This window comes from Dryobates pubescens, chromosome 12 (genome assembly GCF_014839835.1).
Source record: "Dryobates pubescens isolate bDryPub1 chromosome 12, bDryPub1.pri, whole genome shotgun sequence".
Taxonomy (NCBI): domain Eukaryota; kingdom Metazoa; phylum Chordata; class Aves; order Piciformes; family Picidae; genus Dryobates; species Dryobates pubescens.
The window spans coordinates 8,037,905-8,109,588 of NC_071623.1; the positions used below are offsets into that span (position 1 = coordinate 8,037,905).

The 71,684-nt window shown below is 46.7% G+C and overlaps 1 protein-coding gene across 1 annotated transcript; it reads left to right on the forward strand.

Moving 5' to 3' along the window:
• The first annotated feature begins 13,094 nt into the window (after positions 1 to 13,094).
• Positions 13,095 to 57,862, forward strand: PTCHD1 (patched domain containing 1). The gene is made up of 3 exons (XM_054166139.1): positions 13,095 to 13,771; positions 28,520 to 29,180; positions 56,013 to 57,862. The coding sequence occupies exons 1-3, from the start codon at positions 13,343 to 13,345 to the stop codon at positions 57,665 to 57,667; spliced, it is 2,745 nt and encodes a 914-aa protein (XP_054022114.1). The 5' UTR covers positions 13,095 to 13,342; the 3' UTR covers positions 57,668 to 57,862.
• The last annotated feature ends 13,822 nt before the right edge of the window (positions 57,863 to 71,684 follow it).

Genomic DNA, 71,684 nt, shown 5'->3' on the forward strand with positions numbered 1-71,684 from the left:
ACTGCCTACATGACGTGTTCTCCGCAGAAGTGAAGGAAAGTTGCAGACATCTTGTACTGTTGCCAAGACACTCTGACACTTGCTCACAGACACTCGGCTGCTGCTGCTGCTCAGAAATGCTTTGACTTCCTACACATCAGAGCTGTACCAGAGCTGTCCCTACCTACTTACACCTTGCATCTTGCTTTTCCCTGCCCATCGCACTTGCCTTTCTTCTCTGCAGCTGTAGTCACTTTTACCGGAGCACTGGCACAGGCTGCCCAGGGGGTTGTGGAGTCTCCCTCTCTGACGGTATTCAAACCCTGCCTGGATGCGTTCCTGTGTGATCTGCTCTAGGAGATCCTGCTCTGGCAGGGGTGTTGGACTGGATGATCTTTCGAGGTCACTTCCAACCTCTAACATTCTGTGATTCTGCGATCTAGAAGACCAAAAAAAATTTGGAAAACAAAACAAAACAAAAATTACCCCAAAGAACAGAACCTGACCGTTTATTTTGAGAACTACTGTATTGCTTTGTATTTGGTATGTTGGCTGGCTAATGCCCACCTGCTACGTATAGCTTCACACCAGTAACAGCAGCTGCTTTTTCAGCTGGTGAGTGACCGACGGAGCGATTTTTCACTTGTTTTCCCCAGCGACACAAGTTCCACAGCCCCGCCCGCGCCGCAGCCTGGCGCCAAGGCCACGCTTGGTACCTTGCCGATCTCTGGCGGCCCTCAGCAGGCAGGAAGGCATCGCCTGGCAGCCAGCGCTCCTGTGCGCCGTCTGCTTGGGCTACAACTTCCACGCCCGCGAATGCAAAGTGGGGCCTGAGTGCGGCGAAAGGCGCTGACGGCTGGCCCCAGCCGCCCACCTTGGCCCACGCCGCGGAGCCCGGCCCCCGCCTCAGGACCGGCGCCTGCCGCGAAATGGCGCCCCCGCGCGCCACCAAGGGCGGGCAGGTAGGGCCCTCAGGGCCGGCCCCTGCGCCAAGCACTGCCGCCGGCCCCTGCGCCAAGCACTGCCACCGGCCCGGGCGCTGCCACCGGCCCGGGCGCAGCCCCGACCCCCGCCCGGCCCCGCTAAGCCCGCGGGAGCGCTGCACAACACCGCCGCCCCGTGGCCGCAGCTGCCCGGCCGCCCTCCTCGGCGGGGCGGGAAGCGCTGGGGCTTCCCTCACCGCCACGCTTGTTTGGCCTTTTTATTCCCTCTCTGAAGGGAAAGGCGTGGGGCTGCCCGCTGACTGTGGGCAAGGCGGGCATGGCCCGCGGCGGCGGTGGTGGTGGTGCTGGCAGCTCACAGGGAATCTGAAGGAAGGAGGTGTGAGGAGGAGGAGAGGGAAACCGAGGATAAAGAAGAGAAAGAAAGAGCAGAAAACTCAGGATCTGATATGGAAATAAGGCACAAAACCACCTTGTGCACCAGCCCGGCAGAAGTGGGGATAGTGCCTCACCGCAGGATCAGGATTTGTCCAAGCACATCACCTGGGCACCAGTGAGCTCCTCTGTAGGCTCTTTCCAAGAACTGGAAGCGAGGGGAATCCATAACATCGCAGGCAGTGTAAATGGAAGGCACTGCTTTCTTCACAAGAACTAATCGACTTTCTTTGTTTTCCTGGTAATCCTCTGTGTTTACAGTCTGGCGGCTGAGGCATCAGCGGGCTGGTGGCATCCCCAATGACTGCGGAAAGCAGCACAGCCTCATCAGTGGCAAATGGGAAGACATTAACAAACTTTACCAAGTGACAGTGGATCTTAGCAACCTCTCTTGACCCAGAACTCCACCTTACTGAAGATTTCCCTCTCTCATTACCTTTCTTTTTTCACACATCCATGAGCTTGATTGTGCCAACGCCTGGCCACTTAATTTCCTGCTGCCTTTCCTCCTCTCTCTCTAGCTGCAAAGAGTTTCACCTCTGTCCGGGCCATCCCAGCCCACCTGGACCTTTGGCTACAAATCAGTGACCCGGAGATTAGTGCCACTTGTCTTGATTTTCACCTTCACTCAGAGGATCTCCCAGCCCCACCAAGAAGACAGACCACAAATTTCAGAAGCCAAGGCTGAGTTCACTTGCCTTGCTGCAGCTCTTCCCCACTCAAACCCTTTCCTCCCATACTTTTATTCAGACAAAATTGTGCTGCCCAGCTCTCAAGTATCCGAAGTCCTCAGGCAGTCAGAAACAGCAGTGAGAGGCAAGGACAAAATCTCATCTGCAAGAGGCTATCACGAGCTACATAGCTCATGAATCTTGCCTCTTCTTTTCCACCTCCCGTTTTGTTCCAGTCACAGCTTTCTTCCAGCAGCACCTACAGCAAATGACACAGGGTCTGGCCGACAGGGAAGAGACTCATTCCATATGCAGCTCTGACTCCTTCCTTAATTGACACCTAAGGAAGGGCTTCATCCTGAAAAAAAAAAAGAGAGAAAAGCTAATGTGTTACCATGTAAGTAAAATCTGTGGGCACACTGAGGCCAAATTAAGGTCATACTGGCATCTCAGTGTGTTTGTGAACATCTTGGTGATTGACTCTGCAACCTGAATGCTCTTTATATATATATGTGTGTATAAATTCTGGTGAGGGGGTGTAGGGGGTAATTTTAAAGCAAATGGGTTCCCCCTCCCCCACATGAGTTCTGGCATGCCGCATCATCTCAGAGGGCCCACTGGCAGATCTTAAATCTTAATATATAGACTTCAACCTCACAAGCCAAGAGGGAAACTTTCCAAGCAGAGATGAAAAGCTTCCCTTTACTGTGAGTGTTGCTAATCTTCTCTGGCAACAGAAGAGACCCAGGAATACAAGGAGGAGGATGTATGGTTGTGGTTACAGATGCATCTCCCTCTTAATTTTCCACTCCTCTAAGTAATGTGTTCCCCAAGCCTGAGATCCACTCTCTTGCTCTTACATCCCACCTGCTGGTCCCAGTTCCACTCTGCACCATTATTCTGTATCAGCTTCCTAAGATATCTGTATCTCTATGCACCTCTGTTCCTCTCCATTCCAGTCAGAGTAATTCACCTTCCATGATATCAGAAAAAGATGCATTAAAAAAAAAAGGCAAAACCACAACAAACAATCTCCCCGAACTTAGCAGAATTGCCAGGGACCAGAGCATCCCCTGGCTTCCAAAAAAAGCCATTGCAAAGCCCCAAACTGAGCATGCTAAATACAGGGTGGGTTTAAGCAGCCATCTCTTAGGAACCATCTGCTAAGCATGTGCAAATAGTGACTTTTGAGATTATTACAATTTAGTGAATTTGGGAAGAATTTGAGAGGAACTGTGAGAGGAAGCTGTTAGTATTTACTGTGATGTAAATATGACAGAATAATTAAATGCAGGTTTTAATATTAGGGATAATATTCATCTCCCATGAACCAAAATGTAAGCTTGCAGCAGCCTTGGGGAGAAAAAAACCAACAACCAACACACCAAAAAACCCCCACAGCACCTTTAATGACTTCCTCAGTAAATTTCATTGCAATATAAAACAATCTTTCCTTGTATGATATTGCCATGCAGTCAAAATAAAGTGTGTGCTTTCAGGTGCAAAGCCAAACTCAATTAGTATTATACCCAGACCAGAAGATACCCTGAATTCTGATCAGAGGCAAGCTGATGACTCATCCTGCCATGGTCTGCACGTTCCTATTTGCTAGGAAAGCCACTGTATGACTTGATAAGGGGGCTGGCTTTTTTCTTGTTGTTTGCTTTTTTTTCTTGCTTTTTTTTTTGCCTTTTTTTTCCCTTTTGATCCAGAAATAGGCACATAGGCAATTTTAAACATTTGCCTTAGAAAATTGGGTTTTGAACACTCTGCTTTAATTGTGTCATCTAATGCTGATGGGCACTTACCCAAGAAGAACACCAGCTCCTCCACTGAAATGTAAAATAGCATGCTGCATTTACAGTACTAAGAGAATTCTGTATTCATGAGCAGAAAGTGCTGTTCATAAGAAGCAAACCCCCAAACCCCACAAAGATCAAATGCATGTCATACAGTAGGATAATTCCCTGCTCCTGCTTCCATCTCCAAAACATCAGGAGCCACTCCTATTAAAAAAGGGCATCTCAGAGAAAAAGGAATCTGATGTTTTCTCGCTTTGAATGCACACCTGTTTAAACATTTAATGCTTCTGAACTGAAAATGTCCACCTTAAGAAGTGCTTTCTATCAAATGCTGTGTGCATTTCACCTGCTTGGAAAATGCACACACCTGTGACTTGCTGCAGTGAGTTTCTTCCAGCACTGTACATTCTGTGCTTTGTCAGGAAAGGTTTTCAGTGCCTAAACCCAAAAACCCAAATCAGGCAGACTGTTGTCCAACCCTAAACACAGTCCTCAAAGAAATCTTCAGCTACTGTCCTGCATATGCTTTGCATGGCAGCATGACAGCAGCAGCTCAAGGCACAGCAGAGAAACAGCACGGAGGGACATCCAAATTCTTGTCAAGCACACACCTGGTACAATTGCCTGCTGCATGTTGAGAAAGCACTCGGGCAGGGCTATGACAATGGCCGTATGGGATCCATACTTTTGTGGGAAGCTGAAAATGGGCTGGCTAAAGAGTAACTAAAACTCACTTCCCCTTTTCATTGGATTACTTGGCTCATTTGGACTTTTAATAACAGTTGCTAACACAAAACATTAAGAACGCTCTTACAAATAAGGGTTCTCTGGTCTGAATACTCTACAGCTCCACATCGATTCACCATACTGTACATCCTCAGTGCTGTTAAATTGCTGATGATGCTCATTCCACTTCCTGTGAGAGGCAGACAACCTTTTTCATCCCAGTTTTAAAGGTCTGGAAACTCAGCCAAGGAGAGATTAACAGTGAATTGCCTGTGACTATGTAGCAGTGGTAGAACTTTCAGTCCTTGGTTCATCATCTGTGCTGCACCCTGTAAGTGATGTATCTGTCATATTGTTTAAAATCTAGTCAATCTGATACCAGTTCATACACACACATTCTGAAAGATTGGAGAAAAATTCAGATTTTTTTTCTTTTTAATGTCCTTTACTGAAGGTCTCTTATTTTATAGTGAACTCCACCATCGATATGACTCAATATGTGATCAAGATGCAGGTGGAAGAATGTGACAGAGCAGTACGAAGATGATTCTGAGTCACAGTGTGCTGTCCCCAAAAGCAGTACATCTGTAATTTATATTTAGATCATTGTCTTTACTAACAGCTCTAGAGACACAAAGCCTAGCCAAGGGCTATAAAGGGGACATAAGTCAGAATGTGAAGCACTAAAGCAGGAGAGAAATAGGCTGATTAGCCTTGTCTGTATAGCTTGGCTGCTCTGCCAGGAACTACTACTAAAACCATGCTTGCTTTTCTTATAGATGAGCTACGGTGGAGCTGTCCTCTGGAGCTGTCCTCTGTGCTCACTAACAAGTATCTCTGCATCTGCAAATTCACAGACTAGTGTTCTTATACTTCATCATGTGTGGATGTGTAACACCTAACCTCCTAGAATCACTGGAAATAGCACTGCCTGACAATGTCCTCAAAGGCACCTCATCTGTTCTACCTCAAGGTGGGATGAGCAACACAGGTCACACCTTACACCTTTCTCCAGCTTGCTTTGAAAATCCCCCGATACTGGGAAGCCTACAGTCTTCCCAGGTGCCCCTACTGCTCTGCATTGCTATTTAGAAAGATGTTACTGTTAGAAAGCTTTTTAAATATTGGACTTAAATGGCCCCTGCTCTCATTTAAGCCTCTCTCTCCATATATATATATACACACAGAGAGACAGCCTTCTATAATTATATATATATATGGCATATAGTTAATGCTTATATATATATACATAGAGACAGATATATAGATATAGATATGGCATACAGTTAATGTTTATATATATATATACACACACATTAACGGTATGCCATATAAATATCCATATAGATATATATAGGTATATAATCATAGAATCATGTTTTGGTTGGAAGGGACCTCCAAAGGTCCTCTAGTCCAACCCACCTGCACTCAGCAGGGACATCCTCCACTAGATCAGTTTTTTCAGAGCCTTGTCCAGCCTGACCTTGAATATCTCTAGGGATGGGGCCTCAGCTACCTCCCTGGGCAACCTGTTGCAGTGTTCCACCACCCTCAGGGTGCAGAACTTGTTCCTAACATCCAATCTGAATCTGCTCTTCTCTAATGTCAAACCACTGCCCCTTGTCCTATCACTGCAGGCCTTTGGAAACAGTCCCTCTGCAGCCTTCTTGTAGGCCCCTTTCAGGTACTTGAAGGCTGCTATTAGGTCCCCCTGGAGCCTTCTCCAGGCTGAACAACCTCAGCTCCCTCACCCCCTTGATCATCTCACCTCGGAGGTGTTCCAGCCCTCTGATCTGGAGCCACTTCATCAGGTCCGTGTCCTTCCTGTGTTGAGGGCTCCAGATCTGGCTGCAGTACCTGCTGTCCCTGTGCATGTGCATCCACAGATACATGTGAATATATATGTGGATATATATATGTACTTATTCCCCAATCTGAAGTCAGATGCTAAGCTATTTCAATATCTTTATGTGTTTACTTCTTCTTTCACTTGCAACCTACTTATTTTGCCCAGTTTTGTATGAAGGCACATAAACAGAAAAGAAACAGTCATACTATTCTAAGAGTTACACTCTGCCAAAATCCCAGTGTCTCCAGATATATTTACTAAACTCCCAGTTAATGTTTTGGTTTATGCCAAAACTTCTCTCTTCAAGCAGTGCTCCACTCTTAAAGCAAAGAAGCCATACATTTTATACACTTCACTGTGACAGCTCAATTATAAATTCCTATTTTCATAAAATAATTTACCCAGCTCTTTTTTTTTTTCTTTTGCACTCTTGAGCCCTGAATAATAGAGTTGTTTTTCTAGTGGCATCGGGGTGCACACAACAGCACATACACAGCTATGCTTCTTCCTTGGCTCACAGACCTTCTTTTCCTCCCCCCCTTAGGAATACATCGTTTAAGTCTGTCCTTTCCTTCTTTGGGCAAATTCATGACCTTGACAAAATCTGTGCATTTCCTATTTTTATTAGGAAGCTGCATCATCCACTTATCTGATCCAACTACGTTCAATTAACATCAGCCAGGCTGGGACACTGGGCAGATTTATTGTGCTGTCTTGTCTGCTTGTTTCCTTTCTTAAAATGTAGTATGAAAGCTGTAAATTGACTCGTCTGCTTATATTAGCTGTAACATTTCAGTACATCAGGACCATTTAGACTGCATTTGAAAATAAGGACCTAATCCATCTTCCTGCAAGGAAGGGCATTGTTGCAGGCCATTATTGTTTATGGCAAAGGAAAAACCCTTCCCTAAGGCTGACAGAAGTGTCAGCAATTACTGTTTATAAAAAACGCACCAAAAACAGGTGAGAGGCCATGATTAATATCTGGCCTAGCCAAAAATGTAGCCAGAGAGCAATGATCCAAAGGTTTCAGCTCAAGAAGTAATTCTAGATCGAACATAATATGGGAGAAGCCTCAGAAAAGCAGAGCTGTGTTTTTGTGCAGCCTGTGCCAATATATGAACCATCCTTCCCCTCTACTGAGTTTTCATGCAAGCGGGGGGGGGGTTGGGGGAGGAGGGGAAGAAAAGGAAGGAAAAAAGGCACAGGCTCCCTGTCACATTCCAGTTTGTTTTTTCAATCTGTTCATGTTAATGGTACAATCAGGGATCTCCAGTTTGTGTGTCATCGCTGCCAGCAGCAGGCTAATGGAGCATCTCAGAGACAGACCACAGAACTGCAGTTCCAGCCACACAGGGCACTTCCCTCTTTTTATTGTGCTCTATAAAAGATGTCACACAAGCTTCCACCTAGCAGTCCTCATGAATCAGCAAAGAGCTGCCAAAGAGTGACCATTAGGACACTCGGGAAAGAATCAGGTGCCAGCTGTCAAAGTATTTCTGGGTGATTTACCTTCTTTTTATGTATCTCTGTATCCAGAAGGAGGAACAGGCCAGCAAGGAGCATTTATGTATTTGCATTTTACAGGACAAGGCTGAAAAAAAAAAAAGAAAAGAGAGAGATGTTGTCATGCAGGAGCAGGAGAGAGAATTTCTTTCCTTTTAGCTGATGCAAAAAGATATTCCAGTTCCTGTGACTTCTCCCAGGACCTGCATTAGCAAGTCCAATTAGAGTATGTGTGTCCTGTCATGGGTGGCAGAATGCCAGGGCGCTGGGGAGTGCAACACCAAAGTCTGTGCACAGCCATAGCTTTCCTTCACCTTTCCCTCTCCTATTCTGTTTGGTGAACACTAGGGGCTTGCATATGCTGAAGGGAAAAAAAAAAAAATTCAGCACCATTTATTTTGTCAGTAGCCAGTTTCTGGAGGTGAGAAATCAACCCTCTTGAATGCTGGCAATGAAATCTGTGAATGCAGACTGCAAAACGTGTGGCTATCCCATGGCAGGGTATCGCCTCACGCCCCAGAGCACTTGTTCAGAGAGATGTGACACAGGCTAAAGATTCTGCTTCAATCTTCTCTTTAGTTGCTGCTTTCTCTGGTTGCAGAGTGTTTAAAAATCACCATATTTTGGGGGTTCTCACCATATTTTGGGGGTTCTGAAACTGTGATGATGCTGGTCGTGCACTCTTCGGTGCCAGCCAAGAGAAGGTGGGACGGAGGAGATGGAAAAGAGAGAAGTGAACGGTTTCTTTCATTAAATATACACTGTTAACTGCACTGAGGTGGGCTTGCATTTTCCCATGGTTGCTTCTAGAAAGCCTTTTCCAGTACAAGCAAACTGCCATCCTTGTGGGAGAAGTGCTGTGTGTGTCAGTGAAAAGAGTGATACTTTTAGGGAATCGTCCTACTATGATGGGACCCAGACTTGAAATAAGGAGGAGGCCTCCTCCTGCTTCATTTTCCTGTTAGCTGCAAACGGACAAAAGCTTCAAGTTGTGAGATTCCCTCACCAATCAGCACTGGGAGATTAACTTTATCATTAACCTTGTCTGTGCCCTCCCCAGTTTAATTGGCATTGGCCCAGGTCCCAGACCTAAGGCCAAGAAATAGAGAGCAGAGCTCAGTCGGGTGATGCAGAGAGAGCTACCGCTCTCCCCAGCCATTCTGGGCTGGCTACATGTTGTTTTGGTCCCTTGGCACAAAACACAATGTCTTTGCACATCACCAGCCAGACTTTCAGCAGGTATAAATGAGCGTAACACAGAGAACTTCAGTGAAAAAGGTTTTGCATCCCTTAAGAATCCAGCCATAATTATTAAACTGTCCTTGAAAACATTTCTTTTTAGTTCCCTTTAAAATAAAATAAAAAATTAAAAAGTCTTTGTTATCCATCTCCTCACTGTGGGTAACCTCATTCTCTCCAAGCTCCAGCTGGAACCTGCATCACACATTGCTCAGTGCTCTGTTGCAAAAATCATTCCCCACTTGCAGCACTAAATCCCCTGCACACACTCCTAAAATATCTTTTCTGGTTCCTCGTGCCTAACTAAACAACAAAAAATCCTCATTCTCTGCATACCTCCCACAGCCATCCCAGCTGCTCCTGCCACCTTTCCTTTCCCCTAGGCCCTCTTTACTCATCTGAAGTTACTCATCAGGAATCCCCTCCTCCATCACTTCTCTCAGCTTTTTCTTTCAGCTAGACCCTTTGGGGGGAGGTAGGGGGAAGAGGTTATTTCAAATAAAGCCTTCTGTACTTCTTCTTTTCACATTAGTTTTAAAACTTGCTATTGTAACAAGATTTGAGCAAAGAGATGCTCGTTTCTAGATGGTCAAAGCATTCTGCTTGTGATCACAAACAGCTAAAGCCCTGTGGCCTGGGCTGCTTGACCTACCCAGGCCTCACACCCCCCAGGAATGACACTGTCTCATACTAAGCCACCAGACCTGTTTGGACTTGAGAGCTCCTGAGTGTCTGTTGAGGGAGTCTCTTTGCTCAGGTCGAAGAGTTAACAAATGTTTCACAGCAGGGAGGTCTGCTCTTGAGAGCAGACTTGAACCCTGCGCAGATGCCATGTTTATGAGTCACATCTTCTCCATCTCCCTTTTACACTCTGTCCCCAAAAGTAGCTGCCCTGAGGCATTTGCTTTGAAAAGACATAATCATATTGTCCTCCCCCTCATTATCCCTCTTCCCAGCATCTGCACCTCATTGTATGGTCATCTCTTCCCATCCTTCTCTTCTTAATTTCGTTTGGAAACTCTCTAGAGCAATGAGACATCATTATCCATTTTGTAAAGTGCCATTCAGAGCTGGAGCAGAGTAGCACGTATACGTGAAAGAAATTCTACCCTTCCATTTCCTCCCAGAGATAGGCAGAGCTGGTTAGTGCTCAGCAGGTTAACAACACACGTCCAGCACATGCTACTGGCAAGAGCTCCAGTTACTGGAGGTTCCCCCACAACAGAGGAGAGCTCTCAGCCATATTTTGCTTCTCAGAGTACCTCCAGCTGCTCCACTCCTGACAACCCTATTACCACAGAACATATTTTTGGAGTGCCAGAGCAGTGACCATCAATCAGCAGTAACAAGGTGACTGCACTGTCTGCAGAGTCAGGAGTAGCCAGAAGGTTTCCTCTCTGGTTTGGTAGCATCCACAGGACGCTCACAGTGTCATGATGCTCATGTTCAGTATGGTTACAGCACACACAGCTGAACTGTTCTTAGCAGCATAAATCAAGCTGCCTCACATCTCACCTCTTTATGTCCCTTCTCTATGGGCAACCCCACAGTCAAAGACAGGGCTGAGGGGAGGGAGAATTTTGTGGAGTAGAAACCCTACGACTACCTTTGGAAAGACATTTCTACCACAGCTCACAGTGCAGTCTGAGGCTGGCTACAATAGGCGGTAGAGCAGACATTGGTCTGGGAAGACAGAGAACACCCAGCAAAACTTCTGATGCATCCCTTTCCCTGTCTGACCCTGCAAAATGAATGTATTCTTCCTGCACCCCCCTGTAGCTTACCCAGTGTTAATGTACCAAGAACTGGGCTGGATGTCAGGTCCTCAAACTTGTTCTCTTGAGTACCCTAGAGACTGCAAATAATTAGTAAGTCTTTTCATTTTTAGTAATGTTAAAATATCTTTAATGGACATTTTTAAAAAAGAGAAGCAGAGATGACACTGTCATCAGCAATGACAAGAGCTCCTCACTTGTTGCTAATGACATAAAGCGCTGGACACATCCTGATGGTTCCTTCCAACACGCAACAGCATGACTAAGCCCACACTGTGATCTGTGAAGCACTGCAAATGGGCAGGGAGGGAAGAGTACTGGACTAGAAGACCTGGGCTTTGAAGCCTGACCTGATACCAAACTTCATCCAAACTTGGGCCCAGTTGTCTCCTGTGTTTGCTTCTGTTGCCATCATCAAGGTTTTCTATAAATTACATTCAAATTAAGGCTTCTTGTTGTTGTTGTTGTTGTTCTTTTTCCTTAAACTGGTGTAAGACTGATAGAAGCAGTGGGAGCTCACCTCTGTGGGGAGTGGAACCAAGGAGGGGCATGATCATACTACCAGTCCAGGAAATCCTGGGTTAGGCACTCTGGGTGCAGCCATGGCAGCCCTGCAAGGCAGAGCACTGCCTGGAGCATCTCCTGTGCGTCCGCACAAAACCCAGGAGAACCAGGCAGGGACCTTACTGGCCTTGACTCAGCACTACTCAAACCATTCACTCACTTGCCACATTAGAAGCAATGGAATGTCAGAGTCGGGTATTCAAGCTGTGTGACCTAGCTGAGTGAGGAGATGGGAACGATGTCAAGAGGTTTTGTGCATGAAGCATCCGTGGCAGAACGTTAGCTTAGGTCAGACGCTACAGCAGTGAGAAAGGAAGGATGACTGCCAGCCTATCAATAACCAAAGCAGCGAGCTGCAGCAACAGGTGCAGCGGCTGTCAAACAGAACCTGGCTGCCCACCGGCGTGTCACAGCACCGGCCTGGGTAGTAATCGGACCCCGAGCACCAAGCCGCTTGGTTTGGGAAGTAACCGCTCGGGCCAGCCGGTGGGATCCGTCTGCCCCAATACGCCAGCTGCCAGAGCTGACACGACCAACACGAGCATTTCCGCTTGTTTCTGCTATTTCACTTCGATATGTGCTTAAAAACGAGGCCGTCCCACCCCGCGATGGCAGCCGACGGGGACGGGGCGTACCTCCGCACAGGTGGGCAGCGCGCTCCGCCACATGCCGCTGGGCTTCCCGGCTAAGGGAACGGCAGCGCGCCCCTCCGGCTCGGCATGGCACGAACCTGCCCGCAGCGGCGGGGCCGGCAGGCGGTCGAGCCTCCCCGCGAAGGGCGCTGCCGGGGAGGCGCCGGGGACGGCGCCGGGCGGCCGGAGAGGGCGAGGCAAGCAGGGTCATTCCCGCCGCCCGCGCCCTGTTTCCCTAATGGGCATGTGCGGTGCGGCGCGGCGCGGCTCGCACATGCCCACTCGGGCGGCGCGGGGCCGGCGGACTCTGCCGCGCTGGCGGGGTGGCCGCGGTGGGTTGCGCGGCGGGAGCGCCGTCGGGCCCCTTGAGACTCGTCTCGCCCGCGGGACAAGCGCCCAAATGTTCCTGGTGGCGGACCTTTAAGTCAACCTCACCCCACAAAACACACACACCTCCCCTTCCACCGAGCGCGGAGATGAGAGGGTGGGGGGCGTGCACTGCCGCTCCGCACCCCCGCCACCCGCCCGACGGGGGCGCGGAGAGCCTGCACTACCCAGGCGGCCCGGGCGGGGATGTGGCGGCGCGGCAGTGCCGGCGGCAGGCGGGGCCGGGCGGCAGCCGGGCGGGGCGGGGCGCGCCGCGGCGTCCCGAGCGCGGCCCGCGGGGCGGCCCCGGCGGGAGGCGCCGCGCTGCGCCCCGCCGCCCCGTGCTAGGCGCCGCCCGTCGTGGCCCCGCGCCCCTGGGCGAAGGGCGGCGGGGGCGCCGCGGAGGGCTTTCCGCACCCGCCCCGCCTGCCGCGGCCGGGGGATTAGTCAGCAGTCTGCGGGCAGCCCCGCTCCCGCGCAAACTCCGCGCCGGGGGCGGGGAGCGGCGCCTGCCCCTTCCCCGCGGCGAGGGGCAGTGGGGCCGCGGCGGCGGGGCTGCCCCCCCCCCCCCCCTCCCCGCCACACATCCCCGGCGGTCCGCGCCGCCGCTCCGCGGCCGCGGCGAGGGTCGGTGGGTTGCCAAGTCAGGCAACGAGGCGCTGGGAAACTCCTCTCGGGCACGGCGGCGTTGCAGGAGGACGAGCGCCCGAGCCACCCCGCGCACGCAGCCCGGCGGGCAGGCGCGCACACACGCACCGCACACACACGCACCGCACACACACGCACACGCGCGGCGGCCGCCCCCGGCCCCCCGCAGCCGCGGCCGGCGGGGAGGCGGCGCCCGGCGGGGCTGCCCCATGGTCTTGCGGGGGCCGTGGGGAAGCTGCGGGGGCCCCGACGCGGCGCTCACCCTCCTGCGCGCCCTCCGCACTAGGATGTTGCGGCAGGTCTTGCACAGGGGGCTGGGGACGTCCTTCTCCCGGCTCGGCCACTTCGTCGCCAGCCACCCGGTGTTCTTCGCCTCGGCGCCCGTGCTCATCTCCATCCTGCTGGGCGCCAGCTTCAGCCGCTACCAGGTGGAGGAGAGCGTGGAGCACCTCCTGGCCCCTACGCACAGCCTGGCCAAGATCGAGAGGAACCTGGTGGACAGCCTTTTCCCGGTGAACCGCTCTAAGCACCGGCTCTACTCTGACCTGCAGACGCCCGGGAGGTACGGCAGGGTGATCATCACCTCCTTCCGCAAGGCCAACATGCTGGACCAGCACCACACCGATCTCATCCTCAAGGTAACAGCGGCGGGGCCCCGGCCCCGGGCGCTGCCACCCCTCCTGGCCCGGCACCCCACATCCCGCTCCGCTTCCAGCCAGCCCCGAATCCGGTCCCCGCACCTGCCCACCCGCACGGACCCACCCGTGCGTGCCGGCCGCTGCCTGCCAGCCACAGGCGCTGCCACCGCAGCCACCCGGTCACCTCCCTGCAACAGTTGGGATGCTGCCCGCCGCGGGAGCCGGCACCGCGCTCCCTTGTCAGCGCCGCGGGCTCCGCTATTTTATCCCCCCGCCCTGTTTTAAGAAAACCTTTTTGTTCTATTCCTGGTTTGGTTTTATTTGCATTGGGTGAGCGAGAAGGGCAGGGTGCTTGCTTAAATCGTTTCTCAGTGCCTCCTAGCTCGCCTTGCAGCCGTGCTCCTGAGTTAAGGAGACTCGGGCTTTGATAAACTCAAACTTCAAAAACAGTTAGGTACCAATTTGCCAAGCTGCCGAGAATGCTTTTAGGGGCTGCTGCTGTGTGCGGACTGCACTTCTGCTTGGAGCAGGGTAGCGCCAAACCTTCTCGCTCACTGCTCATGAAGGCAAATGACATAACTCAGCTGATTAGTGAGTAGTATATTTTTCCCCTCCACTCCCAACCCACCATCACAAAAAAGCTGTTTTAATGGGTGAAGGGAATGCCAGCATAGCTGTGGATTGCCGGCATGGTGCAGCCTGTGCTGCCGGTTCAAGTTAGAGCGGGCTGCATCTTTCCCTGTCACTGGAGCGGCAAGGAGCGTGCGAGTCGCAGTCTAACAGGACATCTCACCCTACTCTATGTCATAACATGTCGGCAAGCTGCCTTTGTCGAAGCTGGTAACTCTTAGAGTTTACACCTGAGTAGTTTTGAACAGTCTAGGAAGGAGGAACAGGCAGGACAGGTGGAAAAACTGTGTGTAAAGAGAGGCAAGTTCACCCAAGAGAAAGGAAAGGAACGTTTACAGATAACCAGAGGTGTGGCGAGCTCAGTCCTGCAGGTTTTCACTGCTGCCTTATGGAAACCCTGGAGATTCAGCACTGCTTGCCTTTTCTTTTCCCCTTGAATGTCAAACTGCCAGCCCATACAAAAGCCAGTATTAATTCTTTGTAATAGCTTCAGGGGAGTGTCTCTTCTGGAATAAGAAGACCGATGGAAATACCTATTGTATTTGGAGAGTCCACACTCGTTACTAAACAAGGAAATAACTGTTACAGTGGCTTTATTTCTCTTTTCTTTCCACTGTAGCCACATACAGAACTATAGGATAGAGCCATTCAGTATTTTACATTTCCTTTTTTTTTTTTCTGTTGACATATTACCCAAAGGTAATCAGCAAACAGATTTAATGAGCATCAACTCACCAAGTACAGTAATGGGAATGTTACTGGCGAATGAGAACACTCCAGAGAGACGATTTTCATTCCTTCCTTTTCCTCTACCATGGGCTGCGTTCACATCCAATATGTGCAGATTTACTCAGTCATAGGATAATCATCATCATGGATTTTATGCTTTTTTGTTGTTGTTTTTCTCTCTGTGCTGCTTTCTCTAGAGATCTGTAGTTTTATCAACAGGACGGTGACACACAAATAAATGGCACTCGGAATCTTTCCGCAAGCAAACTTCTGCGTGAGATTTATCGCAGCAGCAGCAGCAGCAGCAGAGCTGTAACTTAGAAAGTTCTGTCACTATTTAACGCTGCCTCGTTTTTAATAGGCAGAATTTGCCAACAAAATGATTATTTTTTCATTTGCTTGAGATAATGCACACGGTTGCCATTTGACTGTTTGCTTTTGCTGCTAATCTGACATTGTCAGGCATCTTTGATGCATTATTTCCAGCTCTTTATTTATCTAATTAATTCCAGTATGTCTTGTGCAGAATAGATTATGTCTTCAGTCCTCATTATTTTTCTGTTTGTGAGGAGACCCAGGCTCTAGCAGCTATCTACCCAGCCCTGGGGGTGGCCCCGTGGGTCAAAGCACAGCAAAACAGGAGGGATGGATCCGAGCTCCTAATATTGCTATACCCATGGTGATGCAGGGCTACATCATTTTGTGTCATCAGGGTTCACTAAGGGAAAGAGAAAGGGAGAGGTGGCCATCAAGGTTTTCCTGTATATATGCAGCTGCATGAAGGGGAGGAGAGAGCAAAGGCAGCCCCAGTCCAGAGCTAACCAATTCAAAGTACTGTACTTTGAAATAAGTGTGATGGGTGAAACCATGGAGTGTGCCTGAAAATGCTGCCACACAGGCACAGTCAGGGCAGAGAACCTATAGGGCAACATTTGCTTATCTTTCCTTCCCTGGAGAAGGGTGACCTCCCTGAGAGAGGCGTCAGGTTGGCCACCAGCTCCTCCCGCATGGTTGTTGCTGCATCTCCACCCACTTGCAGGAGGTTGGGAAACCCAGGAGGATAGTTGCCCCAGGCAGGCACTGACTGCTCTTACAACACCTATTCTTGGTTTCCCTACTTGCCATATTCCACCTCATCAGCCAAGGAGAGAAGGCAATGAGCTTGGAACAGCTACAGCTACCCTGGGCACACGGCAAGGGAAGATTTCCTCTGTTTTCATCAGAGGAAGAAGTCAGCTTCCATTCTTGTGCTTGTAAAAGGATACAAAGTTTTGGGATCTGAGCAGTTGAAACTGAACCCTAGCTGTCACTGTCAAACATTAATCTAACATCCTAATCAGTTAATCACTTAATGAAGTAACTTCTTCGGTGACCTCTCTAAAAATTCTGGTTGGCTTGATGCAATTCCTCATGGACAGATTACTGGCCCAAGGAACTCGCCGTTGCCATTAGTGCACAGCACATTGTTGGCTGGCTGGGAAGGTGTTCAGGAAAGGGCCAAGCCTCACAACTGTCTGGGGCCCAGATCTCAAGCAGTGCTTCCTGAGCAGGAGCTGCTGTAGGATTCCCTGCTGACATCATGCATCTGCCAGCACCATGCTGGCTGCTCACATGACAGTGGCAGGTCCTGCTGTATGGACAAGCTGCTGCACACACAAGGTCTCCCCTGCTCATTATCTGGGAGGCGTGTGGCTGCCTTATGTAATAATTTTCACCTGGAGATGATGCAGAGAACCCTTTAAAAAATGTCATTTCTCTATAATCATCTCTAGCCATAGTTCTCATAATTCCCCATGCTTAAACCATTCAGGGCCTGCCATCCCTATACTGCATTTCCAGCCAGTGCAGTCATTTGTGGAAGGAAGAAACCTAAATGTGTCTGGAATCTCTGGCCTTCAATAGATGATCCAGCAAAATGCCTTGGCAGGTCCCAGAGAGTGCAAGAGATGCATCAAGATTGAGATCCAGTGGGAGGGCAGTCATAACAGGGAGGGTAGTTATGACATTTTACTTGCTGCTTTACCAGCTCTATAGAATCTTAGAACGGTCTGGGTTGGAAAGGACCTCCAAAGGTCATCTAGACCAACTCCCTCTGCAGTAAGCAGGGACATCCTCAACTAGATCAGGTTGCCCAGAGCCCTGTCAAGCCTCACCTTGAATATCTGCAGGGATGGGGCCCCAACCACCTGAGCACAGGGCCCTGGCATCCTTGGCAGGACCTTTCTTCCTCAAAATTTCACTTTTTGAAGGGGGAGAGAGAGAAGTAGGAAGTGAAACCTAACTGAAGAAAGCACGCTTTTATCTTTGCGTTGCCAGGAAGTGCTTGGAGAAACAAAAATCCTTGGGGTATTTGGTGGGACCGTTGTGCACAGAAGTTTAGATGACCATGTTAAAAGTCTGGAGGAATTGTCTAAACCTAGAATCCCACCTGAAAATAGCGTTAGAGCAGACCCCTACCATTTCATGATGGGTTTTATTTTCACTTGCAGCTAGAAACTTGGTGGGTTCAAAGGATACAGACTGACTGGAGATCCAAACCTAGCCAGGTTTTTGAACCCCAGAGGACAGATTCTGACTTAGCCAGAATTTGAGACACCCATCCTTTTGAGCCTCTCCGTTCCTCCGTGCTTACAGTCAGTTAACTGCATTATATCACAAAAGACTTTTTTCTTTTCTTTCAAATTAAAGGTTTCCTCTTTTTCCTTTTTGCAGAAGAGTGGCCTCTCTTCCACTTAGGTTATTGTGTTTATAACAATAACACAGGGCTAACATTCTTTTGGCACAATAAAACCCACCCCCCCTCCACTTAAGATGACAAGACATAAAGATGAAAAGGGATTGAAATGTAACATGCTTTACTGAAGGGGATTGGATTTGCAGTTGGCCTCTGTAAAAAGCTGTAGATGAGGGGGTTTGGGCTTTTTTGGGGGGGGAAGAAACTTCTCCTAGCTTCATTTTTCCACACAGTGGTATTCCATCACCCCTCTCATGTAAACTGGCCAGCAGCAGATCCAGAGAACTGATAAAATACTTTTTTGAACAAATAGGAAAATGAGGAGTTTCTGTTTAAGGATGCATTTGTTAAGAACTGCATAACTTCTGATTATTGCAGAACAAAAGAGTTCACCTTCCAAATTTTGTAGACCTCATAGATGTTGGGGTTTTATTTCTTTTCTCTCTGCTCCTTAATTATGTCCCTGTTAGTACGGGTGCCCACACACTGTTGTCTGTGGTCTTCCTGAATTTCAAAGAATCACTGAAAACATCTGGTTGGAAGAGACCTCAAAGATCATCCAGTCCAACCTTCAACCCAGTTTAGGGTCAACACTAAACCATGCCCCTAAGCACCAGGTCCACACACTGTTTAAACACCTCCAGAGATGGTGACTCCACCACTGCCCTGGGCAGAACATTCCAATGTTTGTCAACCCTCTCTGTGAAGAAACATTTCCAAACATCCAGCCTGAACCTCCCCTGGTGCAGTGTGTAACCATTTCCTCTGGTCCTGTCACTTGCCACCAAAGAGAAGAGGCTGCTCCCTCCTCATTCCAACCTCCCTTCAGGTAGTTGTAGAGAGCAATGAGGTCTCCCCTCAGCCTTCTCTTCCATGTGAGGTAATAACCCTATTTATGTTCCTGTGTCTGTGTTATTTTCAGCTGTTTTACTGCACAACGTGGCACGCTAAAGCCATTGTTTTCAGTTGTTGGAAGTGTGTTCTGGTAGTTAGCAAAGAGTCAAAAGCTGGGTCTGTTGTGATTCTGGCTAATGAAAGGTACCCTTTATTTTAAAACTTCAACTACTTCTGAGTGCCAGGACACAGGCAGTCAACTGTGGCATCTGGCAGTGGATATAGTGGGTCTCCACCTTGTTTAGGTAGCACCAGCACTAAAAACACTTTGAGGGAAACAGTCAACAGAAGAAATAGCAAATCCTGCTGATAAAACTAGTCAAAAAGGATGAAGATGTGTCTTTAGAGCAAGGCTGTAGGATGTGGGGAAGAGTCCTAACATAAGAAAAACAAGGGTGTGAAAGCAGCAGAACTACAAGCCTGTTGTCATAGCAGCACAATGCTGCAGGGCTAAAATGTATCTTATGCGAAAACAGATGAGAATTAAGATACGCAGGTAAGATCTGGGCATGGCTGGGGAAGAGCACACTGCAAGGACAGCCTGGAAGCCTGCGCAGAAACCCCCCTGAGCTCCCGGTGGCAGCAGCAGCAGCTCCCTGCCATGGATGCTGCTGCCAGGAGGGTTTCATCTCTCCCGCAGGCACTGGCTACTGACTCGAGCAGAAGTCCTGAAGTTGCCTGTGCCTGGGAGGACAACTGCAGCCTGCTGTTCCTCACCACCCCCCCTGCCATTTTCCAACAGTCCCAGGTGTGATGGGGCCCCTCCACCATTCTCCCTCCTGCCTCACACCATGGCGCGATGCTCCTCCACATCTCTGTACCCTGAGCTGCTGCCAGCCGTGCAGCCTGTGCTAGGAGTGCCCAGCACAGCCAATCACCTTTCCTGCCTTTGAAGATCAGCCCCCACCACCCATCTAACAAACAGAGATCATGGGGGACAGATCTTCTCAATACATGTCTGGGTGTGTGTGATGAGGGACACCACCTCTCTGGGAAGATGCAGCAAACAGGCAGGGTAGGTATTGGAAGCCAGGGACCTCTGTATGTCACGGCCACCCAAGGCCAGGCCACTGGCGCCCTAGGCAGTGCCACAAGGCTTGAGGAGAGCTGCCAGGACACCCCCAGCAACCACCTTTGGGCTTCACAGAATCACAGAACCTTAGAGGTTGGAAGGCACTTCCAGAGATCATTGAGTCCAAACCCTCTGCCAGAGCAGGAGCACCTAGCATAGGTCACACAGGAACACATCCAGGTGGGTTTTGAGTATCTCCAGAGAGAGAGACTCCACAACGCCCCTGGGCAGCCTGTTCCAGGGTTCTGTCACCCTCACCAGGAAAAAAACTTTTCCTCATGTTTCCATGGAACTTCCTATGCCTCAGCTTCCACCCATTGCCCCTTGTGCTGTCATTGGCCATCATGGAGCAGAGCCTGGCTCCATCCTCTTGGCACTCACCCTTCATGTATTTATAACCATGAACGAGAAGCCCTTGGCAAGGGCCTGCACTGTATATCCAGCCCCCTGAGCAGCAATGTAAGGATTGGAGGGGTGCTTATGGAGAGGTGTGGAGGCAGCCAGCAGTGGAGCTGATGCAAAATCAAACGCAGGAGCAAAGTTTTCATCTTTTTTTTGCCACCATAAGGCCAGGCTGGATGTGGCTCTGGGCACAGTGTGAAAGCATCTCTGCCCTTGGCAGGGTGTTTGAACTAGATGATCCTTGAGGTCCCTTCCAACCCTGACAATTCTATGATTCTATGATTATGAAAAGAATCTCAGCTCGGAGCTCTACACCATGCCATGCAGAGAGGTTTATCCTGCCTAGGTGCCCCATCCCTTGGCAGCAGTCAGGCCAAATACTAGATTGGGCTTCTTTTGGTGGGATAAATTGAGGCAGAATTACGAGAACGATTGTCAGAATTAAGATGGTATTGATTAGAAAAGCTTCTGCACTTCAGATTAGGGGGAGAAAAAAAGAATTAGCAATTTTCTGAAGCTACCAAGAAGGCAGATGGAAATATAAATGCACACACATCTGCCACTTCAGGCTCTAATAGTTGTTCCTCGATTGATGACTTGTAGCTTGAACAATTTTTAGATTTTATTTACATGAAAATTGTTTGGAGCAAATATAATTCAGCACGTTTTGGACAGCTGAAGAAAAAAATCGGTTGCAAAAATACACAGCTTGCATAATTAGTATCTTAGCATCTCTTCAGGAAACCTAACTGTAGGGCTGTTAGGAAAAGAGCTCTGCTACCCGTAGTGATTCTTCCTGCACACTCTCTCTCTGCAGCTCCTAGTGTTTATCCTGAGCCATGAGGATCTGTTGGTTTCTTCCACTGGCTGTGTGCACACAGTGTCTGTCTGGTTGGAAGAGATCTCAAAGATCATCCAGTCCAGCCCTTGACCCAGCACACTCTGTGCCTTGGCCGGGCTGCCTCAGTCAGGAGGCTGTTGCCCACCAGCCCCCTTTGAACCTCAGCCCTCAGGCTGACAGCAGGACACAGCCCCATTCAGGGCGGTCCTTTGCCTTTCCTCTCTGCACCTTCTGATGAAAATACACTATTTAATAGTCTGATTTTTACCCATGTCTCAAGAGAATGGTGTTTTCTCTCACGAACTAAGCTGGGAACTGTGCAACTCCTTTTGCCTCTCATAACCTTTTTATTTTGACTGAGGACATCTCTCGAAGCGAACTAAAAAAGCACTTTGCACAGACAGGAATTGCCAGAGATTACTGAGATCCTATTCAAAAGGGAGAAATTTATAGCTAGCCATTAAAGGCTTTTTCTCCTATTTATTTTCCTTGGCACAAGTTACCTGTAAAAATGACCAAAAAAGTAAAAACTACCCAAAAAAAGAGAGTAAAAACTACCAAAAAGGTGTAAAAACTACCCAAAAATAACCAAAAAGAGTAAGCCAGCTGCATGTGAAAGTAAAGCCTGTATTTAAAATCACTGTCTTCAACTTGCTTTCTAGTTTTTCAGTCTTGAACCCAAACCAGTGATGAGATTTTAAGTAGTAGCAGATAATGAGTTCATTCTTCACTTGATTTTTGAGCCTTATTAGGCTTTTGTCCATAACCATGAGATCAGGTTTCATTTTTTCTTCAAGGAAAACAGAGATTTTTAGTTTGTTTTTTTTTTTTAAATCACAATATTTCAGGCTCCAGAGAAATACTCCAGGCTCAGGGAGAAGGCATACTTGGTGAAAATGATAGTAAAAGAGAAATTACAAAGATTTTGGCAGCACTGACTGGAGTGAAGCTTATTTTTAATTTGAACCATCAGCTGTGGAGTGAAAGACTAAACGGAGTCAAATAATAGCAACAACAACAACAAAAGAAAGTGATATCTGACTTCTGATGTCTCTTCCATGTGCCAGATCATTTGTAGGACAGACAGGAGGACGGCTGTGTATCATGGAATCACACAATGGTCCAGGCTTGAAGGGACCTCCAAAGGTCATCCAGTCCAACCTCCCCGCAGTCAGCAGGGACATTTCCAACTAGATCAGGTTGCCCTGATATCTCCAGGGATGGGGCCTCAACCACTCCCCTGGGCAACCTGTTGCAGTGTTCCACTACCCTCATAGCAAAGAACTTCTTCCTAACATCCAATTTAAATCCTGCTCTTCTTTAGCTTAAAGCCATTAGCCCCTTGTCCTGTCACTGCAGGCCTTTGTAAACAGACTCTCTCCATCCTTCTTGCAGGCCCCATTCAGGTACTCTCCAGGCTGAACACCCCCAGCTCCCTCAGCCTGTCCTTGTAGCAGAGGTGCTCCAACCCCTTGACCATTCTTGTGGCCCTCCTCTGGACCTGTGCCATCAGGTCCATGTCCTTCCTATATTGAGGGCTCCACACCTGCACACAGCACTCCAGGTGAGGTCTCACAAGAGCAAAGTGTCAGAATCAGCTCTCTGGATCTGCTGGCAGTGCTGCTTTGGATGCAGCCCAGGATGCCATTTGCCTTCTGGGCTGCAAGCTCACACTGCCTGCTCATGTCCAGCTTCTCATCCATCAGCACCCCCAAATCTTTTTCCTCAGGACTGCTTTCTATCACCTCATCCCCCAGTCTGTATTGATAGCGAAGACTGTTCCAGCCCAGGTGTAAACACTGCATCTAGCTGATTCTGTCTAGCTGGCCATTCACTGACTGAAGTAACAATGCACAGTTGAGTCCTTACAATAAGTAATGTCCCCTATAAACCAGCACATTACTGCTCAGCAGCAAAAGCAAACACATTTTTGCAGTGGGTATGATGAGCAGGAGGTAGTTGTACACATCCTTAATATTAAAAATGGTGGCTGTGACTCTGATCCAACTCCCATGGGAGTGGAGATAGCTTTCCATGAGCTAGGAATAGGAACTTGGCAATGTTGAAGTGGCTCGGTGCATGCTGCTGTCACTCTTTTCACCCTGGGAGAGAAGCTGTGAGATGAGATCCACGTGGGACATCAGTGGCCATGACTGGGTCCTCATGCCTTGCCCTCTTTGCCCGTAGCTTTGATTGGGATAGCTCCTTGTGTAACATGCACTTAAAGGATTTCTGGGAGTGGATTATTTTGCACGTAAATCAGTTTCTAACCCCTCTCTGCTGGGGTGGGATCTGTTTGCTTCACAAGGAGGCTGCAGACTTTTCTTGTTTTCTGACTAAATTGACAAAATTCTGGTGATACCTGCTCATTTTTTGAATTAAAGACAGGACTTCTGAAGAAAGCAAAGGAAATAGAGGTTTTCCTCACCCCTTCCTCTAGCTGCCTGCATCTTTTTTGCAGACTTAGTGAAATCAAGCTTTCCTTTCTGTCCTGAATATACATCTGTAAGTACAACCCTTCTGCCTCCAGGTTCAGCTTTGCTGAAAGTGTCAAGCTCTGTACAGGGAAGAGCTGTCTTGCACAGCCTGGTTCAGGGACTGGCCAAATCTGGGCAGCCAAACAGAGTCTACTGGGGGGCCCTGGTTCTCAGCGCCTGTCTTCCTGTGCTGATGGCAGAGGTAGGAGGACTGGCAGCCAAAAAACAGCTTGAAGAAATCTTTACAGCCACAGCTTTCTGAGGCCCTGGAGCAAATGGCTTAGCCCTGGGTAAGTGAAAGGATTTTAGCTTTTGCTTCCTGGCATCCCATCCTGGGCCCATGGGCAAAAGCAGCCAGCAGGGTGATGCAATTTCACCACTTCTCATCTGTCAGCTCTGCCATAGGCTGAACCGTTGCTTGGTGTGGAGGCATGAGTACATCCCTCACCTGGAGGTATTTACAGAAAGGGATTTGTGTCCCAGTTGAAGCCATCTTTTCTCTCTGTCTGAAATAAATAATTGAGTGAGCATGGGACTTAGAGTAAACAAAATCCAGGACCAAGATTTTATCAAATGCAAATGGCCGAAGGCTGAAGGAAGAGACAGCGCTGCTCTAGAACTCTCTGGCATGTTATGGGACACACACAAACAGCATTTTCAGAAGGCAGAAGGGAATTGGAAGTGATGGTCACTGTTGAAACAGCAATGAAAGGGAGAGGTGGAAGTTGTTATTTCACGCCCGAGTGCTTTCAGGGACAGTGTGCCACCGTGGCTAGGGAGCTTAGGCAAGGTTGTGTAGCTCCCATGCTGCAGTGCTCTGGCATCTCAGCAGTAAACTACTTTCTGGTGCCTTCCACTATTAGCTAGCTGAAAAAGCTGTGAATGATGAGCAAGCAGTGCATGTCTCCCTTCAAGAAAAAAAACATTCATTCAGCTTTATTATTTCTTTAAATCTCCCTTTCTCCTAATAGGATCAGTAAGGATAAGAAAACAGCTGGATAAACGAGCATCTGGGGGTCACTTGTTTGTCCCAGTAGTAGGTGCCAGGTTTATTCAGGATCTGGTTACTTGCTCTTAAAATCTGCTGTGCTGAGGAAGGCAGCATGCATTATGCATTAGCATATTGCTGCTGTTGTCCCCATCACACAACAGCCTTCACCATCCCCTGTGAACAAACTCCAGTTTCCTGGGGGACCTCCTGGTGTACCATGGGCAAGCCAAATTGCAGATTGTGTAATCCCTTGAACTGGTAGGACGTGCCCGTGTAACCTCTTGGACCTTCTCTTTTCTCTGGGAGCCAGTCACCTGGGGCTGTGAGTGTGGGCTCTGGATGCAAGTGGAACAATCTGGGTGGCCACAGTTGAATCCTCAGCATGGCAGCAGGGAGGAGAGTGTCATGGGACTACAGTTGTCAGCAGGGAAGAGGCAGCAGCCCAAGGGTGCCCAGGCAGCCACAGGCAAGCAAAGGGAAGAGGGACAGCCTGCAGCCATGCTGCAGTGCACCCCTGGCCTGCAGTAAAGCAACAGAGGGGGGCAGTTTTTGTAGGATGTGATCTGAAAAAGTGACGTGCAAGTAAGGTGATGTGTTTGTCTTGAAGATGAAAGTCTGAGCCAGGCTTCCTGGAGCTGAGTCCTGGGCGCTGAGGTAGTGCTGGACACACTTTGCTGGGAGGGAGGAAATGGCAGGTTTTCCACTTTGGCTGTTTGCCTACAATTCGAGACCAAATACTGTGGCCACTGGCAAAGCTCAGAGTATGTCTCCTAGCTACTCTAAACTGCACAAGCTTGCAGCCAGCTCTGGGGGCTGCTTGGCTGCCAGGATGTGTCAGGATGCAGAGCTGGCTGCCTGCTCTCCTCTGCTCCCTGAAGCCTCGTCACTGGGACATGCAGCGGTCAGGTCTACCCACGCAGTGCCTGGTCCAGCCCGGCAGAGCCTCTCAAGAAGCACCAGGCCACCACTGCAGAATGGGCTTCTGAGTCTGAAATGATCATTCCCAAGAAGATATGAGTATTTTAGGTATGACATTTAGCTTCTAGCCTTTCTCTGAAGCTGCTGTAACAGCTGTGACAGATGAGGTTATTTTATAACCTAAATATTAAAAGAAAAGTGCTTCAGTTGTAGAAGGAAGCAATTGCAGCAGTGAGGCAGGGAAGGTAAATAGCAACACACATTGCTTGATAAAAGTTGCATGATGGTTTAGTTCCTTCTGCATTGTCCTCTCTGAAAGAGTTGTGTTGTGAATCTAATACAGTCAGGAAATTCCTTCTGTTCCTCCGAGTTGTACTCAGCTGTGCTTCTTTACGTGACATCCGATTTTGCAACCATTGTCACTGAAAACCATACAGGAGCTGCCGTTGTAATGAATTAAAATCAGCCATCTGTCTTTCATTTGATAAATCAGAGCATTTCCCCCAAATTGTGACAACATACATTTGGCTTTATACCCCAAAAGATCTCTTGAAAAGCAGAGCTTTGCAGACAAACTGGAAAGACTGGAAGAATTTTCCCCTTCATTTGCCTAAATTTGTATTTTTAGCATCTTCTTGGAAGTCTTTTAATTTGCTTCATTTAAGAAGAAAGTTGTGCAGAAGCCTGCACAGACAGATATTTGTTCTCCCTCCAGGATGGAGAATTTTGCCTCTCACCATGGCCAGTTGTTGTATTCTTACAGTACTGTGAGAAGATCTGGTAGTTCATTTCTCTAACCTATCCTTCTAATGTCAACATTGAACTGTTCTGTTGAAAATGAATCATAGAACCATAGAATGGTCTGGGTTGGAAGGGACCTCCAAAGGTCATCTAGTCCACCACCCTCTGCAGTAAGCAGGGACATCCTCAACTAGATCAGGTAGCCCAGAACCCTGTCAAGCCTCATCCTGAATATCTCCACTACTCCACAGCTACTCATATGTGGAAAAATATATCCTGAAGCTGCCAGAGAGAGAAAAAAAACAGTTGAGAATATAGGGATTTTGTAATCTTTGCTTAGATGATGTCATACTGAGGAGCAGAGGTGACATAACTAAATTGATACCCATCACAGATGATGCAGTGTAACCACAAAACAGTTGGATTCATGGGGGATTCTTTGCAGATAGGTCTAAAATACCACAAAGCATGTGCTCAGCAGTGTGCAGGAGCCCCTGCCTTTGCTATGTTGGATAACCCCTGTGCCACCTAGAAGAGAGGAGAAGGAGCCTTTTCCTATATCATAGAATCATCCAGGCCGTAAGGGACCTCCAAGATCATCCAGTCCCGCCACTTTGCTTGCTCCACCAAGTCAATCATTATACCGTGTCCCCAAGTACCAGATCTAGATGGCTTTTAAACATGTCCAGGGGTGGTTGAGGCCTCTTCCTGGAAATATTCAAGGTGAGGTTCAACGAGGCCCTGGGCAGCCTGATCTAGTTTGGAATGTCCCTGCTGACTGCAGGGAGGTTGGACTGGATGACCTTCGGAGGTCCCTTCCGGCTCAGACCATTCTATGACTCTATGATTCTATGGTGATTCAGCTACCTCCTTGGGCAGCCTGTTCAACCCTTTCCATGATTTTTTTCCCCCCTAATGTCCAGTCTAAACCTCCCCTAAACTTTGTGGCTCTGCACCCCAAAGGATGTCACAATCACAGGGAGAATGTTCTCAGGCTTCTGGTGGAAGCTTTGGCCTCAGCAGCATCCTTACAGAAGGTCTTGCTACTTACTCCACAGCACAGAAGGAATTAAATGGTGATGGTGATGGGTGAAACCTGCACATTTTGCAAGAAAAATAGGCAAAAACCCCACCACTACCACCAACAAAAACCCCAGTTTGTACTTTGCTAAGGCTCCCAACATCAGCAAACTCAATGTTTTCCTCCCGAAAAATCTTGCAATCCCAGCCTATTAGGGCTATCCCCTTGCCATCTTTCAGATTTCTTGCTGCTTCTTCTATGTTGACTAAAACAGACTCAGAAAAGGTTGCACACATTTTCTCAAGAAGAAATGGTAATTTTTCTGCCTTTCTGATGTTCAAAAATAACTGAATGCACTTTGGGTCAGAGCTCAGGCATGGCAAATTTCAGAAGGATGCAAAACAACTTAGAAAGAAGGCTGCACTAAATGCTGTGAGACCAAACAATAAGCAGTAATAACCTGCAGGCCCGAAAATTAGAGGCCTTTCCAGACTGACAGGAGCTCCCAGACAGAGAAGGAGGAAACCAGTGTCAGTGTCTGCCATTGCTCCCTTTTGAGAATTTGGTGGAGGAAAGAGGGAAGAAAAAACCAGTGCAAATTAATTAATGCCAACAATCTTTTTCCTGCAATGCCAACAATCTCTATGCTGTGTCCTTTCATAGAATGGTCTGGGTTGGAAGGGACCTCCAAAGGTCATCTGGTCCAAACTCTTCTGCAGTAAGCAGCAGCATCCTCAACTAGATCAGGTTGAGGCCTGTCGAGCCTCAAGCCCTTCAAGCTACTGCCAGTGCCCTGCCCACAGCCAGCTGCCAGGCTGCCAGCATGTCCCCCATGGGTGACACCCCTGGTCGCATTGCTCTTCTGCCTTCTGTACCTGAAGTCTAATCTGTCAAGAGAGATTAATCTGGCAGTCCTGGGCACAACAGTATCTCCAGACATGGCGGGGCTGTTACACTTCATGTTCACCCAGATCACCTGAAAGTGGAGGCTTGGGCTTTTTGAATCTCTAAATAAGAGAGGCCAAACAGCAGATGCACATGGCACAGATGCAAGTTGCAACACACCTGAGTTACCAGCAAAGGACCTGGGGGAGTAGTGCTGCTAATTTAGTGCATGTTTCCTTTCTTATTTTGCAATGAGTATGCTGTTAATACTGCAGTCCCCCAAACTTCTGTCTTTGTTGTTGTTCTTTAGATCAACTAGGAGAGGAACGGCGACGAGCAGCAGCTGTTGCTGTGGCTGCTGCCGTGCGAGATGAACCCATGAGTAACGTCTGTGATTTCTCTTTCCCTTGTAGTTGCACTCTGCTGTGACCAGGATCCAAGTTCAAAGACCTGGTTTCAATTACACCTTTGCCCATATATGTATCCTGAACAATGACAAGACATGCATAGTGGACGACATAGTGCATGTGCTGGAGGAATTAAAGGCTGCTCGCTCTTCTAACCGAACTAATTTTGCAATCACTTACCCGATCACTCACTTAAAGGATGGCAGGGAAGTGTATAATGGGCATCAGCTCGGTGGGGTTACTGTGCACAGCAAAGACCGGGTGAAGTCTGCAGAAGCCATTCAGCTCACCTACTACTTGCAGGCCATCAACTCCTTGAATGACATGGTGGCAGAGAAGTGGGAATCCATTTTTTGTGACACTGTTGAACTTTTCCAGAAATCCAACAGGAAAGTCAAAATGTATCCTTTCACTTCTTCTTCGCTGAAGGAGGATTTCCAGAAGACGAGCAGGGTGTCACAGCGCTACCTGATCACAAGCTTGGTCCTTGTGGTCACCTTGGCCATTCTCTGCTGCTCCATGCAGGATTGTGTCCGCAGCAAACCCTGGCTTGGCCTGCTGGGATTGCTGACTGTGACCCTTGCCACTCTGACTGCAGCTGGGATCATCAATCTCACTGGTGGGAAATATAATTCCACTTTCCTGGGAATCCCTTTCGTCATGTTAGGTAACTATCTCCTATCTCCTCTCTCTTTTATGTGTTTGTGCCTCCCTGATGCATTTCCCAGCAAGCAGAGAAGCGTCACTGCATGGCTCCTGGTGCCTTCTCCCTGCAACACAGCCCTGCACCAGATCCACACAGCCTCTTTTACTAAACAGTTCGGCCTGCACTGGGACATTAAAATCCTGCCTGGGGCTCTGGTGCGGCACAGCACCCTGCCATAGGATGTAGTGTCCACTCTAGTGAGGAACAAGGACATGCAAATGCTGTGCCTTGGGCAGAGGGGGAGCCCAGCTGCTGCTTTTCTCTAGGTGTTTTGGTGGGTAGCGTTACAGGGAAGCCCTTGCAGAGGTGCCCGTGCCGCAATGACAGCATCAGCTGTGCCAGCAAAGCAAAGGGGCTGCGCGGGCTGGGCATTTAGAGATCGCTGGCTCCTTCAGAGAGCAGGGCACTGCTGGCCTGGCTTGGCAGGCACCTCTCCATGTTTGGTTCTGGGTTGTGTTTCTCCTGAAGCTCGTGTGTTGGCTGAGTGAGCATAGAGAGGGTTTCACTGTCCTGGGGGGAGAGCTTTGCCTCCCCCAGTCGGGCAGACCCCTTGTGTTAGTGCTGGCACATCCCATGGCAGAGGGCTATGGAGGGATGCAGAATTGGCTGCTCCCTGCCTCCAGTGCTGGCAGAGACAACTTCATCTTCCCAGTTTTCATAGCAAAGTAGTGTCATTTTGTTTTGTTTTCCTTGAGGGTAGAGAAGAGGAGAGAAGGTTGGGCAGCTTGCTACTGACCCCAAATCAGAGACCTCTCCTGTTTGGCACAAGGGCATTTGTAGGAATGCTGCACCTTGTATCCCAACAGGCAGGAGGACAAAAGGAGAACTCTGGAAAGTTCACAGCCCCTTTCTTTGTGTTTGGTTCCTAACCACTGTGAAAAGCTTTGTACACTGTAGGTGTTTAATATGTCCTTATTCATGCCATTATTCATTTGTGGAAAAGAATACATGCATTGATTTGATCACAGCTTCTCCCAGATGAAAATCAGGGCTCAGTAATACTTGAGGTTTGGAGTGTAAGAGTGTCTCCACTGCCTTAGTCACATCGTGTAGTGATATGACACGTTTCAGCACAGCTATTTTTATAGCCAGCAGCAGGTTCCTGGGCCATGCCTGTACTGTAGCTGTGGCACTGTTGCACTTTAATTAAAGACTTTGCTGCGATGCGTTGCACTACCAGTTTTAAAGTACAGAATATATTCAGTGACGGTGAGGATTCAGCTCTCATTCTCAGATGACATCCATAAAAATTAAGCTGTATCATAATCTAGATGAGATGCAGCACAAGAAAAGCCAAGAGTCAAAAGGAAGCTAGTTTTCTGAGCTGAATCTTTGGTTTTCTTGTGTATTTTGTTTCTCTAATGCTTGTGCGTGTATTATCAAATTCAGTACCTGGAACTAAGTTGTCTGTGTTACGTGGGAGGGGATTTCCAGGTGTGTTGCAAGAGTAGCAGCAAAGCTACCAAATCCAGCCATAATGAAGTGAAAGTACCTGGGGAAAGTCACTCCAAAAATTTGAAATATTAGCTGTGTTTTGAGTCACAGAATTATTGAGGCTGGAATAGACCTTTGAGATCATCCAGTCCAGCCTATGACCCAACACCACCACACTGACCAGACCGTGGCACTAAGGGCCACATCCAATCTTTCCTTAAACACCTCCAGGGACAGCGACTCCACCACCTCCCTGGGCAGTCCATTCAAGTGTCTAAATTACCCTTTCCCTGAGGAAGTGCTTCCCAACATCCATCTTAAACCTCCCCTGACACAGCTTCAGGCCCTGCCCTCTCGTCCTGTCACAAGCTGCCTGGGAGAAGCGCTTTACTACAACTTCCTTTCAAGTAGTTGTAGAGTATGATAAGGTCCCTCCTAAATCACCTCCAGACTAAACACCCCCAGCTCCCTCAGCCTCTCCTCATCAGACTTTCCCTCCAGTCCCTTCCCCAGTCTCGTCGCTCTCCTCTGGTCCCACTCCAGCACTTCAATATCTTTCTTGCAGTGAGGGGCCCAGAACTGCAGTGCTCGAGGTGAGGCCGCACCATGGCCATGTACAGAGCAGAATTCCATCCCTAGCCCTGCTGGCCACACTATTGCTGATACAAGGCGAGATGCCAATGGCCTTTTGTGCCACCTGGGCACAGTGCTGGCTTGTGTTCAGCATCTGTCAACCAGCACTCCCAGGACCCTCTCTGCCAGGCTGCTCTCCAGCCACTCATCCCCCAGTCTGTAGCACTGCATGAGGATCAAAGCATCTGCTTGCTAAGACAACCTTTCAGATCTTTAATTCACTAATAGTGACTTGAAATCCTTGAAGGCTTACAGCTGAGAAGTTTCACTCTTCTATTTTAGTGCTCCTTTAACTGCTGAGCTGTACAGCCAACTCTGCTTTTCTTTTCCCCCCTTTTTTTTTCTTTTTTATAACTGAGTTCTTTTTTGGTTTTGCTTCGTTGAAGTATTCCACTCTCCAAAGGAGTACATTTCAAATATGCAGCTCAGCTCTCACTGTGAACAAGTCAAGATAGATCGGCCAAGTTCGTGTGAATCTTGCCTGATTCCCCAGCTGCATAAAACCTCCTGAGGGACAGGAGTATCAACAGGTGAACAGAAGGCACTGAAGACATTCTGGAGTTTTGAGTGAGAGCTGTTTTAAACCAGCAGATAGCTAGAAAGGCAGAGTTTCCTTTCTTTTTTTTTTCCTTGCAGTAAAACAGAAAGATCATGAATTTCAAAATTTATTTCCTGCCTATTTCAGATAGATTTGGACAGGCTGAGAGCTTGGCAAAGAGGAACCTGATGCGGTCCAACAGGGATAAGTGCAGAGTCCTGCACCTGGGAAGAATGAATAAACTGCAGCAGTACAGGCTGGGAGGTGATCTGCTGGAGAGCAGCCCTGGGGAGAAGGACCTGGGAGTGCTGGTGGACAACAAGTTCTGCATGGGACAGCAATGGCCAAGAAGGCCAATGGGATCCTGGAGTGCATTAAGAGGAGTGTGTCCAGCAGATCCAGGGAGGTTCTCCTCCCCCTCTACTCTGCCCTGGTGAGATGTCACCTGGGACACTGCATCCAGTTCTGGGCTCTCCAGTTCAAGAGGGACAGGGATCTGCTGGAGAGAGTCCAAGGGAGGGCTACAAGGATGCTGAAGGGACTGGAGCACTGCCTGGTGAGGACAGGCAGAGAGCCCTGGGGCTGATTAGTCTGGAGAGAAGACTGAGAGGGGATCTAATCAATGTCTATCAATATCTGAGGGCTGGGGGTCAAGAGGGAGGGGACAGCCTCAGTTGCACCCTGTGATAGGTCAAGGGGCAATGGATATGAACTACAGCACAGGAGGTTCTACCTCTACTTGAGGAGGAACTTCTTCACTGTCAGGGTCACAGAGCACTGAAATAGGCTGCCCAGAGAAGTTGTGGAGTCTCCTTCTCTGGAGACTTGCAAGCCCTGTCTGGATGTGTTCCTGTGTGACCTGTGCTAGATTCTATGGTCCTGCTCTGGCAGGAGGGTTGGACTCGAAGATCTGCAGAGGTCCCTTCCAACCCCAAACATCCTGTGATCCTCTGTGTTGCTTTGCTTATTGTTGGTTTAACTCAATATAACTAAAGGCTAGAGACACAAACCACCCTCTCTTAGAGCCTGCTGAGCTATTTCCACATAATTTCAGTGATGATCAGATTAGATCATAGATTAACTGACCTTTAGAAAGCTAAAGGACTTCTGGATAGCTGTGTAGCCCCATAGCTATTACTCATAATCTCATAGCTAAAGGCAAAAAATTAGGTAGAAAAAAATGATTACACTGGACACATTTCAGGCAAGGCCTCTTTAGTGTTATAAATCATTAATGAAGTTTCCCCAGTTTATAGCAACTGAGGATTTTTAACTTTTCATCAGCATCATAGAGATGGAGAAGGCAGGAGAAGATGCTGTGCAGACTCCATCTGCCCTCTGCCACAGGACAAGATTCTGTCTTTCCTAACAGATGCTTCTTGCTCTGCACTTTGTCTCCTCCTTGGGCCCTTTCCCCTTGTGTTTCACTGCACTGCTGCTACAGCATTTGCATCATGTCTAACCTCAGTTCCCCTTTTGTACCTCCGCTGTCCTGTTCATTTACCCACTGCATCTGGAAAACAATTTATTGTCTTTTTTCCTTTGCATATTTGAGACCACTCTCACTTGGCCAGTCCCCTTCCCTTTCATCCCACATTTCCTCAAGACAATGCTTACCAGACTTCCAGCAAGCTTCTTGCTTTTGGCCGCTCCACATCTCCTGTGGAATGCGGTGCCTAAATCCGGGTGTAGGATTCGGGCTGAGCCTTCCAGCAGCAAGCAGAGTAGGAGGATGATTTCACACATCTTGCATATGGCACTCCTGGTTCATAGATTCCCATATGAAACTTTTTTTTTCTCAGCAGGATGAAATGGTTGGCATTTGGTTGGTGCCACATGGCAATTCACAGATCCTTCGTGTCACTTTCTACCCTGTTTGGTTCCAACCAACACACAGAGAGTTACCCTTGTCCTTGCTGAATTAGAGTTTGTTTATCTCACACCATTTCTCCTGTTCATTAAGTTCTTCTTGACAGAATCAGGGAATCATAGAATGGTTTGAGTTGGAAGGGACCTCCAAAGGTCATCTAGTCCAAACTCCTTGTCATCACTGCCTTTCCAAGGTGCATTAGCAGGAGCTGGTCAGAAGTGTTTTGCAGTTAAGTGCTTTTTTTCACCTTTTCAAGAATGACTTTCTGAGTAGTCGAAATGCCTTACCCAGTCACAAGCCTGTTCTAAGAATTCAGGCAGTAAGTCTGCAAAATACTCACTTTAATGTGGTCTTTAGTGTTGGATTTCATTCATCCTATTTTCTGTAACATCCCTCCAGCACCAGCCATTTCCAAGAACAAAGGAGCTATAGTGAGGGGTACTAGGTGCTGGAATCATGGAATCATAGGATAGTCTGGGTTGGAAGGAACCTCCAAAGGTCATCTAGTCCAACCCCCAGTCTTAGTTTTTGAATCAATATCAAGTTGCACAATTACCCTGGCTTACCAAGCTCAGGCTGTGTAAGTGTAGGCAGAAACATCTTTCGCCTACCCCACCTGTTAAAATATGACATACTGGTTTAAACATTTCATGCCTTGGTTTTAATCACCTTTCTGGTAGCCTATTCTAATTGATTTCACTCCTTGATTAAGGCAAGTTACTGTAATCCAGCTCACCAAAGGTAACTCATTCAGTCAGAATAATTCAGTCATTGATCATAGAATCATGGAATGGTCTGGGTTGGAAGGGACCTCCAAAGCTCATCTAATCCAACCCCCTCTGCAGTCAGCAGGGACATCCTCCACTAGATCAGGTTGCCCAGAGCAACCTGAATGTAAATGGCCTGAGTATGGCACTGCTGTGATGATTTCTGTGTTGTGGCAGATCGCTTTTTAGCCATCATGGATTGCTAATGGAATGGCAAGAATTGAAGCCAGGAGAGATGTTGCCAGAAAAACCCTTCCCAGCAGGTACCAAAAGAGCAGGGCTCCCCTTTGGTCACCAGAGGTCCAGCTGTGAAAGGAAGGCAGAAAGCTGTGGCTGCCAGAGCCTGTTCCCCTGTGGCCCAAGGCCCTACAGAGGAGATGTGCTGAGAGCAAGCTATGAGAGGGGGGCAGGCTGGCTGCAGCCACTCTCTTCTCTAGGGATATCTTGTCAAGTCAAATTGGGAACTTTTCAGCTCTGGATTTACACAGGTACTTCTAATGTGAAAGTGAAGCCTGAAACCTGTGAAACTTGGCAGGCTGCCACCATTTGTCTGGGCATATTTTGAATTAGCATATGTCTCTGGGGTTTTTTTTTAAGCTACCAGTGTGTAAATAAGTAATTTTACTCAGGTCCAGTTCGTGTGGAATCCTTTGCTAAACTCAAGAGTATTGAATTTTGATCCTAAGAACCAAAAATTAAATTTTTCAATTTGGGTTGAATTATTTAGCACCAGCTGAATAACAGAATGAAAACTCTTGATTTCCTGTTGCCTGCTCCATGAAAAACTACAGATGTTTGGTCTGGCACAGATGCTAACATATCCATCCTAAGTTTCCTTTACACATTAGAGGCTGTTTAATAACTGCCAATCCTTGAAAAATACCAGTTTCCTCAAAAAAACCCAAACAAAGCAACCCAAAAAAACAACCAAGTGCTACTGAACAAACCCTTGGACAACCAGCAGCACTGGCTGCATGAGTTTCTGGCAAGACTTTTCACAGAATTACAGAATCAGCCAGGTTGAAAGAGACCTCCAAGATCATCAAGTCCAACTAATCACCCAACCCTAACTAATCAACCAGGCACTAATTGCCTCATCTAGTCTTTCCTTAAACACTTCCAAGGATGTCAACCCCACCACCTTCCTGGGCAGCCCATTCCAATGGCCGAACTCTCTGTGAAGAACTTCTTTCTAAGATCAAGCCAAAACTTCCCCCTGCACAGCTTGAGACTGTCCTCTTGTTCTGTTGCCAGTTGTCTGGGGGAAGAGACCAGCCCCCACCTGGCTACAACCTCCCTTCAGGTAGCTGTACAGACCAATAAGGTCTCCTCTGAGCCTCCTTTTATCCAGGCTAAACACCTCCAGCTCCCCCAGCCTCTCCTTACAGGGCTGTGCTCCAGACCCTTCCCCATCCTTGTTGCCATTCTCTGGACACATTCCAGCATCTCAACATCTTTCTTAAACTGAGGGGGTCAGAACTGGACACAGGACTCAAGGTGTGGCCTAACCAGTGCTGAGCACAGGGAGAATGACTTCCCTGCTCCTGCTGGCCACATTATTGCTGATCCAGGCCAGGATGCCATTGGCCTTCTTGGCCACCTGGGCACACTGCTGGCTCATGTTCAGCCTATTGTCAACCAGTACCCCCAGGCCCCTTTCTGCCTGGCTGCTCTCCAGCCACTCTGTCCCAGCCTGTAGCACTGCCTGGGGTTGTTGTGGCCAATGTGTAGAACCTTGCACTTAGACTTGTTATATCTCATTCCATTGGACTCTGCTCATCTATCCAGTCTCCTTCCCAGAGGTGGAGTGCAGCATTTAGCTTAGGGGACTCAAAAGAAAATTGCAGTATTGCTCTTTGCACTGAAGAGAAACCCAGCAACCTGTTTCCTATTCCTCCAGAAACTCCTACAGCTTGTTTGGGGAGAGGCGGATCTCTTCAGCTGCCAAGTTCGTGAAAAGCATTGGCACTGTGAAATCACAGAGGAATGCCAGGCACTGCCAGATACGGGCAGGGACGTAGGGACAGCTCTGTGGGCTTATATTTAGCCGCTGCTGCTGGCAGGGGAAAACCAGTTAGCAGTTACGAGAGCGGCTTGAGCTTGCAGCTTGCTGTAAACACCAACGATAGCCAGCCCCGTGTGAAGCTCAGCAAAACAGAGATGAATGCAAATACCTCTTCTGAATGCCTCCCTCCATCCTTCTGTTGTGTCCTTTATGGTTGGTATGCTGTTTCTGGGAAGAGAGAAGAAGAAAATGGTCAACAGAGCAAGTCCAGAGAGGGATGACTGGGAAGGAGAAGGTAGTGTCAGACAGAGTCCTGCTCAGGTTCACTGCTGGGTATGGGGAGAGTCGGGGAGGAGGAGACTGCACAAGGCTGCATCTGTCAGGAGAGGGCACAGGAGCAGAAGAAGTGCAGAACACTTCAGGAGGGAGCTTGTGTTATCAGGGCTCATAGGAACACCTCACAGATGCAGAGAAGTGCTGATCCCTTCTCAGAAACACCAGTTCCTTGGATGCACACATTCTCCCTGGCTTGCCTGAGGGTGAACCAGGCTGTTGAATCAGAATCACAGAATGTTAGGGTTTGGAAGGGACCTCCAAAGATCATCCAGTCCAACCCCACTGCTAGAGCAGGAGCACCTACAATAGATCACACAGGAACACATCCAGGCAGGTTTGGATTGTCTTAAGAGGAGACTCCACAACCCTCCTGGGCAGCCTGTTCCAGGGCTCTGTCACCCTCACAGGGAAAAAAATTTTTTCTCATGTTTCCGTGGAACTTCCTATGCCTCAGCTTGCACCCAGTGCCCCTTGTGCTCTCTTTGGGCATCACCAAGCAGAGCCTGGCTCCATCCTCTGGGCACTCACCCTGCACATCTCTATCAACATGAATGGGGCCACCTCTCAGGCTCATCTGCTCCAAGCTAAAGGGCCCCAGCTCCCTCAGGCTCTCCTCATAAGGAGTGACCTGAGATATCTGTACAGGGGTTTCATGGATACAAAATGTAGGACCAGCAAAGATGTGATCTGAGATCATAGACAGGAAAGAAGGTCAGAACATTACAAAACAGAAGAGAGATCAGTGTGTTTGGTGGTGGCAGTGAAGGAGGGCAAGTGAGAGGATTGCTGAAGGTTAGGGACTGTGAAGGCAACAGGTAGCTGAACCAAGCAGGGAAACTAACAACCAACATGAAAACCCTGTGGGGACAGGGGTGCTTGGGCCAGCATCTGCCAGCACATGTATCTTCCTGGTACCACATCTCAGTGCCAGTAAGGCACCCAGCCCAGCTCCTGCTTCAGTTTTCTGGAAGAATGTGCTGCTAGGGAATTGCAACACGTGCCAAAGTTGTACACCCTAAAAGCATTCATTATCCTCTCCAGCAAGCACCAAGTGTTTGCTGTATTCAATAAACCACAAGTGTCAGCACTGGTTACATGTGGAGAGTGTCAAAGAGAGAGAACCCAGCCCCTGTGCAGGTCTCCCTGGTGCCCTTCAGTCCACACAGAGGTAGCACACAGACACACACAGACACACACACACACACACACACACAGAGATGTTTGACTTTGTGCAGTACTTTTCCACTGATTTTCCTGTTGTCGCTTAATAAAAATGCGAAGCTTACTGAGTCTCTTGTTTTTATTCCCCAAGCTAAACTTCCTCTCTCTCCCTGCTTGGCTGCCCCTCTGCCATCTCCTCATGCCAGGAACAAGCATGTCCTCTCTCAGCTGGCTGCCTCAGCTTATTGCCTCCTTGTCCCTTTTTCCCATCTCACCCCTTTTGCTTGCAATCTCCAGCAGGTCTAACCTGTCTCCCTGCATCTCTTTCCTGATACCTCTCACCATCTTTTGGTCTCCCTAAGCTCCTTTCACCTTTTCTCTTGCTTTCCCCACTCCTGCCAGTGTGCCCACTCTGCCATTTTGTTGTTGTTTGGTTTTTTAAATTTCTCTCCCATCCTCCCAACTCCTCACAGCTCCAGCTGGGCCCATTGCTCCTACCCTTTCCCCTATGGTCTTCAGTAACTTCCTTGGCTCTCAAAAAGGTCCCCACCATACCCTGCAAGGATATCCCAGATGCTTCAGATTCCCACCATTCATCCTTGCTTTTTTCATGCTGCTAAAGGATTCCAGGTGCCCTGGAAGTACACTTGGGAGTTTTTTTCTCACTCCTCAGCTTTCAAAGTTCAACCCTGCACAGCTCTGTTACAGCCCTACAGCATTTTGTGTTTTGTTCCTTTCATTATTCTTCTAATAAATACATCAAATTAGTCTGGTTTTATCTACCCTGAGCAGAATCCCAGGCATGTCACTTTCTTCTTCATTCCTTTTTCCTCCTCTTTTTCTCTCCTTGGTCCCTGAGTCTCTTCCTGGGCTCTCTAAGCAGACAGGCATCTTCTGCAGTTCCTCAAGCATCACCTAGCATTTCTCTTCTGCGCAGGGAAGAGCAGAAGTAGGCCCCCAGGCCACCCCTCCTCAGTCACTGTACCAAGGAGTCCTCTCACCAGTGTTTTCCACCCAAAGGCAAGGTGACCATCTCCTCTTCCTGCTGGTCTCCCCCACTCCAGCTCTCCTACTGAAGGATGATGCCCTAAGGCTCTTGAATCCAAACACCATGAAGCTACTAATGCATGGAGAAGAAAAAAAGGCTTAAAATGCACATGGTGGCAGAGTATTTGAGACACTTGTGCCAGCCCTTTGCTGTACAGTTTAGAAGCAGCTGGTAGAGCTTGCAACCAGCCATGTGTGATAGCCACATGGCCAACGTGTCCACTTTCCCTCCTCACCACCACAAACCCCAGTGAAATCCTTGCAGACAAACATGCTTCTTGGCTTCACAAGAGGGTTGGTGACGCAGTAAATGTAAAGCTTTTTGGAAAAGAGGAGCTGTATCTGTAGGAAGTTAATCCAGAGAACAGTTTATTATTGAATACAAGTGGTGTACACTCCTTGAGTAAAGTTGCCTCTTGACTGATACTTCTCCAATATGCACTTAGTTCATATGAAAACTGCATTGCAGGTGATGCAGTGCATTTAATGAGCATTCATTTATGCAAACAGTAGCAGAAAGATGTTTTACTTTTACTGTCTTCATTCTTTTAACTGTGGAGAAGTCAGTGCATGCAGTGGTTTAATGTAAGGGTTTGTCAAGAGAAGTCCCAAGCAGTCAAGGGTACTGAGAGCTTGGCTCCAACATCCTAATTGTCTTCAAGTAGTGCAGTCCCTCAAGAGGAACTCCCACATATATGACAATATATTGGAAGCTCACAAGATACAGAAAAACCTTTTTATTATCTCTCTATATACAGGCAGGAAATACTTTGTGGTCTACTTTGCAGTACACTGAACTCGGATGATCAAAGAGAACCTGGGAAAGGCCAGCAGGAACTGATGTGACTTCATTTTGGGTCCTTCTTGTGAGAGAGGTGGTGCACATTCTGTGCATCTGATAAATGCCAACCCCCAAGCAGGCAACAGACAAGAGGCAGGGGGGGAGGGCAGGTGGGGGAACTTGCCATTTTTAGGTCATGAGACCTCTGCATTCTGTCAGAGGACACTGGCAGGGATGGATTAAGTTCAATTGGAATAAGTCTGGGCACATGGTGGAAAGCCCAAGCTGAGTTCCAAACATACAACGATTTATTTATTTATTTCAGTTAAAAATAGTTAGGTCTTAGATGCTTTAACTGAAGTTTTGCAACTGTTTGAACATTGTCTCACTTGCTTGATCCGTAGATTATAAGTAAGAGTCATGACAAGCATCGCTTAAACAGGAGAATTTAAGGTCATGCCTGAGATGTTTTGGTTGCAGCTTTCTCACCAGGAAAGGGGAACTTTAAGTGTGGTAAACTAATCCATATCCCACTAGGAAAACACTCCTAGAATCAATTGATGTTTTGGGTTGTAGGCTGAGATACTTGAAACATGGCTTTGCCCTAGGTGTACTCAATGTCTTACTCTGTCTTCAGGATCTGTCATGTCACTTGGCTGTTCTGTACCACATAAACATCAACCTTATACAGATGGGAGCTTTCATCCACCTTTAAGTAGTATTATATTTATTTTTACACACCTTGCATAAAATCTGTCAATAACTCAATAGTTTGCAGCTTTGTCTGCTGCTAAGAATCTGAGCATGTTAGGCATGAGATGAGCCCAGCAGTACTTGACGTGTAACTCTCCATCTATCACCTACTTGGCTAGTGAGGCTTGAGGTACATACATCATGCAGGAAATCTGTCTTGCTGGCCAGATCTCTCATTCCTTTACAATCCTGTGCAGCTCCCCTGGTGCAGTGTGGTCTTGGCTCACCCTGCCCACCATGCCCGGTGCTAGCAGGCAGCCACAGCCCTGTGCCCTCCTCCTCTTGTCAGCCTCCATGCTGCAAACCCAAATCTCTGTCTCTTCAAATAACAGCTTAGGCAGGGTACTGTGCTTCCTGTGGGATTTTCTGATGTTTTCAAGTTAAAGAGAGTGAAGAGATGTTCCTGGGAGGTGCAAGGGACTCCCTTTCAGGGAGACTGTGAAGGCCAGCAGGAGATTAGATGCTCCCCTGCTGTCTTCCCCAGAACTGCAGGCTTGGGTTTGGTGCAGGTTTGACTCAGATGCTTTTCTGTTCAAATCTGTACAAGGTCTGGGTAGTCAGCAGATGAGCACCACGCAGAAATAAACCTTCCAGCAGCTAACCCCAGGTATTGCTAAGGCTCAGCTCATTGTGTTGCACTGAACAACACGATGACTTTCAACTTTTGCCAGGTCCCTCGTGAAAACAGAGGCACACGTTTAAACAGAGTTGACAGCCTGCCATTTAAACACCAAAAGAAGCCTTGCCCCAATCTGAAGTGGAATTACATACTCACTTATGTATCAAAAGGAGATTTTGAACTACAACTTGCTCTGCATATCAGCCTCGCTCAGAATAAAAAGAGCCACTCAAGTTTTCTCTCCACTGTGTTTCTGTTTTTCAGATGTGGTTAGCTGACATTCTCTGCTATCACTATAACAACAAAATCTCAAGCATTGCATTGCTTCAATACTGAAAGAGAGTGATCCAAGCAAAAACCCACAGCATTTTCCCAAAGCCTAAATCAGTCATTTTTTTACTGCTGAAATCAAGATTAACCCCATATGTGCTGAATTTGGAGAATAAATATTATGAAGAGTGACTGAAGGAGCTGGGGATGGTTAGTTTGGAAAAGAGGAGGCTGAGGGGAGACCTCATTGCTATCTACAACTACCTGAAAGGACCTTGTAGAGAGGCAGGTGCTGGTCTCTTCTCACAGGTAATTAGTGATGGAACAAGAGGGAATGGCCTCAAGCTACATCTGGGTAGGTTTAGGCTGGACATCAGGAAACATTTTTCCCAGCAAGAGTGGTCAGGCATTGGAATGTGCTGCCCAGGGAGGTGGTGGAGTCCCCAAGCCTGGATGTGTTTAAAGGTGGTTTGGATGTGGTGCTTGGGGATATGGTTTAGGGGGTGAACTTTGTAGAGTAGGGTTCTTGGATGGACTTGGTGATCCTGAGGGTCCTTTCCAACCTGAATGTTTCTGTGGTTCTGTGATTGCCTTTAGAACCTTTAGAATAAGAAGAACTGAATGTGGTACAGTTTGAAAACCAAGTAAAATTTGAAAATACAGTATTAAGTTAAAAGATGTCAATTTTTTATCGAGAATAGGTTAAAAACACATGTAGTTCAAAAATAAAAAGTGGTGAAAGGAACTGGGACTGCTGGTGTTCAGCCCCCTGAACATGAGCCAGCAGTGTGCCCAAGTGGGCAAGAAGGACTGGATCAAAACCAGTGTGGCCAGCAGGAGTAAGGTAGTGTTGGTGCCCCTGTACTCTGCCCTGGTGAGGCCACAGCTTGAGCACTGGGTTCAGTTTTGGGTGCTGCAGCACAGGAAAGACACCGAGATGCTGGAGAGTGTCCAGAGAAGGGCAACAAGGCTGGGGAGGGGTTTGGAGGCATCATATGAGGAGTGGCTGAGGGTGCTGGAGGTGATTAGTCTAGAGAAGAGAAGGCTGAGGGGAGAGCTTATTGCTCTCTGCCTGAAAGGAGGTTGGCGTGAGGCTGGGTTTGGTCTTTTCTCCCAAGTAACCGGTGACAGCACAAGAGGCAATGGATGGAAGTTGTGCCAGGGGAGGTTTAGGTTGGCCATTAGGAAGAACTTCTTTCCTGAGAGAGTGGTGAGGGGATGGAACAGGCTGCCCAGGGAGGTGGTGGAGTCACCATCCCTGGAGGTGTACAAGAAGCTGTAGATGTGGTGCTTCAGCACATGATTTAGTGATTATGGTAGTTGTGTTACAGTTGGACTCTATGATCTTAAAGGTCTTTTCCAACCTTAATGATTCTGTGATTGGATGATTCTATGCTACTGCCATTGCAGATTAGGAGTGGTGATGAAGACTAGGACTATGAATACTAAGACTTTATGTATTTAAAATACTTCTTCTCTTTGTTTGTTTTCCCCTTATGTGGGTAGAAAAATGGCAGGAATGTCTCCATGTTTCTTGTGTATGTGTATGCAGTACTTCAGAGGTAGGCATTTAGATGTGGAATGATTTTAATTTCAATAGTAAGATGTAGGTCATGCTCTTAAAATTAGCCTGTGATTTTCTAAACACTGGCTCATTTCTGCTTGTTTGCCACAATAAAAGATAGTACCAATTTCTGCTTTGTGTACCCCAAGCATTGCTTCTGTGTTAGGGTAAGACCAAGGGCATGAAGGTGACTTCTTTTTTGTCAGTGCATTCTTAGTGCAAATGTGTACTTTTGAGTATAACCCAGAAAGGGCTAAGCCTGACCAAACCAGACTGTTTCACAGAAGAACACAAAACTAATCTTACTCTGCATTTCTAAAAGCAGGGCAAGGGAGCAGGGCAAGGCAGGTGATTCTGTCCCCTCTGCTCTTGTGAGACCCACACCTGGAGTGCTGCATCCATTTCTGGAGCCCCCAGCATAAGAAGGACATGGACTTGTTGGAGTGAGTGTGGGTGAAAGCCACAAAGATGACCAGAGAGCTGCAGTACCTCTCCTGTGAGGGTGGATTGGAAGAGTTGGGGTTATTCAGTTTGGAGAAGGCTCTGGGCGAGACTTTAGAGCAGCCTTCCAGTACCTGAAGGGGGCCTAAAAGAAAGCTGGAGAGGGATTTTTCACAAAGGCCTGTAGTAGTAGAATGAGGGGCAATGATTTTAAACTGAAAGAGCATAGATTTAGATTAGAAGATGTAAAGATGGTGAAAGACTGGAAGATGTTGCCCAGAGAGGCTGCAACTGCACCCTTTCTGGGAGTGTTCAAGGCCAGGCTGGATGGGATTTTGAGCAACCTGCTGTAGCGGAAGGTGTCCCAGCCCATGGCAGGGGGATTGGAACTGGATGAGCTGTAAGATTCCTTCCAACTCAAACTATTCCATGATTCTATGAAGTTCAGAAATATAGGAAATACAGGACAGATGTTCATTGCCAGAAGACTGAGATCAAAATTACTTCAGTGCAGCAGACACAGATGAGTCTTCTGAGGAAGCTAGCCTCCTGTAGTCCCCCTTCTGAGGAAGCTAGCCCCATTGTGACTAGCAGTGCTACACAAGACCCCAACGAGGCATAAACCTCATGCTGGATTTTTACATGCAGCCTATTTTCCTGCCTATACAATTAAGCAAACTGAGTCTAGAGAGCCTTTCCCACAGGATCTACAACTGAAAATAACATTGTGGTCTCAAACCATGAAGTGCTGAGCACCAGCTAAAGGTTTCTTAGGATCTACAACTGAAAATAACATTGTGGTCTCAAACCATGAAGTGCTGAGCACCAGCTAAAGGTTTCTTCTCTGCATGCACCAACCCATACAGTGTGTTGGACAGGGAGACTTCAGCGGTGTGCTTCTGTGGGCACAGCCACCCACAGCTGTGAAATACAGGAGACACTGGGAGCATATTATTGAATATTTGGGTTTCTCTTCTTTTGCTGCCAAGCAGAGCAGGAAACACAACTGTCTATCTATCTCTCTCCCTCTCTCCAGAAAGTGAGGCAGATCTTTATCTGGTGTGAACACACCAAGGCATTTGTGGTTTTGAGCCTAGTAGTAAATTGACAAACACGTGGGCATGCCTGGGGCTTGCTGCCTGGGATGGCCAGTGCTGCTGTAAGAAGGGCTGGAGAGATCAGCCTCCCAGTCATTTGAGAGTGAATGTCTAATATCCAAACATAAAGCAATCCCAGAGACTGAGCTGCTAGTATCATGCCTAGGTACCTAACAAGCTGACATATCTCATTTTAGTTTCTCCTTGTGGAAGATCATAGAATCACAGAGTGCCAGGGAAAGGGACCCCAGGGATAATCTGGTCCAACCTTTCTAGGTGATAGTGCAGCTGAAATGAGCTGGCCCAGCACCCTGCCAAGCTGAGTCTTAAAGCTGTGCAGTGTAGGGGAATCCACTGCTTCCCTTGGGAGATGATTCCAGTGTCCAACTGTTCTCAAGGGGAAACATTTTATTCTTCAGTCCAGTGGGAATCTCCCCAGCAGTAACTAATCCCTGTTACCCCTTGTCTTTTTGTGACAGTTTTAGCACTTTTCCATGGGACTCCTTGGGAAAAGGGAGTCTCCATCTTCCTGGTAGCCACCCTTTGTGTACTGGTCCATGGTAATAAGGTCTTCCCTGAGCCTTCTCTTCTCAAGGCTGAACAAACCCAGCTCTCTCAGCCTCTCTTCACATGGTAGGCCTGCAAGTCTTCTGATCATTCTAGTGGCCCTTTTCTTGACACTTTCCAGCCTGTCCAAACCTTTTTTGAATAGCAGGGGTCAACTGGATGCAAACGTCTTCATGCACAGTACACCTTAGTGATTTACATGTAAAATTCAGTAGTCTTAATTTAAAACAATAATTGCAAACACTGAACCCACTCAGCAGCATTTTCATCATATTTTTGAGGTAGTTACACTGCAGACATGCACAGTCTGTGTGACAGGGTAAAGAAAGTGTTGCAGTAAGTACAGCCAATGCTTATAGGAGGCCAATGCTATTCTGGGGTGTATTAGAAGGTCTGTGGCTAGTAGGTGGAGAGAGGTTCTCCTGCTCTACTCTGCCTTGCTGAGGCCACATCTGGAATACTGTGTCCAGTTCTGGGCCCCTCAGTTCAAGAAGGACCTCAGGGAACTGCTTGAAAGAGTCCAGCACAGAGCCACAATGATGATAGAGTGGAACATTTTTCTTATGAGGAGAGACTGAGGGAGCTGAGGCTCTTTAACTTGGAGCAGAGGAGCCTGAGGGGTGACCTCATTCATGTTTATAAAGATGTAAAGGGTGAGTGCCAAGAGGATGGAGCCAGGCTCTGCTCAGAGATGTCCAGTGACAGGACAAGGGGCAATGGTGGAAGCTGAGGCATAGGAAGTTCCATGGAAACAGGAGGAAAAAAATTTTCACTGTGGGGGTGACAGAACACTGGAAGAGGCTGCCTAGGGGGGTTGTGACTTCTCCTTCTTTGGAGATATTCAAAACCCACCTGGATGTGTTCCTGTGTGAGCTGATGTAGGTGCTCCTGCTCTGGCAGGGGGTTTGGACTGGGTGATCCTTTGAGGTCCCTTCCAACCCCTAACATTCTGTGATTCTGTGGCATCCCATCCTGTATCAGTCTTCATCAATTCTTCTTAATCCACACACCATGCCTGCACATAGCATTCAGTCTTACTTGCCCTTTAAACCTGTTCTTGGAGGCATGAAATTAAGTCAGGCTGTGCTTGGGTGGCTGGGACTTCACTCACCTTGCAAATGAGGATGCATTTATGGCTACTCGATTGTCTACCACCCTCAGTCCCCTTGCCACAATTCTTCTGAGATGAGCACAGCTGCCTGGAAACAGCTGATGAGATGAATACCTTGTAGGATGTTAGTGTCCTACAGATTCTACTCTATACTGCCAGCTGGGCTCCCAGAGATACTCAGGCAAGTGCAGGAAAAGCAAGCAGAGCTTGCAGTGCATTTTCTTTGCTCAGCAGAAGAGCTGAGGGATGGGCAAGTCTGCATGCAGTGGGATGTCTGATGGTACACCCCCTCTTTGAGCTCTGACATTCAAACTGTAGTGTTGTAGTGCCATTTATGGGCCACAAATGTGGACACTGGATAGTGGCAACAGCCTGCTAACAAAGATTTAACTGTTCATAGAATCTGGGTTGGAAGGGACCACCAAAGGCACCAAAGAATAAACCAGGTTGGAAAAGACCTTTGAGATCATCAAGTCCAATCTATCACCCAACACCATCTAATCAACTAAACCATGGCACCAAGTGCCTCATCCAGGCTCTTTTTAAACACCTCCAGTGATGGTGACTCCACCACCTCCCTGGGCAGCACATTCCAATGGCCAATCTCTCTTTCTGGGAAGAATTTCTTCTTAACATCCAGCCTAAACCTCCCCTGGCACAGCTTGAGACTTCTGTCATCTAGTCCATCCCCTTCTGCAGGAAGCAGGGGCAGCCTCAACTATATCAGGTTGTTCAGTTCAACCCATGCCACTAAACTGCTATGAACTCAGTGAAAACTGTTCTGTGAGTTAGGTTTGGTGCTAATTCTGACTGCATGCTGAAAGGACCTCAAGTTAGATGCAGGATTTTATTACTTCAGTGAGATGTTTTCTTCAGCTGGATGCAGATTCTTGTGCTCTGCCTGAATATTCAGTAGCACTTTGAACCTGTTAGAGGTTCCAAGTTTAAATTGTGCCTGCTGGGAGAGGCTGCATGAGGCAGGTTGGTATTTAGTCAACGACTGGTTGATTGCAAGTCTGTGTGACAAAGGGAGCCGGGATTAGCCCTTTGCCTTGGCTTTTCAGAAGATGGCAGCTGATGAGCTCACTGATCTAGCTGGAAAAAATAAGTCAGCAGGGGGAAATTATCTCAGCCTCTTTGTTGACATTGCTGTGGAAGGCAGTTCCAGCGTGGAGCAGTGCACATTGTTATTTTTAATACTGTCAGCTAGGAAAATTCCTTGTACCTTCATTATATCATATGTTATTACAGGTATCCTTTTGGAAAGAGCAATTCCTGCGCTCTGATTCCGCTCTCCCACGTATTCATTTTGCACAAGTTCCGCTTTTGAGACCGTGCCTGCGCTGGCAGCAAGCTGGGGGGTATGAATTTATAGCATCCTAGCTCTTCCATGTTGATTTATCCAGAGTTTGTCCCTGCAGATGATATTTCATTGCACTTTGAAGGGGAGTCAAGCTGTCCTTCCCAGATTGCCACAGAGAAAGCTGGTGCAGCCTAGCTAGCCCTCTGTAAATGCACACACTTTAGCACAGCACACTAAATTCCTCTGGCAGACAAGCTCTCCTGTTCAGTGGGATGATTTCAGGCTTAAATCAACCTAAGTGAGACAGCATTCATCCAGCTGAACTGATAGTGTTACAAGGATGCAGCCACAACAATACAAGCCAAAAGCCTTAAATCAAACCCCAGACTTTACCTCAGTACCTCTGTCAGAGTGTGCTCCCACTTCACATTTTTGCCCACCTGGCTTGCAAGACCCCCATCTATCCAATCATGATTCATTGGCCACAACAACCCCATGCAGTGCTACAGGATGGGGACAGAGTGGCTGGAGAGCAGCCAGGCAGAAATCGACCTGTCGCTACTGGTTGACAGTAGGCTGAACATGAGCCAGCAGTGTGCTCAGGTGGCCAAGAAGGCAAATGGCATCCTGCCTGGATCAGGAAGAGTGTGGCCAGCAGGAGCAGGGAAGTCATTCTGCCCTGTACTCAGCACTGGTTAGGCCACACCTTGAGTCCTGTGTCCAGTTCTGGGCTTCTCAATTCAAGAAAGATGTTGAGATGCTGGAAGGTGTCCAGAGAAGGGCCACAAAGCTGGGGAGGGGTCTGGAGTACAAGGCTTATAAGGAGAGACTGAGGGTGTTGGGGTTGCTTAGCCTGGAGAAGAGGAGGCTCAGGGGAGACCTTATTGCCGTCTACAACTACCTGAAGGGAGGTTGTAGCCAGGTGGGGGTTGGTCTCTTCTCCCAGGCAACCAGCACCAGAACAAGACGACACAGTCTAAAGCTGTGCAGGGGGAAGTTTTGGCTTGATCTTAGAAAGAAGTTCTTCATAGAGAGACTGCCCATTGTAATGGGCTGCCCAGGGAGGTGGTTGGGTCAGCATCCCATGTTTAAGAAGAGACTGGATGAGGCACCTAGTGCCATCGTCTGGTTGATTAAATAAGGTTGGGTGATAGGTTGGACTTGATGATCTTGGAGGTCTCTTCCAACCTAGTTGATTCTGTGGTTTCTAACTCCAGCCAATTCCAATCCTGTCTGCCCCTTGGAAAGATCATTTGGTGCTTTATTAGTCTTAATTCTGGCAGCTAATGGGCAACATACGTAGTGGTGCAGCATTTAGCCTCACTGAGGCGGAGGATCAATCATTATTAGCATTTCGTGTGCTGCTATGTTAAAATGGGAGGAATAAAATTAATTGCCCCTAAAATGCCACCTTCCACACAGAAGGCTGGAAACTTCACAACCTGTAAGTGGTACTTTAATCAGAGGTTTTACTCACACACACACACACACAGACATACAACCTTCGAAACAGTGCTTTCATAGGTGGGTAAAACAGCAAGAAGAGGAACCAAAACCTTGTTCTCGGACTTTCCCCTTACTTTCTCTTAATAGAAGAAGTCTATTTGAAATCCCAAATCTCATTTGACCATGACAGGATCAAAACCTGACATGATTTTAGTGTAAAATTGAACATATCCCTTAATCTTTAAACAATAAAAGCAGGCAGCAGCCTTTGTTTTGGGAAAGCAATTAAACCATGCAAATAGAGAGCTGCTCTGTGGCTCTAGTGACCAGCAGGTCACTTTGTTGCCCTCCCACAAGCTCTGGGGCTGCTTTGAATCCTTCCACCTCTCTATGCTTTGGTCTTGCTGTATGCTAGGCAGGAGCAGAGCCAACTTTCAGCCTAGGCTGCCAATGCCCATTCATAACAGCCTCTTGCTTTAACAACCACTTAGCAGGGGGAAAGCTGCATTTCTTTTTGGAGATGATTTTCAAATGGTACTAAAAAGAACCATTTGAGTGCCTGCAAATAAGCAGTGTCTAAAATGAGGTAAAGAATTTGATAATTCTAAGCAAGAGAAAATTTTTTGCCTTGGTTTTCACAACTTCCTACAAGTGCTTCTTTTTTGTCTCATGCATGCTCTGCATTGATTTTTGCAGAGCATATGTAATTGTAAGACTTGATGCTGCAGGAGGCAAATGACATTTTTTGTATAGCATTTGCAGGCTTACTGTATTTAAGCTAGCCAGCATTTATTTGGTTTATTGCTGGTATTGTTAGTAGCTTCTAAAATTCAAGATAGCTCACCTCAGACAGTAAGCTCCTCAGAAATAACAGTGACTATCTTCATTTTCTTAGGCTACAAAAGCCACAATTCCTGTCCTCAGTCATCCAAGGCATGTGATAGGAGTATCTCCTGCAAAGCAAAGTAGTAGAAAAAGAGGGTAAGACAAAAAAGCTTAGCCTCCATTTTAGAATCACAGAATTGTCAGGGTTGGAAGGCACCTCAAGGATCAGTCCAACCCCCCTGCCATGGCCAGGGACACCTCACACTAGATTAGGTTGCTCACAGCCACATCCAGTCTGCCCTTAAAACCCTCCAGGGATGAGGCTTCCACCACCTCCCTGGGCAACCTGTGCCAGTGTCTCACCACCCTTACGGTGAAGAACTTTCTCCTAACATCCAATCTGAATCTACCCATTTCTAGTTTTGATCTGTTCCCCCCAGTCCTATCGCTACCCAACACCCTAAAAAATCCCTCACCAGCTTTCTTGTAGCCCCCTTCAGACACTGGAAGGTCACAGTAAGATTTCCTCAGAGCCTTCTCTTCTCCAGACTGAACAGCCCCAACTCTCTCAGTTTGTCTCCATAGCAGAGGAGCTCCAGCCCTCTGATCATCCCCGTGATTCCAGCACCTCCAGATACTTCTTGTAAGAGAGGCTCCAGAACTGGATGCAGTACTCCAGGTGGGGTCTCTCCAGAGTGGTGTAGAGGAGCAGAATCACCTCTCTTAACCTGCTGGCCACACTTCCCTTGATGCAGCTCAGGCTCTGGTTGGCTTTCTAGGCTGCAAGTGCATACAGGTGGCTCATCTTGAGCTCATCCACCAGCACCCCCAATTCCTTTCCTTCAGGGCTGCTCTCAAGCCAGTCCCTGCCCAGATTGTCTTGGTGCCATTTTGTCCCGTATTTTGTCCCATACCTTTCCCTATTCCCTTAACATTTCCCTTTGCCCTTTCAGAACCTCTCTCCCTTAAAAATATCCCATCTTTCTGTGCACTCCTTCTTTACTCATGGCTGTACAGCCTGACTGTAGGGCATGACCAGTGAATCATAATAGCAAATGTCAACAGGAAAAGATCTCCAGTAGCCCATTAGCTGTTTGAGTTCATATTCATTATTTACTGAATGACTGTGAATAATGAACAAATTGCTCTAAATCATTACTGATTTGTGGCTAAATCTCTATTAAAAAGGGGAAAATCGGTTAAAGCAATTACAGAATCTGTTTGCAGGGAAAAATTTGCAACCTTCACATCAATATTATAGAGAGGAGACATAGCACCAGCAAGAAGAACAGAGCTCATCAGTGGAAATTGGTTTGAATAGAATAGAATTAACCAGGTTGGAAAAGACCTTTGAGATCAAGTCCAACCTATCACCCAACATCATCTAATCAACTAAACCATAGCACCAAGTTCCTCATCCAGTCTCCTCTTAAACACCTCCAGTGACAGGGACTCCACCACCTCCCTGGGCAGCACATTCCCATGGCCAATCTCTCTTTCTGTGAAGAACTTCTTCCTAACATCCAGCCTAAACCTCCCCTGGTGCAGCTTGAGACTGTGTCCTCTTGTTCTGCTGCTGGTTGCCTGGGAGAAGAGACTAACCCCCACCTGGCTACAACCTCCCTTCAGGTAGTTGTAGACAGCAATAAGGTCTCCTCTGAGCCTCCTCTTCTCTAGGCTAAGCAACCCCAGCTCCCCCAGCCTCTCCTCATAGGGCTTGTTTGGGTATGCAAAAGGTGGAAACTCTGGCATGACAGACATCTCACAAAATGCTTCCATGAAGCTATCTGCCCTAACCTCTGTGGATTAGGTTTATATAAGCATCCGTGAGTTAAGACAACACTGGAGACAGACACCCCAAGTTGTGCTTCTAGTCAGTATTTAGAGGAGTAAATTAGGTTAGGCAAATCCTATTCTAGCTAAATAAGGCTAATCTTCAGACTGCCATGCTGTATTTGTGCAGGAGTTTGTGCTTAAGCTTTTTCTCAGAGGATGCAGGATCATGTCAGCAGTGCCACTGATGAACAAAGTGTGCAAGTTTGTCATTTAGGCTTCTCTTCCTTAAGGTAAATGAGAATTTTGCAGCTATTGCACAAACAGACAGGGGAATCACAGATTGTACAGTCAAAGGAAAACACCAATTTCTACAACACAGATTGTTTAGCAAACAACAAAAGGAACAGACTATCTAATAGAAGACTATCTAATTGTTTTTCTCCTGGTTTTGTGGTCCATGTGTGATGATGCCTCTTGGTTCATTTCCTTGAGCAGTTCTCTAAATTAGATTCCATTTTAGGGTAGTCCTGACGATTATGTAAGGGCAAGTTGTGATTTTTTTTTTAAATGTTTCTAACTTAAAGGAAAGATGTGGTATCAGGAGTCATATTGTCAGATGTTCTCCAAAATCACAGGCTCACAGGATGTTAGGGGTTAGAAGGAACCTCTGAAGATCACACTATCACAGTACCACCAAGGCTGGAAGAGACCTCAAAGATAATCGAGTCCAACCTGTCACCACAGGCCTCATGACTAGACCATGGCACCGAGTGCCACGTCCAGTCCTCTCTTGAACACCTCCAGGGATGGTGACTCCACCACCTCCCTGGGCAGCCCCTTCCAATGATGAATGACTCTCGGTGAAGAACTTTCTCCTCGAGCCTAAACTTCTCCTGGTGCAGCTTGAGACTGCGTCCCCTTGTTCTGGTGCTGGTTGCTAGAGAGAAGAGACCAACCCCTTCCTGACTGCAACCACCTTTCAGGTAGTTGTAGAGAGCAATAAGGTCTCCCCTGAGCCTTCTCTTCTCCAGGCTAAACAATCCCAGCTCCCTCAGCCTCTCCTCACAGGGCTGTGCTCAAGGCCTCTCCCCAGCCTTGTTGCCCTTCTCTGGACACGTTCAAGTGTCCCAATGTCCTTCCTAAACTGAGGGGCCCAGAACTGGACACAGTACTCAAGGTGTGGCCTAACCAATGCAGAATACAGGGGCACAATGACTTCCCTGCTCCTGCTGGCCACTCTATTCCTAATGCAGGCCAGGATGCCATTGGCCTTCTTGGCCACCTGGGCACACTGCTGGCTCATGTTTAGGCGGCTGTCAATCAGCACCCCCAGGTCCCTCTCTGTTTGGCAGCTCTCCAGCCACTCTGACCCCAGCCTGTAGCTCTGCATGGGCTTGCCGTGGCCAAAGTGCAGCACCCGGCACTTGGATTTCTTCAAGTCCAACCCCCCTGCCAGAGCAGGACCATAGAATCCAGCACAGGTCACACAGGAACACATCCAGATGGGCCGTAAAAGTCTCCAGGAGACTCCACAACCTCACCGGGGAACCTGTTCCAGTGCTCTGTGACCCTCACAGTGAAGAAGTTCCTCCTCATGTTGAGGTGGAACCTCCTGTGCTGTAGTTTATATCCATTAGCTAAAATCTTATACATGTTAAGAAGTCCTGCTCAGCATCATGTTTAATTAGCTCTAAATTCTACTAGTTTTCATTGCAAAGTCATAGGCTTTCCAAATGAATGCAGCTCTTTGTGTATTTTTAGATATGAGCCTATTAACACCGAAATGTTGGTTTAAAGAACAACAACAACAACAAAACACCAAAAAAACATGCTATAGCTAAAGCTGATGATGGAAGTAATTTGTGATATCCAATGACCTCATTTCATTCTGTTTTGCTCACTGCAAGGCAGTGCATGGGACGCCATGTGAAATTCTCAGCCGAGGCTGTCTGCAAGACTTATGGGAACCATAAACGGATTAAACCTCTCACTCCCTGCTTTGGCAAGTGATCAGTTACATTTAAATAAAGGTCAGTCTGTCTTCACAAAGAGCACATGGAAAGCAAGCTTAATAGCTTTCCCTACTGAGCCTACAACATAACTATTTGAAGCATAATTAGCAACGAGGTGCCAGTCATTGATTGTGCTTTTTGCTTCATTTTCCATCTGGGGAGTTCCAGTATTCCCTATTAGCTTTAAGAGGGGGCATGGTGCTTGTTATCAAATTGACAGTCATGACCTGGCCTCTGAAAGCAGCTGTAAAACATTGTTTGGGAAAATTAAGATGAACACTAAATGCCAGACCAAAAACCAGGACCTTAATATTGCTACAAATTGGACATTTGTGGTCCGTGCTGCAACTCCAAATAGCCATATAGGTAAGGTACCTGATACATGAGAGCACAGGCTTTGATACTCTAAGTACTAGGTGACTGAGACAAAGAGACACACCAACTGTCCTATTACCTCATATTATGAGCTCTGCATTTGGAATTCTTTATAAAATACCCCATGCCTGTCCTCTTCAGCATTATTAGAATGAGCAGCTCTGCCATCTGTTAAGCAATAGATAAGACTGGAGTACTACATCCCGTTCTGCATCCAGTTCTGGTGCCCCCAGCCTGCATGAGGCATTTAAGAATAAACACAACCATAGAAAATGGTTTGGATTGGAAGGGAACTTAAAGATCATCTAGTTCCACTTCTTCCCTAATGTATTTTCTGGTTTTCTGCTTATTCAAAATACCTCTTTTATTTGAGGGTTTCTTCATGGATATTCATAGCCCTTGTGGCAAAAGTGATAATCATCTACAGGCAGAGAGAGTAGAGCTGATACAGCAATTTTGGTGCTCTGCAGACAGCCTGAAATTCTAACAGAGATCTGTGAATTACCTTGACTTGCCTGACTGGAACATCAGCTTCAAAAGTCCACTTCAGTGTCATCAGCAACTAATTCATCACTGATTGTTTTATCTAACGCTATCAGGAGCAAAACACCATGGACTGACTTTAGGATTTTATGGGGTTAATGCAAGAGCAGACCAGAGAGGTAGACAGGGGACAGCAAAACCAGCAAAAGAGTAAGGATAAGAATCAATTAAAAATGCAGCAAAGAGGGTGGGATTAGATGGAAAGGACCTATGAAACACAGATAGACATAGTATGAATGATTACATGAAGATACTACAGTCTCACCTTTTAGGTGTGGTACCAAGATTGTACTTTTCCATTCATCTCTGTGTAAAACATCAACCTACTTTTAACTCAGCCACTCTCACCTGATAGCTGGTCAGTGGCTGTGTTCTCAGCACAGATCCACTACAAATGAGCAGAGGTCTGTTTCCTCCAGATGTGACTTGATTGTCAATGAAAAAGTAGAAACCACAAAGGGGAGGATGACCAACCAGGGACTGAGATAAAACCAAATACTTTGGTGAATTCACCTACACCTGAAGGTTAAACAGAGGCTTTTAAGTCTGCAGGTTTTCATCTCCTTTCATGAGTGCTATCTCCACTGTAAGAGTTAATTAAATACATTCCAAAATGTGGGCACTGCCAAGAAAAATAGAGCTGTATTTGGCTTTCCTGGGCCTAAGATACATTAAAATGAGGCGACCGATGCCACGAGCAGTTTCGTTTCAGTTCTGCCGTTCTGTGTCTCTAACATTTATCTCTGCTTTTACTGTTTGTTCTGTTTCTAGGACTTCTTTTTCCTGACAGAAAATTTACACAGGAAGTGGCGAAGCAAGTGACTGATTCAACTGATAATTTTCAGCTTAAATGACGATTTCATTATTTTTTATTACAGATATTCTACAAAGCAACCAACTAACACTTTACTTTCAGCATAGGCACTTCAAGGTCAAAGTCTTATTTCTTTGTTTCTCACCACAGGTCAGATCCTATCAGCAGGAAAAACTAATTTCAAAGCATCTTCCATCACAGGCACTCCCAAATAATGGAACGAAACAGCCGACCAGGAGAAAAAATGATAATCCTTTTTCCCTGTAACCCATCAGCCCTGCGCCAGCAGTGCAGAACTGTCCTCCAGCTCTGGCAGTAAGGTTTGTTAGTCAGGTAGTAAATGCGCTCCAGGGGCTTACACCTGTAGAATCGTTTCTCTCTTCTGCAGGAGGCTTCCTTCAAGTACTGGTAACAGCCAGCTGTGTCTGCTATGATTCTTTTAGCATGTTCACCTTGCCCTTTCCCACATGTTGATTTGAGTGCTTTAAACACTGGCTGTGCTCTCTGCCCATAGGTCATGGGTTATATGGGACTTAGACCCTCTGTAGTGGCTTACACCTGTAGAATCATTTCTCTCTTCTGCAGGAGGCTTCCTTCAAGCACTGGCAACAGCCAGCTGTGTCTGATTCTTTTAGCATGTTCACCTTCCCTTTTCCCACGTGTTGATTCGAGTGCTTTAAACACTGGCTTTGTTCTCTGTCGTAGGTCATGGGTTATATGGGACTTTTGAAATGTTGTCCTCCTGGAGAAAAACTAGAGAAGACCAACACGTTAAAGAGAGGACTGCAGCTGTCTTTGCAGACTCCATGCTCTCGTTTTCTCTCACCACTGCCATGTACCTGGTCACTTTTGGAATAGGTGCCAGTCCCTTCACTAACATTGAAGCAGCCAGGATTTTCTGCTGCAATTCCTGTATTGCAATTTTCTTCAACTACCTCTATGTACTTTCCTTTTATGGTTCCAGCCTGGTGTTTACTGGCTACATAGAAAACAACTACCAGCATAGTATCTTCTGCAGAAAGGTACCAAAGCCAGAGGTATTGCAAGAGAAGCCTGCGTGGTACAGGTTTCTTCTGACAGCCAAATTCAGCGAGGACACGGCAGATGCAGAGGAAACAAACACTTATGAGAGTCATCTTTTGGTGTGGTTCCTGAAACGCTATTATTGTGACTGGATAACAAACACTTACGTCAAGCCTTTTGTAGTTCTCTTTTACCTTGTTTATATTTCCTTTGCCTTAATGGGCTACCTGCAGGTCAGTGAAGGGTCAGACCTGAGCAACATCGTAGCGACAGCCACACGGACCATTGAGTATACCACAGCCCAGCAGAAGTATTTCAGCAACTACAGCCCGGTGATTGGCTTCTACATCTACGAGTCCATCGAGTACTGGAACACCAGCGTCCAGGAGGATGTGCTGGAGTACACCAAGGGCTTCGTGAGGATATCTTGGTTTGAAAGCTACTTAAATTACCTTAGGAAACTCAACATATCTACCGGATTGCCCAAGAAGAACTTCACCGATATGTTGAGGAACTCCTTCCTGAAGACCCCCCAGTTTGCCCATTTTTCAGAGGATATCATCTTTTCCAAGAAATACAACAACGAAGTCGATGTCGTGGCCTCCAGGATGTTCTTGGTGGCCAAGACAATGGAAACCAAGAGGGAAGAACTTTATGACCTCCTGGAGACCCTGAGGAAGCTCTCCCTCACCTCCAAGGTGAAATTCATCGTTTTCAACCCATCGTTTGTGTACATGGATCGTTACGCCTCTTCGGTGGGAGCCCCTTTACAAAACTCCTGCATTAGTGCTTTATTTCTGCTCTTCTTCTCTGCATTCCTGGTGGCAGACTCCCTGATCAATGTCTGGCTCACTCTAACTGTTGCCTCGGTTGAATTTGGAGTTATAGGTTTTATGACCTTGTGGAAAGTGGAACTAGATTGTATTTCTGTGTTGTGCTTAATTTACGGAATTAATTATACAATTGACAACTGTGCTCCACTGTTATCAACCTTTGTCCTGGGCAAAGAGTTCACAAGAACTAAATGGGTGAAAAACGCCCTGGAAGTGCATGGGGTAGCTATTTTGCAGAGCTACCTCTGCTATATTGTTGGTCTGATTCCTCTTGCAGCTGTGCCTTCAAATTTGACCCGTACACTGTTCAGGTGCTTGTTTTTAATAGCATTAGTCACCTTCTTTCACTGCTTTGCCATTTTACCTGTGATACTGACTTTCCTGCCACCATCCAAGAAGAAGAGGAAAGAGAAGAAGAACCCTGAAAACCGTGAGGAAATTGAGTGTGTAGAAATGGTGGATATGGATAGCACCCGAGTGGTTGACCAAATTACAACAGTCTAGCTTGTTTCTTTGTTGCTTTTTCACACTAGGTCTTACTGAGATTAAAAAAAAAAGGAAAGAACAAAAAAGATAAATCAGTACTGACTAAATACCTGGGTAAAGAAAAGGATTTGGAGGTTTTCTCTCCCTCCCAGGAATATTCAAAATGGTGGGAGAAATTAAAATCAAGCGGGAAAGGGTGGGGGAGGGGGGATTGCACCTTTCTCAGCTCCTCTAACAGGTATTACAAGAGAATTTGCACACACATGCAAAGAGGGGTTGAATTTTAGATGCCTGAAGTAAGATCTAATGAGAGAAGTTGGGTTCCTAAGCAGCCTCTGCACCGCCTGTACTGCAGCTGCCGCAATTATTGTGGCTAAACCCAATCAGACTGAAAGGTCAACTGTCAAGGCTGAAGTAGCACTAAAAGTTCGCTGAATGTAAAGGCTTTACAAACTTTCTGCACAGCAATAACTCAAGTCAGTGAGTCAGCTCTTATAGGTCTTAGCCATCACATTTTATTTTTTCTTTTCTTCCCCTAATCTAAACATTTATGCAAGACTGTATAACAGATAGCAAACTGTACTGGGAAGAAGGCAGTACACAGCAACCAAATGCTTTCCAAACACTTTTATGTTTTAAATTGCTCTTTTATTTTCTTTCTTTTCTTTTTTTTTTTCTTTTTGGTTGGCTTTTGGTTTGCTTTGGGTTTGGTTTGGTTTGGTTTTTTCCTAAATATATCATTATTTTCAAATGCAAATCATCCCTTGTACCATTTTTTAATCATGGTTTTATAGCTGTTTCTTTTTCTTATAAAATGAAAAAAAAAAAAAGAGATAAAAAAAAAGAACAAAAAAAAAAAAAAAGAACAAAAAATCCCAGTGACTCTGTCACTCTAGAAAATATAACAATCTGTTTTATACCTGTCTCTCTACTAGTTAAAACATGTAATCTGCTTTACCAATTGTAATTTTGTTAGCACTCTACCAACACACGGGAGTGGATCTAGCAACAGACAGAAGATGGTGTACTGAATATTTCAGCACCAAAAATCCCATGACACAAACCTCAAACCCTAAAATGTCATCGAGAAAGTGAATGTTAGGCCTCTTGTAGTGAGAGCCTATTTCAGGCCATTCACTGGTAATGCACACTAAGAGGATTAGTGGGTACTTTTACATAATGTATAACTTAAACCCTCAATCTTCCTAGAGTACCTGGAAAGCAATAGGCCTTACAGCTACGGGCTCTTCCAAAAGACAAAAGACCCCCTAAGAGTTGTATGGAAGGAATAAACTGAAGGTTGGAGCTGCAGTTTTCCAACAGCCAGTTGGTAAATGTCTCCAAAGAGCCCCTAGCTAAGTGGCCCTATTGGAAACAGCAGATCTGAGGGAAGGAACCTTAAAAAGATTACATTACTGAGTCTTTTTGGAGCTGTGAGTTCTAAATCTGTAATTCTGTCAGCATCTGTGATGTGGAGTAATACAGATAAAGCAGCATCTCTTTCCTCTTCCACCCCCTCCACTCTGAAGAGCCACAGGCTCGTTACTCTAAGTATTTGTCATGCGACCGAACCCCAGTGGGGATACCTAGGCCAATTCTGTAGGTTTTGCTGAGAGTTTTCTGACTATACATTGCCTGCAAAAAGCCAGCTGCAGGAAGCTGGCTGCTATGTTGAGTGGTCTCATGACCCCAACTGGAGGACTGCGTCCAGTTCTGGTGCCCCCAGCATAAGAGGGACATGGAACTGCCGAAGTGGGTCCAGAGGAAGACTACGGAGGATGATAGAGGGCTGGAGAACCTCCCCTATGGGGACAGGCTGAGAGAGTTGGGGCTGTGCAGCCTGAAGAAGAGAAGGCTGCTTTAGAGTAGCCTTTTACTATCTGAAAGGCGCCTACAAGAAAACCAGGAAGGGACTTTTCCCAGGGGCTTGTAGTGATGGGATGAGAGGGAATAGAGTGAAGCTTCAGGAGGGCAAATTTAGACTGGAGATTAAAGAAGAAAATCTTTCCAGTGAGGGTGGTGAGACACTGGAACAGGTTGCCCAGGGAGGTCATGAATGCTCCCTTCCTGGAGGTGTTCAAGGTCAGGCTGAAAGAGGCTTAGTGGAAGGTGTCCCTGCCCACAGCAGGGTATTGGAACTAGATGATCTTTAAGGTTCCTTCCAACCTAAACCACTCTATTAATCTCTGGGCTGTTGCTTTGTGGTGTAAGCTGCACGTGTTACAGCCAGAACCCTTCCCACAGCTCATCCAGAAAGTGGAGTACTTGAGAAGTTTACAGCAGCTGGCACGGTATTTGCCCCAGTGACAGCACCTGGAAGACAAAGGGATATTGGAGGAGCCAAGGGGCTTGGCCCTCTGGGAGCACTGTGGCTCAGGAGGCTGCCTGTGTTACTCCTACAGTGATTAGCACATCTGAGATCAAAATCCCAAGGCATGCTTCATTGCATGAAACTTCTCTTTATCATCCCACCCTGTGACCTCCCCAAATGCTGTGTACAACACCCACAAATAACAGTTAGTGGATATTAATTTGCAAGCAAAGAAATACTTCTGAAGCTTCCTCGCTGAGGATAACCACAGAGATTTTGCCCTGAAGCAAAATGTTACATACTGATGAGCAAAACAAATTAGCAGTGCAGCTGGCAAGGTTACTTTCCCCTGGATAGGTTCCTTCTTTGACCAGCAGGAAAGTAAGCTGTGTCCAAGAATGCACAGTCCCTTTCTTGAACAAAACACATTTGCTGCAGTAGCAGCTGGGAAGCTGCAACAACAACTTCAGCCTTGGCAGAAATCAGGCAGACACCCTAAAGAACAGCCAACTGAATGTGAGGTGAAGGGAAAGGTCTGTTTCCCGTTTCCTTTAGACTCAGGCTTGGGGCTATGTTTTCAAGCCAAAATTCATTCCCTAAATATAATTTCACTGTAGATTTGCTGTGGCCATCATTACATCATTCAAACTAACAATCACTCCGTGTCCTGGCTGTTCAACACGGAGCCACGGTGGCATTTAAACTTCTGAGGGCATTAGCAAATCAGTTGAGAATTACAGAGGACTTGCAAACCACTTTTGGCAGCAGCAATCTACTGGTTTGTGGGATACCTGGAAACAGGGAATGTGTGAAAGAGCTTGCTTCTGCATGGCCAACACTGATTTTATGCCTCTGCTATCTCTGATGCTATCAGTTGCAAACACCAGGCACAAACAATGGCTACCATAAACCTCTCCACATTTAACTGAGATGCATAGGTTGGAGCTTCTTTAAAGAGATGTCCAAAGAGCAGCTTGTAGCTTCACAGAACTCTCATTAAATCCCAGCATGTGAGGCCTTCAGAGATCTTCAAGGAAGGTGACAAAAGTCACAGGACGTGCTTGGGTGTCCACAGAAGACAGAGTGACAAATCATGCAGCCCATTTCTTTCCCCAAGGCCCAGCCAACACCATTTAAATCATTTCTGAAATATGTTTGTCCAGCCCATTCTTAAAAACCTTTTTAAAGACAGACTCCTCCCCTAGCAGTTTTCCCCAGTGCCATGTTACCCCACCAGTAGCTAGTAACTCCTGCCAGCTGCCTGGGACTGAGAGGGAGAGGAAGAGGAGAAGCTCTGCCTCTCCACACAGGGAAGGACAGGACAGGACAGGCAGGAGACAGTCTCTGAAGCACCCCCAAAACAGAGGAAACCCAAAACAGAGCCAAACTCAACTTAGATTCATTGTTCACCATGTACCATCTCAAGTGACTACTCCAGACTTCCAGGCTTGGTGAGGTAAAGCCATGAACACGTCCAAGGCATATTCAGCCCAGGTCCATGAGATTTCTGCTTGAATCCTGATGTGTCTGAGAGATGCACCAAATACTCCTTCTCTCCAGGTAGCTTGAATACCTCAACATAAACCACAAAAAGCATGTTCTCAAGGTTTCAGACTATGCTAAGCCACTTTGGCCTTCATCCCTTCTGACTTTTTCCTCTGGAGCAATTATCTTCACCAAAGTCAATTGGTCCTCACTGCACCAGTTGATGAATAGGTGCAGATGCTGTGCTCTGTTCTCAGTCCAAAGCACTCCCAGTGGCTAACTGTGCATAAGACTTTTACCCTTACTGATGAACCTCCATTTTGGAAGACTACCTAGGCTTAAAGCAGTTTTTCATCATCCTCTTAAGTGGCTTTTTAGCCCAGGTATCACTGTGGTTTTGTTTGCAATACAGATGACCCAATTTTTTTCTATCAACTGAGTGAGTAGAGCAGAGTATTATTACACATTTTCTGGGACTGACTAAAATCTAACAGCAAAAAGTTTAGCTGATGCTAACAAGACTGTATAGGACTGTGGCTCACAGAGTACCTAAATCTTCTGCAACCATTACAATTTCCATACAGTGAGGTATGGTGTACAGTATATTTTTACTACGGGGTAAGCATGGGGAAAAAAAACCAACCGTAAGTGCACATAACCATCTAGATCAGTCCAGTTTTCCTGTAACTTAATTTCTAATGTCGTCTCAGCACCAGCTCATTCTCAGTTTAAAAGGATTTTAAATGGAGGCCAAAAAAAAAATGAAGAGAGAAAAGCTGGTATAGTTGGAAACTAGTTCAAACTAGAGAAGAGCAGATTTAGATTGGATGTTAGGAACAAGTTCTTTACCATGAGGGTGCTGGAACACTGGAACAGGTTGCCCAGGGTTGCAGTTGAGGCCTCATCCCTGCAGATATTCAAGATGAGGCTCGACAGGGCTTTAGGCAACCTGATCTAGTTGAGGATACCCCTGCTGTCTGCAGAGGGGGTTGGACTGGATGACCTTTGGAGGTCCCTTCCGACCTAAATCATTCTATGAATAAATATGCTATAAATATGAATTGGTGAAGACAGAATTCTCTGCCCAAAGCTTGAAGTGAAAATATTATAGTTCAGATTAAAATTAGAGCTGTGAAGGTTGAGAAAACCCTGTCTGGCAAAGAAAAAAAGAGCTTGCTTTACACACCACCACCACCCCCAAAGACACACACACTTAGTGTGGATAACTGCATGAACCTGGAAGGAAAACAGTACCAAAGTGGCCTCAGGTCACATTGAGCCACGTGAGGTTTCACACTTGCTCTCAGAAGCTTTCTGAGCCAGCACTGACTTTAGGTAAAATGTGTACTGTAAATGGAAAGGTGTGCTTCAAAATGCTTTTCTCTGGGCTGAATGTCCTCCTATGAACCACCAAATCCCACCTTGTTGAATTTGTTTTTATTCAAAGTGTTGTGGCAGCACAACTGCACAGAGTTCAGGAAAGCTGGAAGGAAGATCATGACTTCTCTTAAAAGCAATGTGAAAGCCAGAACCAGCTCTTCAGCAAGTGGTTTTTGTGGGAGAAGAACTGGTTGCCTGGAAACTTGGCAAATTGGTGTTTCTTCCAGTTGGTAACTTTGGAAGCACATTCAAGGATGTATGAGGAAGGGAAGCAGAGTCAGCAGGAGTTACCCTTGGGTTGGCTGTGGACACACAGTTGCTGTAGCCTCTCTTGCATGGTTGGGAGCTGGTGACACTATGGGAGTGCAGGAGGGGCAGAGACAGCTCTGCTGTGTGGGCACTGGGGATGCCAGACCGAGTGCTGTGATGGGGTTACTTCCCATGTCTCCATCCTGCAGCATGGTCTGGCAGCTCCTAGGGACCTGCACAGCCATGGCATGCACAAGCTCCTGTGCACACACAGCGAGGTCCTCCTCTGCCTGACGTGGTGACAGTGTTGATGGGTTTTGCTGAACCAGGCACAAGCCCCATGGGAAGCCACTTTTTGGAAGACACTGGTCCAAAAAGATTACCCAGAACCTTTTACTCCCCTTTCTCCTTTTTCTTTGTGGGTGTTAGAACCCTAATACACACAAATCAAATTGTATAATGAGCTGCACAGGGGCAAAGTATTTTTTTCCATGGCTTTATCCCTACACTTATCACTAAGCCTACCTGTCATTTATTTTCTTATGAATATTTTTAAGTTAGTGAACCTTCCACGGGTACACACAAGTCTGAGGAGAAGGCAGCAATGGAGGGGAAAGAGCCCCTACCCCTCCCCAGATGTGGGCAGCATCTTCTACCCATGGCCAGGCACCACTCCATCACTGTATGGCATACCCAGGGGGAAACTTTATCCTCCCTCACTGCTGACTCAATCTCATTAGAGAACTGGGAAGAGCTTTAGCTCCAATCTGTGGCAGGGATGGGCCCTGAGGGAGCCCTTGTGAAACCCATCCGCTGTCAGGAAAGCACAAGGGAGAACTTTTTGGGTTGTTTTTGTGTTTTGGTTTTTTTTTTTTTTTATCAGAAAGTCATGGCAAAGGCATCCCAAGAGGGGATTCAAACACTTATTCCTGCCCACGGTGCATAGGTTGGGGCAGAGCTATGTGCCCCAACATGCCACCACTCTCTCTGTCATGGTCCTGGCACAGCTTCCCACCTGGAGAGAGGGCACCTCAGCATTACCTGCAGCTGCCTGGGGCAGCTGCTTCTCAGGCATGAATTGGTCTGGTGGTGTTGTTGGCGTTCTGCAAGTCATCATCTTTTTTTAATTTAGGAAAAGGGAAAAAAACCACAAACAACAACAACAAACAATTCAGCATAAATAATTCTAAGATATTTAGGCTCCAAGAAGTCTTAATCTGTGTGTCAAATAAATGGCTTGCAAGATGTCAGGGGGTTTCATTTGGGCTTTTTTTAACCTATTTTTACTATTTTTGTATTAATTTAGGGGGGAAAAAATTGTATAATGAATCTCAATGTATAGCATAAGCCTGAAATAAAATGGCTGTCTCTCTCTTTGTTTCCTGTGCTCCCAGACTGCTACAGAAGTATCCTGCCATCACCTAACAAACTGATTTAACCCAACCAATCTGACTGTGCCTCCTCTCCAGTTCCCATCAGAGAGGGGTAGTGGAGCAGTTCAGGGGCAGCATGGAGCTAGAAACATCCCAAAGACCAAGAGTGAATTGCTTCTCCTGTAGCCTGTTTTCTCCCAGGCTGCACCCTGTCCAGCAGCATACCCAGGGGAAATGAATTCAATTTACATCTCTTCATTTCCATGTACTGGGATCCAAACCCTTTTTGGGGAGGGTTCCTACCTAATCCAGCAATGGAACCCCAGCCTGAACAGGTAAAGCAACACCTAAGGTCAAAAATCTCAAAGTGGTTTGATCAAAAATCTAGGGTTATCTGCTAAGACAAAACCCAGACCTACCAAGATCTGGTAGGCAGACCTGAAGTATTACTACAGAACAGAATGATTACTTTTACCAGTGTTCTTACCAACACCATAGCATCCACAAATGTAGGAAGCTGCACCATCACTGAGAGACCCAGCTCTCTCAGTCCTCAGCAGAACCATGGCCACTGTCCCAGGATCTTCTGATGACTGCTGTCCATCATCCACTTCCCACACACAGGTTACACCATTTCCCAGTGTTTTGGGGAAAGGGAGCAGAACCCCTGCAGGCCTGCCTTGACCTGCTTCAGTGGAGAAGCAAACGGGCACAAGAGTGCAGCTATGACTGTTCTGTTGCACCTGGTTGCAGCAGTGAGATAAGAATTGGTTTACTCTAAAAAGAAGGTGAGGCAAGGCCAAGATAGAGTTACTGCAAACAGTAGGAGGCCTGAGATGTTGGGGGTTTGGCTGGCAAGGGCTTTGGGCCACTTTCGTTTAATGGGAATTTGGGGTCTGCAATTTAAAGGTGACTTCTGTCACGTGTTATTGCTCCTGGCCTTGTCCCTTCCAGTCATTCTTTCTTTCTTTGCCTTAAACTCAGGATCCACAAGCACTGTTTGCAAAGTTTCTGTCTGAAACAGGAAAATCACACTAAATCTATTTTGTAATTGCTAACCTAATGTAAGAGAGGCTACATCTAAACATCACACAGGAACTCAAAGAGCCAAACTCCCTTAGGAGGCTGGTGTGCCTCATCTGTCTCTGTTAGCAAGAGCTCCTTTATGCAATCCCCCTTAGATCTAATTTACAAAACCTAGGCTTTCCAAAATGTGTAATCAGTACATTTGATACTGAAAATTCATCTGTGTGTATACCTTCAGAATAGTTCAGTCTGATTTTGAGGTTACCAAGGAAGACCTTTGAGCCCAACAAACATTCACAAACGGCACATCTGAATTCCACAGGCAGCTCTTAGGCTGCTGCATACCAATCAGAATATTGCCATTCCCAGATACCCCATTCCCTTATTTCTATGACTAATTTGCACACAGAAACTGGGCAAGATTACAGACTCAAAACAGTGGTCATAGCATCACAAAACATTAGGGGTCAGAGGGTTATATTCATGCTTAAAGATGGTTTTTCAAGGGGCAATGGATGCAAACTACAGCACAGGAGGTTCCACCTCAATCTGAGGAGGAACTTCTTCACTGTCAGGGTCACAGAGCACTGGAACAGGCTCCCTAGAGAGGTTGTGGAATCTCCTTCTCTGGAGACTTTCCAGCCCTATCTGGATGTGCTCCTGTGTGACCTGTGCTAGATTCTATGGTCCTGCTCTGGCAGGGGGGTTGGACTGGAAGATCTCCAAAGGTCCCTTCTAACCCCTAACATCCTGAACACATAAAGGTTAATGGCAATACAGAACTTACTGAGGAGAGCAGGATTTGTTTTGCTGATTGAGTGAGAAGAACTGAAATAGATGCTGAGCACCTAGCCAGAAAGCACTGGGGAGTAAGACATCTAAGAGGCCATCAGCAGAAATAAAAGTCTACTTGTAAATGTACATACATGGGAAATGTAAGAATCCTGTTGAGGACCTTGGTAGCTTGGGTATCCAGACTCTATGCAGTAGGATATATTGTAAATGAATGCAGAATATTTTGTTCTGATCCTCTTTGGCTACACTCAGTCCCCTTAATTATGCCCTGTTCTGTGAGCAGGGATACTTTTGAACAAGGCTGAGGTTCATCTTCCCAAAATGTACTTGCGTTGTGAAGGTGAAGTTGGCTGGAAACAAAATTTTAGATGTATACAAACAAACTGATGCCAGAAAACCCAGTTTGGGGGGGAAAAAAAGGCTTGCACACGCTGATTATGTTTCATAATAAGCAATCTGTTCACTGATGATACAAGTAAAAATGATTTTATATTTGTCAGCTATACTCAGAAAAAATGAGATGCCCCAGAAATGTGTGTGTGTGTATATATATATACATAGTGCACACACCCCCATACCAATTATGTATATTTTATACACCCAGCTCAAGTTGGTTCCATAGAAAGAGGAGAAAAAGCCAACTCAGAAATGCAGCTGAAAGTGGGTAGGAAGAATGGTTTAGCTGTCCTGAAATTAGTAACAAATCAGCAGGGGAGGAGCAACAGAGAGGTTTGGTGACGAGTTCAGGAACAAAGAAGCTAGCTGCAGAAATGCAGAGCTGTTTGAGGAAGGAAGCTGCTCAGGTTTTATTGTGTCAGGTGGGTGACACAAGGGAGGTGATTGTCCCCTTGTACTCAGCTCTGGTGAGGCCACACGTTGAGTATTGTGTCCAGTTTTGGGCACCTCAGTACAAGAGAGATGTGGAGGTGCTGGAGCCAGTGCAGAGGAGGGCAAGGAAGCTGGGGAAGGGCCTGGAGAATAAATCTGATGAAGAGCAATTGAAGGAGCTGGGGATGGTTAGTTTGGAAAAGAGGAGGCTGAGGGGAGACCTCATTGCTGTCTACAACTACCTGAAAGGACACTGTGGAGAGGCTGCTGCTGGTCTCTTGTCCCAGGTAATTAGTGATAGAACAAGAGGGAATGGCCTCAAGCTGCCACTGAGTAGGTTTAGACTGGACATTAGGAAACATTTTTTCACAGGAAGAGTGGTCAGGCTGCCCAGGGAGGTGCTGCCCAGGGAGGTGGTGGAGTCACCTGGATGTGTTTAAAGGTCATTTGGATGTGCTGCTTAGGGATATGGTTTAGGAGTGAACCTTGCAGAGTAGGGTTAATAGTTGGATTTGGTGATCCTGAAGGTCTTTTCCAACCTGAATGTTTCTGTGATTCTGATTCTGTGGGTGGGAGAAAAATTATATCAAAATCTTCTGAGTTGCAAATGAAAGGTCTAAGGTAGAATGAGGAGTGAGGGAAACTCGACCAGCACAGGCAAGATTTGCAGCTGCAACATATATTAAGGCTGTCTAATAAATAACCGGACCTGTCCATGCATGGAGCACACAAATTCAGAGCTACCTACTTCTATGAATTAAAATATAGATTTGGTACTTCATTGTTTTGGAAGGAAAGGTGGACATCATTCATAGTCTAATCTGGAGCCCAGAGCTGGAGACTTTGGCATGATATATACACAATACTATGCAGAAGAAGAGATCAGTCAGATGGATTCTGGCTCATAACTTACTGAAAAATAATAAATTAACCTTTTTTTCTTTTTTCTTTTTTTTTTAACTGCAATCTCACTTGAGAAGAGCAGGTGACTTTTAATGTTTCTGAAATAGCCATATCTTCCTGATGAAGCACTCATGTGTTGGACAGATATTTTGTTCCTTTTCTTTTTGAAGATGCAAGCAATTTTCTTCCTGAACAGAGCCAGCCCTCGGGCACATTACCTACAGCAAGAAGTGGGAAACGCAGACTCCCTTAGGGCGATTCCTGAGTCAAGAACATCTACAACTGAATTTCTCTCTTTTCTTTCCTCTCAGCATGCTGCTGCAAGTTGTTCCAGACTTGCCTATTGACAGTTTTATCAAGCAGTATACTGTACCCCTGGCTGTAAGAGAGGTGGGATTCTGCCAAGCCTCTCCTGATGTTTGCTGCAGATGCAGTGGCAACACTAGAATCTCAGGATTCTTCTTGCTCCTTAGCCTCTCTGATGGAAGTCACTTCTGTCAATAGCTTGGATCTTACTGGAAGGGTGGCTACAGCAGCTATCACAGGAAAGCCAACACCATTTTGCTGCTCTGACATACCTCTGATATGAGTGGCATGACATGTTATTAGATCTAGAAAGCAGAAGTTTTCAAAGCTCAGTGTCAGAATGTCATATATTTAATATCCCCATCTGTGTGGATGGTAGACAGCAGATTTAGAATATGGAAATTGCAGGAAGGGGGAGAGTAAAGAAAGAGAGAGAGAGAATACCATTTAAACTACTCATTCGGCACTCTCAAAACCTCTCCATCAAAGGAAAAGTTATTGCCTCGCAGACAGCGGCGACAGCAAGGCTGAAGAATCTAATTTGCAGGAAAAGGTTAAAAGAATTGAGCTTAGAGGGGGAAATCTGGAGCAGAGAGACATCGCTTCAGAACTGCAGAATGGATTGCTAACATCACTGAGTTCCTTTTTATGCCCAGAGTGTGCTTCAAAAGACGAGATCTTGGAATACAAAATGTTTGAAGTGAGAAGCAAATGGTAAATTTGTGGAGAACATTGGATGAGCAGAAATGACAAACACCTGCTGGACACTGGAAAGTCAAGGGGGACAAAAAGCTGACTCAGATGAGAAATGCCTACACTTACTGCAGAGAACTCCATAGAAACCTGCTCAGAAAAACTCCCCAAAGCACTCACGGCCCTAGAGAGCTCTTCAGGTGGTGAGCTCTTCAGGTGGTCTGCTCCAGCACCAGGCTGAAAATAAGGTAAGAGTCTTAAGTTATTGACAGCTGCAATCAACAGAGCTTTAAACTGTGGAGCCTGGGTAAGGGAGAAACTGAAAAAAACATGGGGAAAATACTTTAATGGTGTGCTCTTTCTATACATCAGCACCTTTCCCCAGCCTTCATGTTTCAGCCTGCTTTCTAAGACAGTCTCTCTAACATTGGCCAAGTGACTGAGGATCCAAGACTCAGAGGCAAGTACAGACCAGCATGGGAAACAACCCATATCCAAGCCACTACAAGGGAAAGTTTTATTACTCCTTCATCAGAGAGCTGTGCAAAAGAGGTTATTTGTGGGTTTAATGTTCTTTAAAAGCTTATAAGAAAAATTGGCCTCTGTGGTACTGTGTAGATGCATTAAGATGTAGATGTGCTATGGATGCCATCCAGGCATACTTATGCTTGTGCTTCTCCAGTGCTCGGTAGCCCTCAGCCTCTGGCTTCATGCCACACAGCCCATCTGAGATTCATATTGCAGGCTGTATTGAGATAAATGTTTGGTGAAAGAGACTGTTTAGATCAAACAAATCTTTTTTAAATATGAACTGGTTGATTCACCCTAGAAGGTTTTCAGCACCTGCCATGCCTCTATCTTCTGAAATGAGGGTGGCCACAGCAGGAAAGAGAAAATTGGAAAGCAAGTAAAATAATTGGAAAGCAAGTAAAAATCCCATTATTTTTGATAAGCTGATTTTATGAGGCTCAATTAGCAGTGATTTTTGGGAGCCTCATTTTCCATTACCAAATTTTCAAAAGGTATTCAATATTCCATGCCTGAGCCAGGAAGAGCTATGGATTTTTCAGTATACTCCACACAGAGTGTAACAGCTGGCTTCAAAACATGTTGCCCAGTGGAAATAAAGCATTGGAAAGGGGAGGAGAGGAGGGTAAGAGTTGCTGGATTTGAGCTTTTCAGCAGAAAACAGTGAGTTCTCGCTCTCATTTTTTTTTCTTTTACAAGAGTTCCCATTTTTTACCTTTGTTCTGAAAGGAAAACCTTACTGAGGCTGACAAACTGGAAGCATATAAAATCTTTTACAAAAATGTCTGTGCAGGAGGGGAGAGGCAGAAGGTGAGCTGAGAAAAGACCTCTCTGCTCTGACTTCTCTAACGTCTCGGTGTTGTCACAAACCCAGGGAACAGCAGCATGCCCACTATCAAAGCAGTGGGGTTCCTGTGTTTAGAGGCAATTGCTTTGTGGAACAGTAAAGTGGTAAATAGTTCCACCAAGCTTATTTCAAAATGCTGCCAAAGGGAAGGAAGGTATGGAGCTCTAACTCCATCAGCCAGGGAAGATGGGAAGCAGCACTTCCTAAGGAAGCAATAGCAAATGCAAACAAGAGCAAGCATGATACTCATATGGAAACACAGACTTGAACACAGAATTGGCTAAATCTTCCCCAAAATCCCCCAGTCCAGGAAAAATTGTCAGCAAAATATCATCAAAGCCCAAAATCTCTCTGTAGTTTTTAGCTTCTTGCTATGGCTTATGTGTAATCAATCTGCCATTTTGCTCTGGGGGCCTCACCTGGAATACTGCATACAGGTCTGGAGCCCTCAATATAGGAAAGATATGGACCTGATGGAGCACGTCCAGAGGAGGGCCACAAAAATGATTAGGGCATTGGAGCACCTCTGCTACGAGGACAGGCTGAGGGAGCTGGGGGTGTTCAGCCTGCAGAAGAGGAGGCTATGGAAGACCGGAGAGCAGGCTTCCAGTACCCGAAGGGGGCCTACAGGATGGATTGAAAGGGACTGTTTACAAAGGCCTGCAGTGATCAGATGAGGAGCAATGACTTCAAACTAGAGCATATTTAGACTGGATGTTAGGAACAAGCTCTTTACTATGAGGGTGGTGGAACATTGGAACAAGTTGCCCAGGGAGGTAGTTGAGGCCTCATTCCTGCAGATAGTCAAGATGAGGCTTGACAGGGCTCTGGGCAACCTGATCTAGTTGAGGATGCCACTGCTGACTGCAGAGGGGGTTGGACTGGATGACTTTTGGAGGTCCCTTCCAACCCAGACCATTCTATGATTCTATGGTGATGTCACCAGTTCCCTGGTGCTCACAAGCCATAGTTGTTTCTTTAGACATAGTTCTCATTAATACACATCCAGTGAGCAAATACAATATTTAGGCTGCCAGTCATAGATCTCAAGTAGTTAGGGGTTATCCTTTACAGCAAAATACATCTGTAACATATGTATTTCACAGCAAAATGGGCAACATTTAGACAAAATTCTAATCTACCTGAAAACAGTCATTTGCCAAACAGAATGTAAAGATTGTTTCCAGCCAATAAAGGTGGACGTAAAGTAACTCTGTTCAAGCCTTCTGAAGAGAATTAGAGAGAATGAATCTGAAAAAAAAGCCCAACACATGGAATGCAATTCTAAAAAGCAAGCAAGCAAACTGTGAC

Excerpts from the sequence above, each read along its gene's own strand:
- PTCHD1 (XM_054166139.1), top strand. The coding sequence starts at position 13,343 with ATGGTCTTGCGGGGGCCGTGGGGAAGCTGCGGGGGCCCCGACGCGGCG. Across the intron at positions 13,772-28,519 it reads ACACCGATCTCATCCTCAAG|TTGCACTCTGCTGTGACCAG; the intron begins GTAACAGCGGCG and ends TTTCCCTTGTAG. Across the intron at positions 29,181-56,012 it reads AATCCCTTTCGTCATGTTAG|GTCATGGGTTATATGGGACT; the intron begins GTAACTATCTCC and ends TCTCTGTCGTAG.